General features: G+C 44.2%; 1 protein-coding gene across 3 annotated transcripts; it reads right to left on the bottom strand.

The window, feature by feature from the left end:
* Positions 1 to 6002: 6002 nt before the first annotated feature.
* LOC130295450 (uncharacterized) lies at positions 6003 to 33957 on the bottom strand. 3 transcript variants are annotated; one of them, XM_056546233.1, is made up of 3 exons: positions 33940 to 33957; positions 9243 to 12320; positions 8192 to 8324 (listed from the first exon to the last, which is right to left on the bottom strand). In XM_056546233.1, exon 2 carries the CDS (start codon positions 12180 to 12182, stop codon positions 11172 to 11174), a length of 1011 nt encoding a protein of 336 aa, XP_056402208.1. In that variant the 5' UTR covers positions 12183 to 12320; positions 33940 to 33957; the 3' UTR covers positions 8192 to 8324; positions 9243 to 11171. The 3 variants fall into 3 exon arrangements, with proteins under 3 accessions (XP_056402209.1, XP_056402208.1, XP_056402210.1); XM_056546235.1 differs by lacking the exon at positions 33940 to 33957 and having other exon boundaries at positions 9243 to 9310; positions 9397 to 12473; XM_056546234.1 differs by lacking the exons at positions 8192 to 8324; positions 33940 to 33957 and adding an exon at positions 6003 to 6089 and having other exon boundaries at positions 9243 to 12473.
* Positions 33958 to 72089: the final 38132 nt, after the last annotated feature.

Consider the following 72089-nt stretch of genomic DNA (forward strand, 5'->3'; position numbering starts at 1 on the left):
GTCACCCCAGTTGTAAGTTAATAATATGAGGATGGGTTTTATTACAGTGTGTCATCCTAGTCATAAGGAGCTTACATGAGGATGAGGTTTGTTACAGTGTTTCCCCCAGTAGAAACCAGATTACATGAGGATGCGGTTTGTTACAGTGTGTCATCCCAGTACCAAGGAGATTACATGAGAAGTTTGTTACAGTGTGTCACCCCAGTAGAAAGGAGATTATATGAGGAGAAGGTTTGTTACAGTGTGTCATCCCAGTAATAAGGAGATTACACGAGGATGTGGTTTGTTATGGTGTGTCACCCCAGTAGTAATTAGATTACATGAGGAGGAGGTTTGCTACAGTGAGTCACCCCAGTAGAAAGGAGATTACATGATGAGGAGGTTTGTTACAGTGTGTCACCCCAGTAGAAAGGAGATTACATCAGGAGAAGGTGAATTACAGTGTGTCACCCCAGTAGTAAGGAGATTACATGGGGGGGGGAGGTTTTTTACAGTGTGTCACCCCAGTAGCAAGAAGATTTCATGAGCTGGAGGTTTTTTACAGTGTGTCACCCCAGTAGTAAGAAGATTACATGAGGAGGAGGTTTGTTACTGTGTGTCACCCCAGCAGTAAATTAATAACATGAGGATGGGGTTTGTTAAAGTGTGTCACCCCAGTAGTAAGGAGATTACATAAGGAGGGGGTTTGTTACAGTGTGTCACCCCAGTAGTAAGGAGATTACATGAGGAAGAGGTGTGTTACAGTGTGTCACCCCAGGAGTAAGGGAATTACATAAGGAGGGGGTTTGTTACAGTGTGTCACCCCAGTAATAAGGAGATTATATGAGGAGGAGGTTTGTTACAGTGTGTCACCCCAGTAGTAAGGGAGATTACATGAGGATGAGGTTTGTTAGAGTGTGTCACCCCAGTAGTTAGAAGAAAAAATGAGGGGGAGGTTTGTTACAGCGTGTCACCCCAGTAGTAAGGAGATTACATGGTGAGCAAGTTTGTTACTGTGTGTCACCCCAGTATTAAGTTAATAACATGAAGATGGGGTTTGTTACAGTGGGTCACCCCAGAAGAAATGAGATTACATGGGGAGAAGTTTTGTTGCAGTGTGTCACCCCCAGTAGTAAGGAGATGACATGAGTAGGAGGTTTGTTACAGTGTGTAAACCCAGTAGTAAGGAGATTACATGATGAGGAGGTTTGTTACAGCGCGTCACCCCAGTAATAAGTTAATAACATGAGGAGGTTTGTTACAGTGTGTCACCCCAGTAGAAAGGAGATTACATGAGGAAAAGGTTTGTTACAGTGTGTCACCCCAGTAGTAAGTTAATAACATGTGGAGGAGGTTTGTTACAGTGTGTCACCCGAGTAGTAAGAAGATTACATGGGGAGGAGGTTTGTTGCAGTGTGTCACCCCAGTAGTAAGTCAATAACATGTGGAGGGGGTTTGTCACAGTGTGTCAGCCCAGTAGTAAGAAGATTACATAAGGATGAGGTTTTTTACAGTGTGTCACCCCATTAGTAAGGAGATTACATGAGGAGAAGGTTTGTTGCCGTGTGTCACCCCAGTAGTAAGGAGATTACATGAAGAGAAGGTTTGTTACAGTGTGTCACCCCAGTCGTAGCGAGATTACATGCGAGGGGGTTTGTTACAGTGTGTCACCCCAGTAGTGAGGAGATTACATGATGAGGAGGTTTGTTACAGTGTGTCACCCCAGTAGTAAGAAGATTACATAGGTAGGGGGTTTGTTACAGTGTGTCACCCCAGTTGTAAGTTAATAATATGAGGATGGGTTTTATTACAGTGTTTCACCCCAGTAGAAAGCAGATTACATGAGGATGTGGTTTGTTACAGTGTGTCACCACAGTAGTAAGTTAATAACATGAGGATGAGGTTTGTTACAGTGTGTCACCCCAGTAGTAGGGAGATTAGATGATGAGGAGGTTTGTTACAGTGTGTCACCCCAGTAGTTAGGAGAACTAATGAGGAGGTTTGTTACAGTTTGTCACCCCAACAGTTAGGAGAATCCAAGAGGAGGAGGTTTATTACAGATTGTCACCCCGATAGAAAGGAGATTACATGATGAGGAGGTTTGTTACAGTGTGTCACCCCAGTAGTAAGTTAATACCATGAGGAGGAGGTTTGCTACAGTGTGTAACCCCAGTGGTAAGGGAGATTACATGAGGAGGAGTTTTTTTTTACAGTGTGTCACCATAGTAGTAAGGATATTTCATGGGGAGAAGGTTTGTTACAGTTTGTCACCCCAACAGTTAGGAGAATCCAAGAGGAGGAGGTTTATTACAGATTGTCACCCCGATAGAAAGGAGATTACATGATGAGGAGGTTTGTTACAGTGTGTCACCCCAGTAGTAAGTTAATACCATGAGGAGGAGGTTTGCTACAGTGTGTCACCCCAGTAGTAAGAAGATTACATTATGAGGAGGTTTGTTACAGTGTGTCACCCCAGTAGTAAGTCAATAACATGTGGAGGAGGTTTGTTACAGTGTGTCAGCTAAGTAGTATGAAGATTACATGATAGACATGTGCACATCAAAAATTTTCGTTTCTTTTCGTTTCTTTTTACACCTATATTCATATGTTTTCGGTTCGGCAGCCATTTTCGGATGACATTTTCGGACAGATTCGTTATTATCTAAAATGGCGGTCAAAATTTTCTAACGCATTTGTTATCGGATTCATTCGTCAACAGAAACATTAGTTTTCATAGGCATTCGTTATAATGGACTTTCATTATAGGATTCATTATCATTTGTTCGGTATTCTGATATATTCGTCATCTCTTTTGTTATCGGGTGCTTTTGTTATTCGGATACATTCGTTAGTTGGCTGCAGTCGTTATACATTCGTTATTCGGATACATTCGTTATTCGGATACATTCGTTATTCTGCTACATGCGTTATTCGGCTACATTCGTTATTCGGATACATTCGTTATTGCATAATGAATACATCCGCAATTTTGTCAATAAAGTTTATTGAAATTACAAAAAAAATCGAATTCGTTCCAGCAACTTCCACTTCCACCTGGGCTGAGCTGCATGCAGTATTGTGTTGGTTGTTGTGAGCTGTGATACTGTGATACTGAGTGAATAAAAATGTCTGGAGGAGAGCATGAAAGTGTGGCTGGGAGAGAGGAAGGTGAGAGTATGAGAGTGAGTGAGAGTGCAGGTGTCAGTGTGAATGTTGGTGGAAGAGGAGAGAGGAGAAGGAGGCGCCTTTATCAGGGCGGCATTAGCAGTGGCACTGCCAGTGGCACCACTAGTAGACAACACGGACTTGGGTGGTCAGTGTCCCCATCACCAAGTTCGGAAAGTGGAGGGGAGGAGTCGGCACCTGTTGCCAAAAAGAATCGTGGCCCCAGGTTCACCACAGATGAAAATCGAGCTCTGGTGGAGGCTGTCACCAGACATAAAGCCACACTGTTCACCACCACCGTGGGCAGTGAGGAGAAATTTGCGGCCTGGAAGCGGGTCAGAGATGCTGTGGTCCATGTTGGAGCAAAGGACCGATCAGTCGAATGTATCCGCAAAAGGTGAGTACTATATGTAAATGTTATATGTGTATATATATATATATATATATATATAAAAATAATAAATATGTGTGTGTGTTTCCCAACCAGGGTGCCTCCAGATGTCCCAGCATGCCCGGAGACAGCCGTTGGCATGCTGGGAGTTGTAGTTTTTCAACAGCTGGATTTATTACATATATATAATTATATTTAATTCCACCTAATGTGAAAAGGGTGATAACTTAGGTAGCATAGCATATTGATCAGTGTTATCTATGCTCTGTTGCTCCATCCAGGATCTCAAGCATGCAGCAGAGGAGTTAAAGGGGTACTCTGGTGAAAACCTTTTTTATTTAAAATCAACTGGTGCAAGGAAATTAAACAGAAACTAAACAGAAAAGTACCAGGCAGAAAGTACCCACCTACTGAGTGGTGAGCGTGCATCATATCTCAGGAGCTTCAAATGCAGAATTAATGTCCAGTTGCAGCAAGGGGTTAAACCCGTCCTTCACTGAGGGTTTAACCCATTGCTGCAATTGGGCATTCATTCTGGGTACCAGATGCCATGATCATTCAATACAGATCATGACATCTGCAGCAGTTAGGCAATTTAAATTTCATATATGATCACATGGACTGTGTCCTACTGTCCTTTATGGGTTAAAGGGGTAGTATACCATAGAGAGAAAACATATTAGTTTGTATAACCATGCCCTGGAGAGTTTAGTTAATATTTTTCCTTACTGCCTTTCACTAGAGTACCCCTTTAATGTAAGAGTAGTCTATGGGGAATTTATATATTATTACACTGTGTGTGGCACTTGTAATGATGTATATTCTACTAAATAAGTAATTAATCACAGATGGAAAAATTAAAACCACACAGAGGTACAGACAGTATAATTAAGTGTATTATTGAAAATAATGGAATACCCCTTTAACCCCTTAAGGACACATGACGTACTGGAACGTCATGTGTCCGCTCCCGATCTATAACGCGGGGCCACGGCGGGTCTAACAACGGCCGGGACCCGTGGCTAATAGCGCGCGACATTGATCGCTGTGCCGCACGCTATTAACCCTTTAGACGCGGCATTCAAAGTTGAATGCCGCGTCTAAAGTGAAACTGAAACCATGCCGGTTAGCTCAGTGGGCTGTTCGGGATAGCCGCGGCGAAATCGCGGCATCCCAAACAGCTTACAGGACAGCAGGAGGGTCCCTACCTGCCTCCTCTCTGTCCGATCACCGAATGACTGCTCAATGCCTGAGATCCAGGCATGAGCAGTCAAGCGGCAGAATCATCGATCACTGGTTTCTTATGAGAAACCAGTGATCAATGATAAAGATCAGTGTGTGCAGTGTTATAGGTCCCTATGGGATAACAATGATCAGTGTGTGCAGTGTTATAGGCCCATATGGGATAACAATGATCAGTATAAGAGATCAGTGTGTACAGTGTTATAGGTCCCTATGGGATAACAATGATCATTATAAGAGATCAGTGTGTACAGTGTTATAGGTCTCTATGGGAGCTATAACACTACAAAAAAAAGTGAAAAAAAAGTGAATTAATATCATTTAACCCCTTCCCTATTAAAAGTTTGAATCACCCCCCTTTTCCCATAAAAAAAACCACAGTGTAAATATAAATAAACATATATGGTATCGCCGCGTGCGGAAATGTCCAAATTATAAAAATATATTGTTAATTTTTGCGCGCAAAAAAATTCCAAAGTCCAATAAGTCCTATCAATGCAAAAATGGTACCGTTAAAAACTTCAGATCACGGCGCAATAAAAGAGCCCTCATATCGCCCCATACACGGAAAAATAAAAAAGTTATAGGGGTCAGAATATGACAATTTTAAATGTATTAATTTTCCTGTATGAAGTTAGGATTTTTTCCAGAAGTACGACAAAATCAAACCTATATAAGTGGGGTATCTTTTAACCATATGGACCTACAGAATAAATATCAGGTGTCATTTTTACCGAAAAATTTACTACGTAGAAACGAAAGCCCCCAAAAGTTACAAAATGGCGTTTTTTTTTCATTTTTGTCTCACAATGATTTTTTTCCCCGTTTCACCGTAGATTTTTGGGCAAAATGACTGACGTCATTACAAAGTAGAATTGGTGGCACAAAAAATAAGCCATCATATGGATTTTTAGGTGCAAAATTGAAAGAGTTGTGATTTTTTAAAGGCAAGGAGCAAAAAACGAAAATGCAAAAATGGAAAAACCCCTAGTCCTTAAGGGGTTAACATACCAGACATTTTGGTAACACTGGCTATATCTGTTGCTTATATGCAATTGTGCATATAAGTAAAATCAAACAGTTGTAACATTTGTCAACAAAACTTTTTATTGATTTTAAATGTATGATAAACTCTTTAATAAACTTTATCTCATGCAGGTATTATGACTGTAAAGCAACCGTCCTGCGTAAAATAAAAAAAAAACCAAGGAATTCAGGAAGTGGGAGCAGGAGTTCCGGAACCATCTCCTGCCAGAGGGTCGGAGTGAGACAGGCCTTGGTGGTCCTCATATGTCGCCTGAATCCGAGAGTGCTGGCAGTGAGTAAAAAAATAAAAATAAATTATTATTATTAATAATTACTTGTTCAAAAAATATAAAACAATCATACTAATCCCAAACATACACACACCCACATATATATATGGCTACGTGAGCTAGCCGAAACGTCGCCATTTTCACGTTTTTGTGAATAAAGACCACTTTTTTTGCAACATATGGGAGTGCGGTTGCCGTTCGTTTTCTATATATATATATATATACATATATGTGTATATATATATATATATATATATATATATATATATATATATATCGTATTTATCGGGGTATGCCACGCACCGGCCTATAACACGCACCCTCATTTTACCAAGGATATTTGGGTAAAAAACGTTTTTTACCCAAATATCCATGGTAAAATGACGGTGCGTGTGTGCGCGTGTATTCCCCGATATACCCCCAGGAAAGGCAGGGGGAGAGAGGCCGTCGCTGCCCGCTTCTCTCCCCCTGCCTTTCCTGGGGTCTAGAGCGCTGCTGTCGGCCCTTTTCACCCCCTGGTTATCGGCGCCGCTGCCCGTTCTGTCCCCCTGACTATCGGTGCCGGCGCCGATAGCCAGGGAGAGAGAAGCGGCGCCGACAGCCAGGGGGAGAGAAGGGGCAGCGGCACCCATTGCCGGCGCCGCTGCCCCGTTGCCTCCCCCCATCCCCGGTGGCATAATTACCTGAGTCGGGTCCGCGCTGCTCCAGGCCTCCGTCGTGCGTCCCCAGCGTCATTGCTATGCACGGCGCGGCGCTCTGACGTCATGCGCCGCGCCGTTCAGCGCATAGCAACGACGCCGGGGACGCACGACGGAGGCCTGGAGCAGCGCGGACCCGACTCAGGTAATTATGCCACCGGGGATGGGGGGAGGCAACGGGGCAGCGGCACCGGCAATGGGTACCGCTGCCCCTTCTCTCCCCCTGGCTGTCGGCGCTGCTTCTCTCTCCCTGGCTATCGGCGCCGGCACCGATAGTCAGGGGGACAGAACGGGCAGCGGCGCCGATAACCAGGGGGTGAAAAGGGCCGACAGCAGCGCTCTAGACCCCAGGAAAGGCAGGGGGAGAGAAGCGGGCAGCGACGGCCTCTCTCCCCCTGCCTTTCCTGGGGGTGTATCGGCGTATAACACGCACACAGACTTTAGGCTAAAAATTTTAGCCTAAAAAGTGCGTGTTATACGCCGATAAATACGGTATATATATGTGTGTATATATTGGTATATATATGTGTATATGTATATATATATATATATATATATATATATATATATATATATATACACACAGACAAAGAATAAGTCAGCCAGCACTTTAGTTGATACCAAACTATTATATGGACCTGGCCTACACCATAGCTGTATAGCTCTCCATGTTTTAACTGCATATTCATGTTTCACCTATATCCTTGTGCTGGCAGTGTGCTGCTGCATTCTTCTGTTGCTGTATATCTAGCCTAGTAGCATGCACCTGTAGGCCAGGTAGATAGATATAAATAAAATATTCATATATATATATATATATATATATATATATATATATATGTATATATATCTATAGATACATACATATACAGTTTATACACACACACATATATATATATTTGTGTGTGTGTGTACACACATGCATACATAAATAGATATCGAACAATCAAGAGAATGCAGCATCTCCAGACCCACAACACTCCAAAATGCTGAAATAGTGATGAGTTTATTTCCTCAGAGGTTAACAATATAATATTTCAGTATCTTCTTCTTTACCTATGATGAAATAAACTCATCATTTTTTCACCATATTGTAGTTTATTTATTTATTTAAGCTTTAACAATGTATGATGGCAGCTAATCAAAGTAATGAGACACACTGTAATGTAAACTTTCTTACTGTTTCAGTCAAAACATTACTAATTAATTATTATTATTATTATTTTTTTTTTTTCAGATCAACCAGGTCCATCTGCAGGGAGGATGGTCCGCCATCAAAACTTGCCCCAATCACCTGTCCTGTCCTCAGCACCGGCTGAGATAGATGAGGAGGAGGAGGTGTCCCCAGGTGAACAACACCAACCACTCTCCCCAACCCTAGCTCCTGGCTCTGTCCCAAGGAATACTTGCCTGCAGCTTGCTAAAGAAATCCAAAGGCTGGCCAAGGAGAACAGGAACATGTCGCGCGAATTGCGCCGGATGAATCGCACCATGGTTGAACTCCACCGATCACAAAAACAAGAGTTCCAAGCCCTGTTGGCCAAACAAATGGGAGAATTTCAGGCCATGTTGTCCCACCATAGCCAACAACAGATGCAGGCGATGCATGATTTGAGGGTGGACGTTATGCCCCATAAGCAGCAGCAGCAATACCCCCAAAAAAAACTGAAATATACGAGACTAAATTATTTCGCCTTGTTGATATGTTTCAGTTGTTGTTCTGTTTAAGATATGTTATTATTACTACAGCAGCATTGAAGGCCTTGGCCATTCAAGAAAAAACAAACATTTTTTTCTTTATCCTGTGTGGTGTCTAAATTATTACTAACATTACATTATTTTTATTTCCACTTTTTTTTTTTTTTTTTTGTGTTGTCCACATCTTGGGGGAGATTTATCAAAACCTGTCCAGAGGAGAAGTTGCCCATAGCAACCAATCAGCTCGCTTCTTTAATTTTTTAACAAGGCCTGTGCTAAATGAAAGGACTGATCTGACTGGTTGCTATGGGCAACTTTTCCTCTTGGCAGGTTTTGATAAATCTGCCCCCTTGTCCACAGTGCTCTCTGCTGACACCTTTGTCTGTATTAGGAACTGTCTAGAGCAGCAGGAACTTTGCTATGAAAATGTTATTCTAATCTGGACAGTTCCTGGTTGACATGTACAGAGGTGTCAGCAGAGAGAGCCCTGTGGACAGACTGGAGAGAAATAAATAAAAAAATAATACACTGACTTATATTTTCTATTGGCACGTACATTATTCTGCGCAGATTTGATGCACTGCATATTATGCTGCAGATTTCAATATCTGCAAAAAATAATGTACGTGTGAATAGACCATCATGCCTCTGGAATATTTGCTCCATTCATTTACTAGGGGTCCCTCTAGTGGCAGAGGCACTGTAAAGCACAACTGTTATAAAAAAAAATTGATGGAATTTTAAGTTACTCACCAGTGATTTGCTGAAAGAAACTCCATTTTTTCACCCACTTCAAGGTCCAGCAATAGGATTCCTAAATCCTGAAAGAAAGATGGAAAGGTATAAATTAAACTAAAATTAATAATGGGATATTAGGAGGGAAGGGGATGATTGACAGACCACTCACCTGTTTGAAGGGACTGTTAAGCTTGTCACTTGCTTCACTTTTAAACAACTGGTAGTAACGGGAAAACATTCCAACTTGTTAACGAAACTTGAACTCAACGGTAACTGCAGTGCTCAACTTTAACTGAAGAAGTAACTTCAACTTTTTAACTTGTTTCAAAGTTTAGGGCTGGGTACCCTAACTTTGGCAAATTGTTTTTTAAAAAAGTCATCTGCTCCATGAGCTGAGGGGACAGTTGAGAACGCTGTGGGCATAGAATGTTCCCGGTCACAGAAAATACCTGCTCACTTTGCACAGAGGTTGGGGGGCAGGATAGGAGCTCCTGGGCCACCATGCTTAGAGCAGGCCAAATAGCCCTCTTTTCGTCCCAATATTTCATGGCATCGGCAGTGGGAAATATATTTGGTTCAGACACATAAATTTTGACCATGTCTGCCACCTTGTCTCTTGGTATCCGAGAGGGTTGTCAGGTTTGTCCAAACAGGCTTTGCAATGTCTCTGCCCAAAAGTCTGCAGCTCTTGAGGAGGTTGTAGCAGTGTTGCTGATGGTTGCTGAGATTTCTGCAGGCTCATCTTCCTCTGCTTCTTGCTCCTCATCATGCCTCTCTTGTCCCACATCTAATAGTCTCTGTCTGTCACACACCTTGATGATTAATTTGTCCCTCCAGCTTGTTAGGGCATTTGCTTGGAGAGCCATTTTGCCCTTAATCCGGGGGTCACACATGGTGGCTAGCATTAGATCAGGGCAAGTGTCTGTCAGCTCTTTAATCCTACACTGTAGTAGGACCTGGAGTCTCCTTACCAGTGTGGCAACATCATCAACTATATAGCCTCCAGTCCACTTCTCTCTGTTATTCAGGAAGGCATCCATTTTGGTTAACAGATGAGTAAAGAGAGGGATGACTTGCGCCAAACTTGCCTTCTCCTGGCTTAAGTTTTCCGTGACCGCACGAAAGGGGCTAAGTACAGCCACCACCTGAGCAACTAAGGTCCACTCCTCCCTGCCAAATGCTCTGGTGATGCCAATATAATTTTCATGGGTTTCTGCTGCTCTAGGATTCTTTCCAGCATTTCTAGTGTGGAATTCCACCGGGTGCTAACATCCTATTTCAGTCTGTGTTGAGGAACACCTGCCTTACTCTGCTCCCGTCTGAGTAAGTGGCTGTCTTTAACACTCCGGTGAAAATGCCCTGCAATTTTTCTACATGAATCCAGAACTCCTGTGAGCTTTGTGTTGCTCTCTGAGGTGTCTTCCAAACCGGCCTTCACCACAAGATGGAGGACATGTGCAGAGCATCGCACACATACAAAGTTGCCATCACGCAATGCCTTTATCATGTTGGCTGCACCGTCAGTCACCACGAAACCCATCTTCGGATGTGTATCTCCGTGTTCCCCAAGCCATTCTTCCACCATTTTTTAAAGTGCTCTGGTTATGTTTTGTGAGCTGTGCTGCTCATCCAATACCTCTGCATGGAGGAGGAATGAGCGGTGGCCCTGATTTGTATTCTCAACACCAGCCCCTGTGCTTCTTGGGCCTGATTTGGTTTGGGCAAGTTCAGTGACAATGGGCTGCCACCAGTGTGCGGTCAATGATAGGAAAGCATGCTGGCCACTGGGAGCACTCCACAGGTCAGTGGTTAGATGTACAGACTGTCCAGCAGCTTTTCCCAGCTCCTCTTTTAGCAGATCCACACACGATTTATACAAAGCAGGTACTATACTTCTGCTGAATGTGGTACGTGATGGTACAATATATTGGGGTGCAAGTGCCTTTAGAAGGCGTTTAAAAGGTTCCCCTTCCACCATGTTAAATGCTCACCTATAAGGCGGGTAATCTTGCGGGACTGTTGGCGGGAAATCCCCCTGGGATGAAAACCAGTAAACTGTTCTATGGTGGACTGGTTTCCTTTACTGGGATGAACAACAGCTTCAGCCCCTTGCCCCTTTTCCAGGTTATCTGAGGCTGAACTCATAGTAGCACTGGAACTAGCACTACTACTTCCCTTTCTTTTACTTGGTGGAGCTGCCAAACCACTTTCTTCTATCATCAACACTGCCTTGTGGTGTGTCCTCAGATGGTTATCCATTCCTGCATTGGTGAGATGCCCCAAGACTTTGCCACAACTTACTTCCTTGCCACATAGCTTACATTTGGCCAAGCGACCATCCCCAACTGTTATAAAATGCTCCCATACCTTAGATTTGCGGTTACCACTGACACTGGGTTTTGCTGATGGGGAAGGTTTTTCTGGAAGGGGAGTGCTCTTGGAAGCAGTAGCTAAAGTCCTTGTACTGGTGACAGTGGCAGTCTTTGCATGGGAGGGTGTATCCACAACTATGGAGCCAGAGGAGGATGGTGGTGATTGAGATTCTTGATAGTCATCATCAATGTCATGTACGAATAGTAGTGGCGAAAAAGGTTTATCTGGTGCAATACTGGACCATGGTACCTCCTCTTCTACAATGCCAATGTTCATATCTGCAAGGGCTGGACTGACATGCATGATGTTGTCTATTTCTGTGTCAGAGCCTTCTTGATGGACATTTAGGGCCACCTCAGCATCAGTAATGGCTGTCTCATTTTCTGCTAGAGTCTCCGTCTCCAAATGGCAGATGTCTCTGATTGGTTGCCTAGAAGTTTGGCCACTGGATGACTTGGCAGCAGGCCTTGCTGATGTCCTCTTGTAAAAAATGGCAGCTGTTACCTTTGGCTTCTTGGTAACATCTTGTCCTCTAGCTGTCTCTGTGTCACTGGGGAAGTCTTCCTCAGGGGAGCTGTCCATCTCTACAAGCACTGTGAGTCACTGTTAACACCAGTAAAACTTTCACAGGAATAAAGAAAAGTTCCTCAATGTCTGTGAAAAACACAGGATGTAGAAGGACACCCCGATTGGCTGACTAATGTCATGTGATAACAAACTCTGTAAAGTGACCAATCAAATAAATAGAGAAAATTATTCCTTAGTTTCGATTTCGTCAACTAATAACGAATGCATTCCGTAATTAACTAATCAAGTCCTTGTTTATTCTGGGACAAGGGTCACGTGACGAGAGGATGTGATCTCGTCAGCTCCGCCCGCTCCAGGGCTCTCTCCCTCCTCTCCCCCCCCCCCAGGAGGCATGATGCTGACCCTGGGACGAACGTCCCTGATTAGGGCGAAAAAAGAAAGAAAAAGAGGAAAGAGAGAAAAAAGGAAACCACCTGACGGACGTATCTGCTCCCCGCTGTGGTATGGAGATGGAGGTGTCCGGTGTGGAAGGGGGTGTGGCGGCCTCGCTACAGTGGACAGTAGTGGTGGAGGTGAACGGGCTGAGAGGCGCACAGTCAACAGAAAAGAGATCCGGCAGGAAGAAGAGGAAGGAGACGGAGCGCAAGCACGAGTGGTGCAAAGCAGCTGGGGGGACCACGTGAGCGGGCTCGGCGTGCGACGGAACACGCCGGCCGCTCCGGGAGCCCTGCAATCAGCTCGGGTAACAGAGGCCAGGATCAGCGTGGTGAGCTTGAATCTATTTCTTTTAACTGAAGTCCGTTGTAGGAAAGCTTTTCTGAAATGCAGGCTGGCAATGGCAGTCTATGAGAGTCTGGTGGGGTATACTTCCTCACCCTGGTTACAGATGATAGGATAAGCATGTGAGATCAAGAAATCTGGATGAGCTACTGTACTGAAAGTGGTGGAGGGGGGGCAGAGGTGTGTCGGAGCTATCACAGTTTTGGAACTATAAAGTGACTTCCCCCCCTCCCTATACCTCTATACCCCTTATAATCCTCCAGCTACCCCTCCTCTATATGGATAATGTTGTTAAGAGTATATGTGAACATGATCGGTAGTCCGAGGACTGGTTATATAAGCTGATTACCTTATGTGGAGGAATTTTACAGCCTGGAAATCGGTTAGAAGTAGAGATGACGGAGTAAAAGAGTATGGGGACCCAGGGTAGCCAAGGAGGTAAAATGTTAGTATGGAATATTAAAGGTATTAAGGAGAGGAAGAAAAGAGTAGCTATTATGGATAGGGTTAAAAAATTATCTACCTGCAGTGGTATGTTTGTTAGAAACACATTTAACAAAAGAATATCTGTCCATCTAATGAAAAAGAAATGGGCTGTTCAGGAATTCCACTCGTTTGGAACAAACTACTCATCGGGGGTCTCGGTGTTGATTCACGGTAAAATGAATATGCAGGTTAAAAATGCTCGCTGTGATGATAGAGGGAGATTTGTTTTTCTCCACGTAGAGTGGAATATGGTACAAGTTATTCTTGCTTTTGTTTATATTCCTCCCCCTTTCAAAACAGAGGTATTGGTTAATCTGGTGAATTTTTTAAGTGATAAAAATTACAAAGATTTATATATTATGGGGGATTTTAACTCAGTAATAGATAACAAAAGGGACCGGAGAGGAGGAGTAATGAGGGAGGGGAGGAATGTCCTGGCAGATTTTTGTAAAGAAGTAGGATGGAGAGATGTATGGAGAAACCTGAATCCTTTGCGAGAAAATTTTTCCTGTTTTAATTTGAGCCATAAAACTGCATCACGTATCGATTTGATTCTGGCCAATGATAGTGGAGCAAGGGGTATTAGAAAAATTGTTTATGAGCCCAAGGGCTTGTCTGATCACTCCATGGTGGTCTGTAGTTTCGGTGGTGAAGATCGGGTCCCCCCCCAGAATATGAATAGAAATATTAATCCGCATTGGTTTGAGGTGGAAGACGTGACAAAGGGTATAGAGGAGGAGATTAAATGGTTTTGGGCTACAAACAAAGGTTCGGCCGATATATTTATGGTTTGGGATGCTATGAAAGCATATTTGAGAGGGATTTTGTCCCGAAATATAACCCAGTTTAGGAGGAAAGTAAGGAAGAAAGAAGATAACTTGGTAGATCAGATTAAAAAATTGGAGGAAGTTTATGCAACTGATGCAAGAGATGAGAACTGGGGAAAACTGGAACAAGCGCAAAAAGAATATAAAGAGTTAATGCTTGAGAAGGCACAACATAGTATTTTTTTCTGGGGACAAAAACGCTATGCGGAAGGGGGGAAATCCAATAAGTGGCTCTCTAAAAAATCAAAGGGAAAATACGGAAATTACTAATTTAGAAAATAAGCAGGGATTAATAGTAACAGATCAAGAGGAGATAAGGAAGATAGCGATGGAGTATTATCAAACATTATATGAATCTGAAGGGGTAAAATCAGAATCGGAGATTAAAACATTCTTACAAAATTTAGTTCTGCCAAGTTTAAATGAGGAGGGGAAGAGGAAAATGAATGAGGGGATTAGCCTGGGGGAAGTCCAAGAAGTATTGAGAACATGTGCGGGGAATTCCGCCCCAGGGTCTGATGGGTTCTCATTTGATTTTTATAAAAGATTTCATGGGTCTCTGTTGCCCTGCTTGATGGAGATTATTAATGAATCCTTGGAAAGAGGGGCTATGACCCCTTCAATGTCTGAAGCAGTGATAATATTGATCCCCAAGAAGGGGGGCAACAGGGAAAAGATGGAGAATTACCGTCCTATATCACTATTGAATACGGATTACAAAATTTTTGCAAAATTATGGGCAGGAAGATTAAAAAAGGTTTTGGGTGAGATGATAGGGCAAGAACAAAGGGGTTTTATGGTAGGTAGGAATATGTTTTCCAATATACACAGGACATTCCTTAACATTCAAACACGTGGAGGGGATCCCCGCTCCATCCTGTCGTTGGACGCCAACAAAGCGTTCGACAGGGTGGAGTGGGGTTTCCTCTTTGGGGTGGTGGAAAGATTTAGTTTGGGCACTTTATTCTTAAAAGCTATAAAAATGGTTTATTCAGCTCCTATAGCAAAAATTAGTATTAATGGGAAATTTACGAATACGTTTAAAAAAAAAAGAGGTTCAAGACAGGCATGTCCGTTATCACCTTTATTATTTGCACTCTTTATAGAGCCACTAGCAGCTATAGTTAGGAACACAGAAGTCTTTCAAGGGTTTGGGGTACAAGGGGATAGAGAAAGAATGTTATTAAATGCCGATGATGTGCTTTTGTTTGTTAGGAATCTGGTAGAGAAAGTACAGGAAGTGATTAGGTTAGTGGAAAAATTTGGATATTTCTCAGGAATGAAAATTAATTGGCAGAAGTCCGGTCTCATGCCTTTGGATGAAGAAATTGAGGTCCCTATTGGCCCTGTAAAAGTACTAAGACTTAATGATAGTTTGGAATATCTGGGTGTTAAGATCTCTAGCGCTGTCTTGGATTTTGAGAGATTAAATTTGGACCTCTGTTGGGGAAGGTAAGGGGAAAGGTAAATACATGGAGGAAAATGAGATTGGGAATGGCAGATAGAATAGGACTGCTGAGAATGGTATTACTCCCCATGATAACACATTATTTGAGAGCTTCTCCCATATGGATAAAAAATATTTGGTTTAAAAAATTGGAAAGTATATTAAACAATCTTATATGGGGTGAAAAAAGAGTCAGGATCAAGAGTCAATATTTGTACCATCCCTTAGAGGAAGGAGGGCTGGGTCTCCCTAATTTTCAGCAATATTTCATAGCATCCCAACTAACATTGGTTATTCAAGAGCAACAAACACTGTTGGATTATTTGAAAAGGGGGTGTAAGAAATCTGGGTCCATATGGGAGTGGTTGGAGAGTGGGAGTTTGAAGAAGGGTGTAGAAGAGGAGAACGTAGCTAAAGATTTATTGCTACAAGTATGGGATAGTATGAAGTCAGCAACAGGGATAATGAGTAGTGTGTGTGGTGTACCCCCTTATGGGAAAATGAGAACTTCCCAGAAATAAAGAAAATTGCAGAATATGTGAATTGGGAAGATAAAGGAATTAGGTTGTTAGAGCAGGTTTGCACAAATGGGGAAATAATAGATTGGGAATGTTTGAGTGAACGCTTTAATCTAAAAAATACTAATTACTTTGGTTATGTACAGTTAAAAGACGCCTTGGGACAGGAAGAACCGAAAGGGAAATTAAAGGTAGGGTGTTATCACATTACAGAATATATTTAAAGTGCACAGGGGGGGGGGGGAAAGGAAAATAATGAGTACTTTATATAAAATGTTAGGTCAGAAGGGTTGGGATGACGTAGTCAAACGGTTAGGACAGGCACTGGATATAGGTGGAATTTCAGAAGAAGAGTGGAAATTGGTGTTAAAGAATATTAGAAGAACAACGATCAATGCAAATAATAGGGTGTCTTTTTTGATGTTAGTATATCGGGCACAGTACTCACCGCAATTTTTGTATAAAATTAATGTTAGGGAAAATGCACAATGCCCCAAGTGTGGGTTTGAGGGAAGTAATTGGTTACATATGGTATGGAATTGCACGAAGTTGCTAAAATTTTGGAGTGTAGTGTTTGAAACTATTAAAGCTAGAATAGGCGTGATATTGCTCTTTGAACCTAAGGTTGCAATTTATGGACTAGGAACAATGGGAACGAAGCATACTGATCTTATACTTGGAGTATTAGGAGTGGCAAAGAATTTGATTCTTAGGAAATGGTTGGCCCCAGCGGTTCCATCAAGGGAAGAATGGTTAGGAGGTATAAATAAGGTTAGAACTTATGAGTTGTTGTGGTTCAAGGACAGTGAAAGAAATAAAAAAAATCGAGAATAAATGGCTACCCTGGGAGAAAGGAGAAAGTAGATAGTGAAAAGGAGTAAAGAGTAAGAGAGGAGTAGGGAAAGGAAGGAAGTCAATGGATTTCGGGCAGGCTTTCTTAAGGGGAGGGAGGGAAAAGGGAGGGGGAGGAGTTTTGTTTGTTTGCTTTGTGATAATGATGTAAGCATTAATGGACTTTGTACGTATTAAATTTATAATAATAAAAAAAAAACGAATGCATTCGGAATTAACGAATGCATTCGTACATAACTAATGCATTCGTACATAACGAATGCATTCGTGAGTAGCGAATGCATTCGTGAGTAATGAATGCGTACGTTATTTACAGACTGCATTGTTTGTTAACAAGAGTCAACATTCGTAGTTATCGAATGCATATGTTAATCGGCATTCGGATCTTAACGAATATCGTCAGATTGGCATTCGTTAATACGGCGTTTTCGTAAAGACCCGATATTTTATGTTTGGCACCTTACGAATATCGTCAGATTAGCATTCGTTAATGGGGTGTTTTCGGAAACATTCGATATTTCATGTTCGTTTTTCGGCATCATCCGAAAATAACGAAAATCACACTTTTTGTTATTTTAGCGATCCGTTCCGAAACGAAATGCACATGTCTATTACATGAGGATGAGATTTGTTACAGTGTGTCACCATATTAGAAAGGATATTACAAGAGGAGAAGGTTTGATACAGTTTGTCACCCCAGTAGTAAGGAGTTTACATGAGGAGAAGGTTTGTTACAGTGTGTCACCCCAGTAGTAAGGAGATTACATGAGGAGGGGGTTTGTTACAGTGTGTCATCTCAGTAGTAAGGAGATCACATGAGGAGGGGGTTTGTTACAGCGTGTCACCCCAGTAGTCAAGAGATTACAGTAGGAGGAGGTTTGTTACAGTGTGTCACCCTAGTAGTAAGAAGATTACATGATGATGGGGTTTGTTACAGTGTGTCACCCCAGTCGTAAGAATATTACATGAGGATGGGGTTTGTTACAGTGTGTCACCCCAGTAGTAAGAAGATTTCATGAGGAGGAGGTTTGTTACAGTGTGTCACCCCAGTTGTAAGAAGATTACATGAGGAGGGTTTATTTTTTACAGTGTGTCTCCCAAGTAGTAAGAAGATTACATGTGGAGGAGGTTTGTTACAGCGTGTCACCCCAGCAGTAAATTAATAACTTGAGGATGGGGTTTGTTAAAGTGTGTCAACCCAGTAGTAAGGAGATTAGATGAGTTTGTTACAGGGTGTCACAAGGATTACACAAGGAGTAGGTGTGTTACATTGTGTCACCCCAGTAGTAAGGAGATTACATGATGAGGAGGTTTGTTACAGTGTGTCACCATAATAGTAAGGATATTTCATGGGGAGAAGGTTTGTTACAGTGTGTCACCCCAGTAGTAAGAAGATTACATTATGAGGAGGTTTGTTACAGTGTGTCACCCCAGTAGTAAGTCAATAACATGTGGAGGAGGTTTGTTACAGTGTGTCAGCCAAGTAGTATGAAGATTACATGAGGATGAGATTTGTTACAGTGTGTCACCATATTAGAATGGATATTACATGAGGAGAAGGTTTGTTACAGTTTGTCACCCCAGTAGTAAGGAGTTTACATGAGGAGAAGGTTTGTTACAGTGTGTCACCCCAGTAGTAAGGAGATTACATGAGGAGGGGGTTTGTTACAGTGTGTCATCTCAGTAGTAAGGAGATTACATGAGGAGGGGGTTTGTTACAGCGTGTCACCCCAGTAGTCAAGATATTACATTAGGAGGAGGTTTGTTACAGTGTGTCACCCTAGTAGTAAGAAGATTACATGATGATGGGGTTTGTTACAGTGTGTCACCCCAGTCGTAAGAATATTACAGGAGGAGGGGGTTTGTTACAGTGTGTCACCCCAGTAGTGAGTAGATTACATGATGAGGAGGTTTCTTACATTGTGTCACCCCAGTTGTAAGAAGATTACATGAGGATGGGGTTTGTTACAGTGTGTCACCCCAGTAGTAAGAAGATTTCATGAGGAGGAGGTTTGTTACAGTGTGTCACCCCAGTTGTAAGAAGATTACATGAGGAGGGTTTATTTTTTACAGTGTGTCTCCCAAGTAGTAAGAAGATTACATGTGGAGGAGGTTTGTTACAGCGTGTCACCCCAGCAGTAAATTAATAACTTGAGGATGGGGTATGTTAAAGTGTGTCAACCCAGTAGTAAGGAGATTAGATGAGTTTGTTACAGGGTGTCACAAGGATTACACAAGGAGTAGGTGTGTTACATTGTGTCACCCCAGTAGTAAGGAGATTACATGATGAGGAGGTTTGTTACAGTGTGTCACCATAATAGTAAGGATATTTCATGGGGAGAAGGTTTGTTACAGAGTGTCACCCCAGTAGTAAGAAGATTACATTATGAGGAGGTTTGTTACAGTGTGTCACCCCAGTAGTAAGTCAATAACATGTGGAGGAGGTTTGTTACAGTGTGTCAGCCAAGTAGTATGAAGATTACATGAGGATGAGATTTGTTACAGTGTGTCACCATATTAGAATGGATATTACATGAGGAGAATGTTTGTTACAGTTTGTCACCCCAGTAGTAAGGAGTTTACATGAGGAGAAGGTTTGTTACAGTGTGTCACCCCAGTAGTAAGGAGATTACATGAGGAGGGGGTTTGTTACAGTGTGTCATCTCAGTAGTAAGAAGATTTCATGAGGAGGAGGTTTGTTACAGTGTGTCACCCCAGTTGTAAGAAGATTACATGAGGAGGGTTTATTTTTTACAGTGTGTCTCCCAAGTAGTAAGAAGATTACATGTGGAGGAGGTTTGTTACAGCGTGTCACCCCAGCAGTAAATTAATAACTTGAGGATGGGGTTTGTTAAAGTGTGTCAACCCAGTAGTAAGGAAATTAGATGAGTTTGTTACAGGGTGTCACAAGGATTACACAAGGAGTAGGTGTGTTACATTGTGTCACCCCAGTAGTAAAGAGATTACATGATGAGGAGGTTTGTTACAGTGTGTCACCCCAGTAGTAAGAAAATTTCATGAGGAGGAGGTTTGTTACAGTGTGTCACCACAGTAGTAAGGAGATTACATGAGGAGGGGGTTTGTTACAGTGTGTCATCCCAGTAGTAAGGAGATTACTTGAGGAGGAGGTTTGTTACATTTTGTTTCCCCAGTAGTAAGGAGATTACATGAGGAGGGGGTTTGTTACAGTGTGTCATCCCAGTAGTAAGGAGATTACTTGAGGAGGAGGTTTGTTACATTTTGTTTCCCCAGTAGTAAGGAGATTACATGAGGAGGGGGTTTGTTACAGTGTGTCATCCCAGTAGTAAGGAGATTACTTGAGGAGGAGGTTTGTTACATTTTGTTTCCCCAGTAGTAAGGAGATTACATGAGGAGGGGGTTTGTTACAGTGTGTCATCCCAGTAGTAAGAAGATTACTTGAGGAGGGGTTTGTTACAGTGTGTCACCACGTAGTAAGGACATTACACGAGGAGGAGATTTGTTACAGTGTGTCACCACAGTAGTAAGGATAATACATGGGGAGGAGGTTTGCTACAGTTTTTCACCCCAATAGTAAGGAGATTACATGAGGAAGAGGTTTGATACAGTGTGCCACCCCAGTAGCAAGTTCGTAACATGAGGATGGGGTTTGTTGCATTGTGTCACCCCAGTACTAAGGAGAATACATGGGGAGGTTTGTTACAGTGTGTCACCCCAGTAGTAAGATTACATAAGGAGGAGGTTTGTTACAGTGTGTCACCTTAGTATTAAGGAGATCACACGAGGAGGAGGTTTGTTATAGGGTGTCACCCCAGAAGTAAGGAGATTACACGAGTAGGGGGGTTGTTACAGTGTGTCACCCCAGTAGTAAGGAGATTACATGAGGAGGCGGTTTGTTACATTGTGTCACCCCAGTAGTAAGGAGATTACAAGAGCAGGAGGTTTGTTACAGTGTGTCACCCCATTAGTAAGTTAATAACATGAGGAGGTTTATTACAGTGTGTCACCCAAGTAGTAAGTTAATAATATGAGGATGTTTTTTTTTTTTTTTTTTTAACAGTGTGTCATCCCAGTAGTAAAGAGATTACATGAGGAGGCGGTTTGTTACATTGTGTCAACCCAGTAGTAAGGAGATTATGTGAGCAGGAGGTTTGTTACAGTGTGTCACCCCAGTAGTAAAGAGATTACATGGAAAGGAGGTTTGTTACAGTGTGTCACCCCATTAGTAAGTTAATAACATGAGGAGGAGGAGGTTTATTACAGTGTTTCACCCCAGTAGTAAGGAGATTACATGAGGAGGAGGTATGTTTCAGTCTTTAACCCAAGTAGTAAGGAGATTACAAGAGTAGGGGGTTTGTTACAGTGTGTCACCCCAGTAGTAAGGAGATCACATGAAGAGGAGATTTGTTACAGTGTGTCACCCCAGTAGTAAGGAGATTATATGAGGAGGTGGTTTGTTACAGTGGGTCACCCCAGAAGTAATGAGATTACATTAGAAAGGAGGTTTGTTACTGTGTGTCACCCCAGTAGTAAGAAGATTACATGAGGAGGAGGTTTGTTACAGTATGTCACCCCAGCAATAAATTAATAACATTAGGATGGGGTTTGTTAAAGTGTGTCACCCCAGTAGTAAGGAGATTACATGAGTTCCTTACAGTTTGTCACTCAAGTAGTAAGGAGATTACATGAGAAACAGGTTTGTTACAGTGTGTCCCCACAGTAGTAGGGAGAATATATGAGGAGGTGGTTTGTTACAGTGAGTCACCTCAAGTGATCCTCCTGGGCAAAGGGACCCGTACATCCACCTGGCCAACAACCGGGACTTTGATATTTTTAATTTCGCCTCCAGAGGTCCGGGGCGCCTAGCCAAATCGCCCCACCAATGTTTGCCGACTCGCCTGACGCTTTTGCAACCGCCGCCGGGGGGTCCGCGTCACCAATCCTGTGCCCAAGGACGGCACGCCCTGCCTTGATACAGGGACCCGCGCCTCCCGCCCTTATAGCGTCTCTGGTTCTCTACATTTCAAAAGTCTACAGGCATGGAAGACCCTTCCAGAAGTCTTGCCCATGATCGTTTTTTAATTTCGCCTCCGGAGGCCCGGGGCGCCTCAGCGGACCGCCCGCCCATGTTTGCCGACTCGCCGACACTTCTGCTCCCCGCTGCCAGGGGTCCGCATCACCGATCCTGTGCCCAAGGACGGCGTGCCCTTCCTGGGTACAGGGACTTACACCTCCCGCACTTATAGCTTCTCTGGTTCTCTGCATGTCAAAAGTTACAGGCATGGAAAACCCTTCCAAAGGGCTTTACGTGTCCGGTTGACCCTCCTGGGCATAGGGACACGCACCTCGTCCTGGCCGACATCCTGGACTTTGAAATATTTCATTTCTCCTCTGTAGGGCCGGGGCGCCTCATCGGACCGCCCGCCGATGTTTGTTGATTTGCCCAACGCTTCTGCTCCCCACCGCCAGGTGGTCCACGTTACTGATCCTGTGCCCAAGGACTGCGCGCCCTGCCTGGATACAGGGACCCGTGCCTCCCGCCCTTATAGCCTCTCTTGTTATCTGCATGCCAAAAGTCTACAGGCATGGAAGATCCTTCCAGAGGCCTTGCCATGTCCGGTTGACCATCCTGGGCATAGGGACTCGCATCTCCCCCTGGCCGACAATCTGGACTTCGTAATTTTTCATTTCGCCTCTGGAGGGCCGAGGTGCCTCAGCGGACCGCACGCCGATGTTTGTTGACTCGCCCGATGCTTCTGCTTCCTCCTGCTGGGATGTCCGCGTCACCGATCCTGTGCTCAAGGACGAAGTGCCCTGCCTGGGTACAGGGACCCGCACCTCACGCCCGTATATCCTCTCTGGTGCTATACGTGTTAAAGGTCTACAGGCATGGAAGCCTGTCAGGGGACTGTTTCAGAGGCTTCGCCCGGGGACCGCCCAACCCCGGGTGGGGTACATGAACCAGCCCAATCTACCTGGAAAATACTAAGGGAGAAACCGGTAAGTCCGTTCGCAGGAGAGCCCGCGCTCGGCCCTGGCCTACCCTGGAAAAAACCAAGGGAGAAACCGGAAGGTTCTTCACCGGGGGAGCTAGCGCTCGGCCCTAGCGTACCATGTGAGAGAGGCCGAGTGTGGGCCCCCCTGGGGGGCGAACCTCCTCAGCAGACCGCCCTCTGATGTATTCTTACTCGCCCGACGCTTCTGCTCCTCGCGGCCGGGGGGGGGGTCCGCATCACTGATCCTGTGCCCAAGGACGTTGCGCCCTTCCTGGGTGCAGGAACCCGCACCTCCCGCCCTTAAAGCCTCTCTGGTTCTCTGCATGTCAAAAGTCTACATGCATGGAAGAACCTTCCAGAAGCCTTGCCATGTTCGGTTGACCATCCTGGGCATAGGGACTCGCATCTCCCCCTGGCCGACAACCTAGACTTTGTCATTTTTCATTTACCCTCTGGGGGAGCCGAGGCGCCTCAGCGGACCGCACACCGATGTTTGTTGACCGCTGCCGGGGTGTCCGCGTCACCGATCCTGTGCCCAAGGACGGTGTGCCCTGCCTGGGTAAAGGGACCTGCGCCTCCCACCCTTATAGCCTCTATGGTTCTCTGCGTGTCAAAGGTCTACAGGCATGGAAGCCTGTCAGGGGACTGTTTAAGAGGCTTCGCCAGGGGACCGCCCGGCCCCGGGTCGGGTACATGAACCAGCCTATTCCCCCTGGAAAATACCAAGGGAGAAATCGGAAGGCTTCTGCTCCCGGATGCTGAGGGGTCCGCATCTCCGATCTTGTGCCCAAGGACGGCGCGCCCTGTCTGGGTACAGGGACCCGCCCTTATAGCCTCTCTTGTTCTCTGCGTGTCAAAAGTCTACAGGCATGGAAGATCCTTCCAGAGACCTTGCCATGTTCGGTTGACCATCCTGGGCATAGGGACTCGCATCTCCCCCTGGCCAACAACCTTGACTTTGTAATATTTAATTTCGCCTCTGGAGGACCGAGGCGCCTCAGCGGACCGCACGCCGGTGTTTGTTGACTCACCCGACGCTTCTGCTCCCTGCTGCCGGGATGTCCGTGTCACCGCTCCTATGCCCAAGGACGGCGCGCCCTGCCTTGGCACAGGGACCCGCGCCTCCCGCCCTTATAGCCTCACTGATTCTATACGTGTCAAAGGTCTACAGGCATGGAAGCCTGTCAGTGGACTGTTTCAGAGGCTTCGCCCGGGGACCGCCCAGCCCGGGGTCGGGTACATGAACCAGTCCAATCCCCGTGAAAAATACCAAGGGAGAAACCGGAAAGTTCGTCCCCAGGGGGCACACTCTCGGCCCTCGCGTACCCTGAGAGAGCGGCTGAGTACGGGCTCCCTTGGGGACGAACCTCCTCGGTGGACCGCACGCCGATGTATTCTTACTCGCCCGATGCTTTCGCTCCCCGCTGTCGGGGGTCCACATCACCGATCCTGTGCCCAAGGAAGGCGCACCAGGCATGGAAGCCTGTCAGGGGATTGTTTCAGAGGCTTCGCCCGGGGACCGCCCAGCCCCGTGTCGGGTACATGAACCAGCCCAATCCCCCTGGAAAATACCAAGGGAGAAACTGGAAAGTTTGTCCCCAGGGGAGCCCACGCTAGGCCCTGGCATACCCTGAGAGAGCGGTTGAGTACGGGCTCCCCTGGGGAGGAACCTCCTCAGCGTACCGCCCAACAATGTTTTCTTACTCGCCCGATGCTTCCGCTCCCGGCGGCCGGGCGGTCCACGTCACCGATCCTGTGCCCAAGGACGGCGCACCCTGCCTAGGTGCAGGGACCCGCGCCTCCCGCGCTTATAGCCTATCTGGTTTTCTACGTGTCAAAGGTCTACAGGCATGGAAGCCTGTCAGGGAACTGTTTCAGAAGCTTCGCCCGGGGACCGCCCGGCCCATGGTCGGGTACATGAACTAGCCCAATCCCCCTGGAAAATACCAAGGGAGAAACCAGAAAGTCCGTCCCCAGGAGAGCCAGCGCTCGGCCCTGGCCTACCTTGAGAGAGCGGCTGAGTACGGGCTCCCCTGGGAACGAACCTCCTCAATGGACCGCCCGCCGATGTATTCTTACTCCCCCGATGCTTCTGCTCTCCACTGCCGGGGGGTCCATGTCACTGATCCTGTGCCTAAGGACGGCGCGCCCTTCCTGGGTACATGGATCCGTGCCTCCCGCCCTTATAGCCTCTCTGGTTCTCTGTCTGTCAAAGGTCTACAGGCATGGAAGCCTGTCAGGGGACCGTTCCGGAGGCTTCGTCCGGGGACCGCCCAGCCCTGGGTCGTGTACGTAAACCTGCCCATTCCCCCTGGAAAATTCCAAGGGAGAAACCTGAAGGTTCATCCCCAGGGGAGCCCGAGCTCGGCCCTGGCATACCTTGAGAGAGCAGCTGAGTACGGCTCCCCTGTTGACGAACCTCCTCGGTGGACCGCCCGACGATGTATTCTTACTCGCCCGATGCTTCCGCTCCCCGGGGGTCCACATCACCGATCCTGTGCCCAAGGACGGCGCACCCTGCGTGGGTACAGGGACCCACGCCTCCCGCCCTTATAACCTCTCTGGTTCTCTGTGTGTCAAAGGTCTACAGGCATGGAAGCCTGTCAGGGACTGTTCCGGAGGCTTCACCCGGGGACCGCCCAGCCCAGGGTTGGGTACGTGAACCAGCCCATTCCCCCTGGAAAATACCAAGGGAGAAACCTGAAGGTTCGTCCCCAGGGAAGCCCGCACTCAGCCCTGGCGTACCCTGAGAAAGCGGCTGAGTACGGGCTCCCCTGGGGATGAACCTCCTCGGCAGACCGCCCGCCGATGTTTGTTGTCCGCTGCCGGGGTGTCTGCGTCACCGATCCTGTGCCCAAGGACGGCGCGCCCTGCCTGGGTACAGGGACCCGCACCTCCCGCCCTTATAGCTGCACTGGTTCTCTAAGTGTCAAAGGTCTACAGGCATGGAAGCCTGTCAGGGGACTGTTTCAGAGGCTTCGCCCGGGGACCGCCCAGCCACGGGTCGGGTACATGAACCAGCCCATTCCTCCTGGAAAATACCAAGGGAGAAACCGGAAAGTTCGTCCCCAGGGGAGCCCGCGCTCGGCCCTCGTGTACGCTGAGAGAGTGGCTGAGTACAGGCTCCCCTGGGGATGAACCTCCTCGGTGGACCACACGCCGATTTATTCTTACTCGCCCGATGCTTCCGCTCCCCGCTGCCGGGGGTCCACATCACCGATCCTGTGCCCAAGGACGGCGCACCCTGCGTGGGTACAGGGACCCACGCCTCCCGCCCTTATAACCTCTCTGGTTCTCTGTGTGTCAAAGGTCTACAGACATGGAAGCCTGTCAGGGGATCGTTACGGAGGCTTTGCCCGGGGACCGCCCAGCTCCGGGTTGGCGGGTTGGGTACATGAAACAGCTCAATCCCCCTGGAAAATAACAAGGTAGAAACTGGAAGGTTCGTCCCCAGGGGAGCTCATGCTCGGCCCTGGCGTACCCTGAGAGAGCGGCTGAGTACTGGCTCCCCTGGTGATGGACTTCCTCGGCGGACCGCCCACCAATGTTTGCCGACTCGGGCGACGCTTCTGCTCCCCGACGCTGGGGTGTCCGCATCACCGATCCTGTGCCCAATGACAGCATGCCCTGTCTGGGTACAGGGACCCGCGTCTCCCGCCCTTATAGCCTCTCTTGTTCTCTGCATGTCAAAAGTCTACAGGCATGGAAGATCCTTCCAGGGGCCTTGCTATGTTAGGTTGACCATCCTGGGCATAGGAACTCACATCTCCTCCTGCTGGCCGACAACCTGGACTTTGTCATTTTTCATTTTGCCTCTGGAGGGCCGAGGCGCCTCAGTGGACCGCACGCAGATGTTTGTTGACTCGCCTGACGCTTATGCTCCCCGCTGCTGGGTGCTCGCGTCACCGATCCTATGCCCAAGGACGGCGCGCCCGGCCTGGGTACAGGGACCCGCACCTCCCGCCCTTATAGCCTCTCTGGTTCTCTACGTGTCAAAGGTCTATAGGCATGGAAGCCTGTCAGGGGACCTTGAGAGAGCGGTTGAGTACGGGCTCCCCTGGGGAGGAACCTCCTCAGCGTACCGCCCAACAATGTTTTCTTACTCGCCCGATGCTTCTGCTCCCGGCGGCCGGGCGGTCCACGTCACCGATCCTGTGCCCAAGGACGGCGCACCCTGCCTAGGTGCAGGGACCCGCGCCTCCCGCGCTTATAGCCTATCTGGTTTTCTACGTGTCAAAGGTCTACAGGCATGGAAGCCTGTCAGGGAACTGTTTCAGAAGCTTCGCCCGGGGACCGCCCGGCCCATGGTCGGGTACATGAACTAGCCCAATCCCCCTGGAAAATACCAAGGGAGAAACCAGAAAGTCCGTCCCCAACCTGGACTTTGTCATTTTTCATTTTGCCTCTGGAGGGCCGAGGCGCCTCAGTGGACCGCACGCAGATGTTTGTTGACTCGCCTGACGCTTATGCTCCCCGCTGCTGGGTGCTCGCGTCACCGATCCTATGCCCAAGGACGGCGCGCCCGGCCTGGGTACAGGGACCCGCACCTCCCGCCCTTATAGCCTCTCTGGTTCTCTACGTGTCAAAGGTCTATAGGCATGGAAGCCTGTCAGGGGACTGTTAGAGAGGCTTCGCCCAGGGACCGCCCTGCCCCTGGTCGGGTACATGAACCAGCCCATTCCCCCTGGAAAATACCAAGGGAGAAACCGGAAGGTTCGTCTCCAGGGGAGCCCGCGCTCGGCCCTGGCCTACCCTGAGAGAGCGGCTGAGTACGGGCTCCCCTGGTGATGCACCTCCTCGATGGACCGCCCGCCGATGTATTCTTACTCCCCCGATGCTTCTGCTCTCCGCTGCCGAGGGCGGTCCAAGTCACTGATCCTGTGCCTAAGAACGGCGCGCCCTTCCTGGGTACAGGGACCCGCACCTCCCGCCCTTCTAGCCTCTCTTGTTCTCTGCGTGTCAAAGTCTACAGGCATGGAAGCCTGTCAGGAGACCGTTACGGAGGCTTTGCCCGGGGACCGCCCAGCCCAGGGTTGGGTACGTGAACCAGCCCAATCCCTCTGGAAAATACCAAGGGAGAAACCGGAAGGTTCGTCCCCAGGGGAGCCCGCACTCCTTCCTGGCGTACCCTGTGAGAGTGCAGGCTTCCCTGGGGACGAACCTCCTCGGAAGACCGCCCTATGATGTATTCTTTAGTATGAGGAGAACCGAAAAGATAGGACTTGCTTAGCCCCTGGCGCCTATTCCCCAAGTATCGATTCCAGCCGGTAGTAGTCCATAAAACAACTGGCCTTTATTGGTAAAAAAGAAGGGTGCAACACATTAGTTTCAAACCCGGGCCGGGTTCTTCATCAGGCAGTGGTTGTTACAAGAGCACATTCCCGCTCGTTTAAATATACACCTGTGGACCGGCATAGAACTGCTGCCGGGTCACCGGGTCATTGCAATTATCACATTTTGGCAAAAAGTTTTTTTACACATAAGGAAATTAACAAACATGAAAAACTTAAAATATGTAAAGCAGAATTATAGATATGGTATAACACCTTTATATTGGTTAAATTAGCACTTATACCCTCGTCACTCCTAGAAGGAGCTGAGGTCTCCCTTAGAAGGTGCCCACTGCTGTTGGGCTGCGGTCAGGCTGCGAATATTAACAAGATGAGGAACTCTCCGCAGGTTGGTGCGCCAGGTTTGTGATATTCATATTAGGTATTGGAACCTTGTAACTTCTAGGAGGCGCTGAGGTCTCATGTACGAGTGCCCACTGTTGGCAGGCTGCGGACCCGTTTGTCGCCGCATGCGCTGTCCCTGAATGTTGGGGGTATTTCTTTGGAGTTACCCCGTAGCACAAGCATAGAGTGGAACACGCCGAAACTGGTATGTAGATTAGTAGTTCGGTCCAGGCCGCTGGAAACACCATTAAAGGAGAACGTAATGGTTTCTTTGTGGGAGAGGTGTGGACTATCTTGATGCAGGTAAGCGGATGGTGAGGTATCCTCTGTTTGGGATCAAGATAATTGTATCTTGGGTATGTTCCTTGGTTATAGGGGATGGGCATGCCGGTGTGCATTTGAATATAACAATTATTAATTATTAATAATTCTTTAATGATTATAGCGCTCCCAGCGTGTCTAACCGGACCGAAATTGTAGTCGCGGCGGGTATGAAGCATATGACGGGTGGTCTAATTGAACGTTATTGGTAGTAGACACTTACTATACCCTGGTTGTCTAGCTAGCTTGAGCCATTATATGGACATAAAGGATTATTGGAATTATGATAACTGATTATATAATAGTCTCGTCTATTTCATTGAGACCCCTCGGGTTCACTGTGCTCAACTTGAAGATACAAAAGACCTTTCGTTTTTTTAGGAGTTCATATCGGTTGGAATTGTGATCAGGAATGTGATCAATGGGAGTGATTTTTATGGGATCCGCACTCTCCGGGTGTGCAATTGCACAGTGCCTGGAGACTCCATGGAGCAGAAATTTTTTCTTTATATTTTGTCTATGTTTGTTCATCCTGCCTATATACTGCAGACCGCACATACAATCCAGTAGGTAGATGACATAATTCGATTGGCATGTCAGTCTGTATTTGAGTTGGAATCTTTCATCTGTTGAATGTGACTTAATCTCATTTACATTGTTTTTGATCTCCTTGCAGCATTTGCAACGGGTGGACCCACATCTGAAGCTTCCTACAGGTAAGTTCATGGTCCCTTTAGTCTGTTTGTGCTGTCGTATCTGGCTGGGGGCCAGCAGGTTCTTCAGAGTGGGGGCTCTGCGGAATGTGATTTGGGGGTGCTCGGGAATTTTTCCTTTAAGGTATACGTCGCTTTGGAGGATGTGCCAGTGTGTTCTCAATATCTGCTTCATCCGAGTAGCGGCGGTGGAGAATGTGGTTATAAAGTTGGTCTTTTGTATGTTTAATTGTATCGCACAGTCAACTTTTTTCTTTTCTTTGTCCGGGACAAGACACTCTTTTTGTGTTCTGTGTTGTACTTTTCTCATTGCTTCCTTTATGATTAGACCAGGGTATCTCTTTTCTTTGAATCTTTTTTCCAGGATTTTCGCCTGTGTTTTAAAGGTTCCATTGTCTGTGCAATTCTTTCTCACCCGTTTGAATTGACTGTAGGGGACATTTTTAAGCCATTGCTTGTGATGCCCACTTTCAAAATCCAGATAACTGTTTACATCAACAGTTTTGAAATAAGTTGATGTGATGAAGTTTTCAGAATTATGGCTAATACATAGGTCCAGGAAGTGGATTTCTCTATTACTTGTCTCCATTGTGAACCGGATTCCCCAGTTATTGTTGTTGAGTTCGTCAAGTAGTATGTCGGTGGTTTCTCCTGTCCCATTCCAGATGAAAAACAGATCATCTATATACCTGCCATATAGAATGATATGGGATGATAAGGCCGGGTTAGTAGTGATGTATTTTGACTCGAAGGCGCCCATAAACAGGTTTGCATAAGCCGGTGCGACCTTCGAGCCCATCGCGGTCCCTTTGCACTGTTGGTATGTTTTTTTATTGTAGGTAAAGAAATTGTTGGTTAGTATGAATTCCAATCCTTTAATGATGAACTGTTTCTGTTCAAGTGGCAGTGCAGTATCATTTTCCAGATAACTGTAGGCGCTTTTCAGTCCTAGATCATGTGTGATATTAGTGTAGAGTGATGTCACATCGCAGGAGATAAGATGATAATCCGGTTTCCATGGTATTTTGATCAGTGTTTCAATGAGTTGAGTGGAGTCACGCAGATAGCTGGGTAGTTGAATGACATACTTCTGTAAGAACAGGTCTATGTAATGCGAGAGATTACTGTTAAGGGAGTTTGTGTTTGATATGATGGGGCGGCCAGGGGGGGTTATTGATTGTTTTATGAATTTTTGGTAAGCAGTAGAAGTATGGTTTATTGGCATTACTGGTTCTCAGATATTTTTCTTCATCCTTATTCAGGATGTTAAGCTGTGCTCCTTCTTTGATGAGTTGGTGCAAATTCCTAAATTCCTTTCCACCTGTGGGAAGGGATCTTGTTTTATGGACAGATAGTATTCTGTATCCAATAGGATCCTATTTGCTTCCTTCTCGTAGTAGTCATAGTCGAGGATGACCAGTCCTTCCCCTTTATCCGCACTGCGGATTACGATTGCTGGGTTTTTCTGTAGTTCTCTCATTGCTGTCCTTTCTTTTGCGGTGAGGTCAGATTTTTTTGACTCCATTTGTTTCAACATTTCTTTGGAAACAAGTTCATGAAATACCTCAATGCTGGGCCCTTTTGCTTGTACCGGGTAGAATGCTGATGGTAGTTTGACTGACTGATGTATCATCAGATCATTACTCAATTCCATATCTTTGTCCTCCTGTTTTTGGTGTGTACCATTTGTTTCTTTGATGGCAAAAAATCTCTGTAGTGTGAGCTTCCTGATAAACCTATTGAGGTCTAGGAAAATCTGGAATTCATTCCCTTTGTGTGACGGGCAGAATGAGAGCCCTTTCTCCAATAGGGTTGTCTCGTATGGGCTTAGGCAATGTTTTGAGAGGTTGAAGATTTTTATTGTCCCTCCACTGTTGCTGGAGGTACTACTTTCTTTGCTCTTCTTTCGTCCTGTTCTTTTTCCTCCTCGTTTCCCTCTGTATCTTCCAGCTTTCTTTTGTTTTTCTTCTTTTGGAACATCATTGGTATGTTGGATGGTTTGTTCCTGGGGCCTACCTCTAAAAAAGGAATTCCTGTGGGATTAGGTTTCTCACTTTGCCCCGCTTTTTCTGTGCGATCTGCGGTTTGGTTCTTCCTTTCTCTGAGGTATTGAGCCAGGGAGCTCTGATTGTCAGTGTTGTCAACTACTGTAATTTCATTACCCTGTACAGTTTCACAATTATGATGTTCCATGATTGCAGGTTCTGGTGGCGTTATTGCTTCATGGATAGTGAGATCCAGATCTATCAGATTCACTATCCCGGTTTCTGGTTTAGCAGGTGTTCCTAGGTCAAACCTGGGTGGAGTGCTTTGTAGTTTACATCGCTGTTGTTTGATTCTGTCCTGGACCTCCTTGCTCAGGTTTTGGTATTTTTTCGAGAGGTTATGGCTTGCTTGTATAAATAATGATTTTGGGGTACTCAGAGTTTCTATTACCCTATTAGAGAAAGGGCTCTCATTTTGCCCGTCACACAAAGGGGATGAATTCCAGATTTTCCTAGACCTCAATAGGTTTATCAGGAAGCTCACACTACAGAGATTTTTTGCCATCAAAGAAACAAATGGTACACACCAAAAACAGGAGGACAAAGATATGGAATTGAGTAATGATCTGATGATACATCAGCCAGTCAAACTACCATCAGCATTCTACCCGGTACAAGCAAAGGGCCCAGCATTGAGGTATTTCATGAACTTGTTTCCAAAGAAATGTTGAAACAAATGGAGTCAAAAAAATCTAACCTCACCGCGAAAGAAAGGACAGCAATGAGAGAACTACAGAAAAACCCAGCAATCGTAATCCGCAGTGCGGATTAAGGGAGAGGACTGGTCATCATCGACTATGACTACTACGAGAAGGAAGCAAATAGGATCCTATTGGATACAGAATAATATCTGTCCATAAAACAAGATCCCTTCCCACAGGTGGAAAGGAATTTAGGAATTTGCACCAACTCATCAAAGAAGGAGCACAGCTTAACATCCTGAATAAGGATGAAGAAAAATATCTGAGAACCAGTAATGCCAATAAACCATACTTCTACTTCTTACCAAAAATTCATAAAACAATCAATAACCCCCCCCTGGCCGCCCCATCATATCAAACACAAACTCCCTTAACAGTAATCTCTCGCATTACATAGACCTGTTCTTACAGAAGTATGTCATTCAACTACCCAGCTATCTGCGTGACTCCACTCAACTCATTGAAACACTGATCAAAATACCATGGAAACCGGATTATCATCTTATCTCCTGCGATGTGACATCACTCTACACTAATATCACACATGATCTAGGACTGAAAAGCGCCTACAGTTATCTGGAAAATGATAATGCACTGCCACTTGAACAGAAACAGTTCATCATTAAAGGATTGGAATTCATACTAACCAACAATTTCTTTACCTACAATAAAAAAACATACCAACAGTGCAAAGGGACCGCGATGGGCTCGAAGGTCGCACCGGCTTATGCAAACCTGTTTATGGGCGCCTTCGAGTCAAAATACATCACTACTAACCCGGCCTTATCATCCCATATCATTCTATATGGCAGGTATATAGATGATCTGTTTTTCATCTGGAATGGGACAGGAGAAACCACCGGCATACTACTTGACGAACTCAACAACAATAACTGGGGAATCCGGTTCACAATGGAGACAAGTAATAGAGAAATCCACTTCCTGGACCTATGTGTTAGGCATAATTCTGAAAACTTCATCACATCAACTTATTTCAAAACTGTTGATGTAAACAGTTATCTGGATTTTGAAAGTAGGCATCACAAGCAATGGCTTAAAAATGTCCCCTACAGTCAATTCAAACGGGTGAGAAAGAATTGCACAGACAATGGAACCTTTAAAACACAGGCGAAAATCCTGGAAAAAAGATTCAAAGAAAAGAGATACCCTGGTCTAATCATAAAGGAAGCACTGAGAAAAGTACAACACAGAACACAAAAAGAGTGTCTTGTCCCGGACAAAGAAAAGAAAAAAGTTGACTGTGCGATACAATTAAACAAACAAAAGACTAACTTTATAACCACATTCTCCACCGCCGCTACTCGGATGAAGCAAATATTGAGAACACACTGGCACATCCTCCAAAGCGAGCACCCCCAAATCACGTTCCGCAGAGCCCCCACTCTGAAGAACCTGCTGGCCCCCAGCCAGATACGACAGCACAAACAGACTAAAGGGACCATGACCTTACCTGTAGGAAGCTTCAGATGTGGGTCCACCCGTTGCAAATGCTGCAAGGAGATCAAAAACAATGTAAATGAGATTAAGTCACATTCAACAGATGAAAAATTCCAACTCAAATACAGACCGACATGCCAATCGAAATATGTCATCTACCTACTGGATTGTATGTGCGGTCTGCAGTATATAGGCAGGACGACCCAATCCCTGCACTGTTTGATGAACAAACATAGACAAAATATAAAGAAAAAATTTCTGCTCCATGGAGTCTCCAGGCACTGTTCAATTGTACACCCGGAGAGTGCGGATCCCATAAAAATCACTCCCATTGATCACATTCCTGATCACAATTCCAACCGATTTGAACTCCTAAAAAAACGAGAGGTCTTTTGGATCTTCAAGTTGAGCACAGTGAACCTGAGGGGTCTCAATGAAATAGTCGAGACTATTATATAATCCGTTATCATAATTCCAATAATCCTTTATGTCCATATAATGGCTCAAGTTAGCTAGACAACCAGGGTATAGTAAGTGTCTACTACCAATAACCTTCAATTAGACCACGCGTCATATGCTTCATACCCGCGGCGACTACAATTTCGGTCCGGTTAGACACGCTGGGAGCGCTATAATTATTAAATAATTATTAATAATTAATAATTGTTATATCCATATACACACCGGCATGCCCATCCCCTAAAACCAAGGAACATACCCAAGATACAATTATCTTGCTCCCAAACAGAGGATACCTCACCATCCGCTTACCTGCATCAAGATAGTCCACACCGCTCCTACAAAGACACCATTACTTTCTCCTTTAATGGTGTTTCCAGTGGCCTGGACCGAACTACTAATCTACATACCAGTTTCGGCGTGTTCCACTCTATGCTTGTGCTACGGGGTAACTCCAAAGAAATACCCCAACATGCAGGGACAGCGCATGCGGCGACAAACGGGTCTGCAGCCTGCCAACAGTGGGCACTCGTACATGAGACCTCAGCGCCTCCTAGAAGTTACAAGGTTCCAATACCTAATATGAATATCACAAACCTGGCGCACCAACCTGCGGAGAGTTCCTCATCTTGTTAATATTCGCAGCCTGACCGCAGCCCAACAGCAGTGGGCACCTTCTAAGGGAGACCTCAGCGCCTCCTAGGAGTGACGAGGGTATTAGTTCTAATTTAACCAATATAGAGGTGTTATACCATATCTATAATTCTGCTTTACATATTTTAAGTTTTTCATGTTTGTTAATTTCCTTATGTGTAAAAAAACTTTTTGTCAAAATGTGTTAATTGCAATGACATGGTGACCCGGCAGCAGTTCTATGCCGGTCCACAAGTGTATATTTAAACGAGCGGGAATGTGCTCTTGTAACAACCACTGCCTGATGAAGAACCCGGCCCGGGTTCGAAACCAATGTGTTGCACCCTCCTTTTTATTACCAATAAAGGCCAGTTGTTTTATGGACTACTACCGGCTGGAATCGATACTTGGGGAATAGGCGCCAAGGGCTAAGCAAGTCCTATCTTTTCGGTTCTCCTCATACTAAAGCTACACCACGGCCTGGAGGTCACAGTGCAGGACGCCCAGGCTGCCGCCCGTATTTTCAACTACAAACCCCAGCGAGTCTACAAGCTCATCAAGGTGTTGTGCCCTCAGCACAACGCTACACGGTAAGGTGCAAAAGACACGCCCACACGTCAACCCACCTTATGATTCTCCACTAGGAGCGCAATCTCTTCTTTTTTATATATATCTCCTATGATGTATTCTGAATCGCCCGACTCTTCCACTCCCCGCCACCGGGGGGTCTGCATCACCAATCCTGTGCCCAAGGACGGCGCGCCCTGCCTGGGTATAGGGACCCATGCCTCCTGCCCTCATAGCCTCTCTGGTTCTCAGCGTGTCAAAAGTCATCCAAACAGTCACTTATGCCATTTATGTAGTAGAACTCGCCTGGTATATATAGATGGACACAGTTGACACGACACCTGTTGAGCCAAGACAATGTGGGACATATATCATTAGGTGTCTATTGTAGACACAGTTCTACCTTTTACACTGCTTGTCTAATTTACACTCTTGCTCAAGATTTACTAAAGTTGTGCATGTCCTTTGATAAATTTTGTGCTAATAAAGAAAGGCCCCCCTCGCTCTACCGTGCATCCTTCTCTACCTCACACGGTACACTGCTCACTGCTCATAGCTAGAAGTGCTGGAGCAGCAGTGTGCGCCGAACAAAACTTCGCATAAAAGTAAAATCATAATTCCTTATCAAGTACACAGAGGGGAAGATTATCAAAGAATTTTGCGTAAAAAAAAAATCTATTTTGGCGCAAAAAGTATCGACCACATTTTCAAAGAGCTTTGTGCTGCGGTTTACACTGTCCATGTCAGTTTTGTAAAAGAGGGTGTGTCCACGTATATTGTCTGCTTAATATGATATTTTCAAAGGGGTGAGAGTCCAGTTTACATCAAAAATTTCACACCAGCTTTTTGATAGTGTAGAAATCAAAGAAATGGTTGTAGTTTTATTGTTTTTGGGTCTTTTTTCTTTGTTTTTTGGGGAAAAGGTGTTATGTAAGTAATTATGAAAAAAGTAATTATATATACACATTTAAGCTCAGAAATGTTTTATTTATACAGTTATTGCTTGTCTGGGCACTAGTAACCATGGAATATTTCGTGAGATGTTTCCACCAGAATTTTCTTGGATGTAAAAGTTGGCACAAAAATTGCTGATTTTGGCACTAAACTCGGCAATTTTGGCATAAAAAAATCTAATGGTTGCAGCAAAAAAGAAAATTTTATACAAAAAAACAAACAAAAGTGGCACAAAAATGAATTTTCACATATTTTCAAAGCAACAAAAGAGACCTTTGAAAATGTCAGGAGGTGTGAATAATAACAGTAGTTTTTAAGAATCTCCCCCAGAATGTCTGGGTTTAAAAAATATGTTATTTTGCTGAACAATCTGTCCCCTTAACTCTATATCAGTGTTTACCAACCAGAATGCCTCCAAGTGTTGCAATACTTGGCATGCTGGGAGTTGAAGTTTTGCAAAAGCTGGAGGCACCCTATTAGCAGAAATTAGTGTGCAACATGGGTATGTAGCAGAGCTGAATGTGATTATGTGTAAGCATGACCACACACACACTCAACATTGTTACATACACCTGATCACACACTCAGCTCTGCTAAATACACCTGATCACACACTCAGCTCTGCTTAATATACACACTCACACACTCAACTCTGCTACATACATACAACCACACACTCAGCACTGCTACATACACACATTCACATACTCAGCTCTGCTACATACACACAATCACACACTCAGCTCTGCTACATGCACACACTCAGCTCAGGTACATATACACACTCACACACTCAGCTCTGCTACATACACACAATCACACACTCAACTTTGCTACATACACACACTTACACACTCAGCTCTGCTACATACACACACTCACACACACACTTAGCTCTGCTACATACACACACATATACACTCAGTTCTGCCACATACACACAATCACACACTCAACTTTGCCACATACACACACTTACACACTCAACTCTGCTACATACACACATTCACACACTAAAATCTGCTACATACACACACATTCAACTTTGCTATATACACACACTCAGCTCTGCTACATACACACATTTACACATTCAACTCTTCTACATACACACTCACACTCAACTCTGCTCCATATACACACTCAGCCCTGCTACACACACACTCACACACTCAACTCTACTACACATACATACTCAGCTTTGCTACATACACACATTCACACACTCAACTCTGCTACATACACACATTCACACACTCAGCTTTGTTACATACACACATTCACAAACTCAGCTCTGCTACATTCACACTCTTACACACTCATTTCTGCTACATACACACACTCAACTCTGCTACATACACACACTTAACTCTACTACATTCACACACTTACACACTCAGCTCTATTAAATATACACACTCAACTCTGCTACATACACACACTGACACACTCAACTCTGCTACATACACACATTCACACACTAAACTCTGCTACATACACACACGCACTCAACTCTGCTACATACATACACTCACACACTCAACTCTGCTATATATACACACTCAGCTCTGCTACATATACACATTCACAGACTCAACTCTGTTACATACACTCATTTACACACTCAGCTCTGCTACATACACACACACTTACACACCTGCCTCTGCTACATACACACACTCACACCTAACAGCGATATCTTCTTGTCTCTCCCCGCGGGATGCAGTATGTTGGCCGAACTTCACAAAAGTTGCATCTAAGGACCAACCAACATAGAAGCAATATCAAAAAAGGTTATATGAAACATAGCCTATCAAGACACATCACCTTGAAACACAAAGATACGAAAAATCCATTCTCCATTACTCCAATCGATTTTATTCCCAACCATAGTACCAACAGATTGGAGGAGTTGGGGAAAAGAGAGATGTTCTGGATGTATAGGCTGGAATCTTTACAGCCCCAAGGACTGAATGAGGCCGTGGAACTAATCCACTAAGCCTACACACCATGGGGGGGCACCCTCAATTCCGGGGTTGTTGCAACCTAATGGTTTCACCAATCCATTAACGCATTATGAAAAATACTGGTTCTTAACCTGAACAGCTTGGACATAAAAAATACGAGTAGCTTGAACTAACAAGTGTTTTTCCAGAGATATGTCCCATACAATAAATATGATTAAAAATACGCTGTCCAAATATAGACAAATATATTAATCCTCCTAGGAGTGACAAGGGTATTAGTTCTAATTTAACCAATATAGAGGTGTTATACCATATCTATAATTCTGCTTTACATATTTTAAGTTTTTCATGTTTGTTAATTTCCTTATGTGTAAAAAAACTTTTTGTCAAAATGTGTTAATTGCAATGACATGGTGACCCGGCAGCAGTTCTATGCCGGTCCACAAGTGTATATTTAAACGAGCGGGAATGTGCTCTTGTAACAACCACTGCCTGATGAAGAACCCGGCCCGGGTTCGAAACCAATGTGTTGCACCCTCCTTTTTATTACCAATAAAGGCCAGTTGTTTTATGGACTACTACCGGCTGGAATCGATACTTGGGGAATAGGCGCCAAGGGCTAAGCAAGTCCTATCTTTTCGGTTCTCCTCATACTAAAGCTACACCACGGCCTGGAGGTCACAGTGCAGGACGCCCAGGCTGCCGCCCGTATTTTCAACTACAAACCCCAGCGAGTCTACAAGCTCATCAAGGTGTTGTGCCCTCAGCACAACGCTACACGGTAAGGTGCAAAAGACACGCCCACACGTCAACCCACCTTATGATTCTCCACTAGGAGCGCAATCTCTTCTTTTTTATATATATCTCCTATGATGTATTCTGAATCGCCCGACTCTTCCACTCCCCGCCACCGGGGGGTCTGCATCACCAATCCTGTGCCCAAGGACGGCGCGCCCTGCCTGGGTATAGGGACCCATGCCTCCTGCCCTCATAGCCTCTCTGGTTCTCAGCGTGTCAAAAGTCATCCAAACAGTCACTTATGCCATTTATGTAGTAGAACTCGCCTGGTATATATAGATGGACACAGTTGACACGACACCTGTTGAGCCAAGACAATGTGGGACATATATCATTAGGTGTCTATTGTAGACACAGTTCTACCTTTTACACTGCTTGTCTAATTTACACTCTTGCTCAAGATTTACTAAAGTTGTGCATGTCCTTTGATAAATTTTGTGCTAATAAAGAAAGGCCCCCCTCGCTCTACCGTGCATCCTTCTCTACCTCACACGGTACACTGCTCACTGCTCATAGCTAGAAGTGCTGGAGCAGCAGTGTGCGCCGAACAAAACTTCGCATAAAAGTAAAATCATAATTCCTTATCAAGTACACAGAGGGGAAGATTATCAAAGAATTTTGCGTAAAAAAAAATCTATTTTGGCGCAAAAAGTATCGACCACATTTTCAAAGAGCTTTGTGCTGCGGTTTACACTGTCCATGTCAGTTTTGTAAAAGAGGGTGTGTCCACGTATATTGTCTGCTTAATATGATATTTTCAAAGGGGTGAGAGTCCAGTTTACATCAAAAATTTCACACCAGCTTTTTGATAGTGTAGAAATCGAAGAAATGGTTGTAGTTTTATTGTTTTTGGGTCTTTTTTCTTTGTTTTTTGGGGAAAAGGTGTTATGTAAGTAATTATGAAAAAAGTAATTATATATACACATTTAAGCTCAGAAATGTTTTATTTATACAGTTATTGCTTGTCTGGGCACTAGTAACCATGGAATATTTCGTGAGATGTTTCCACCAGAATTTTCTTGGATGTAAAAGTTGGCACAAAAATTGCTGATTTTGGCACTAAACTCAGCAATTTTGGCATAAAAAAATCTAATGGTTGCAGCAAAAAAGAAAATTTTATACAAAAAAACAAACAAAAGTGGCACAAAAATGAATTTTCACATATTTTCAAAGCAACAAAAGAGACCTTTGAAAATGTCAGGAGGTGTGAATAATAACAGTAGTTTTTAAGAATCTCCCCCAGAATGTCTGGGTTTAAAAAATATGTTATTTTGCTGAACAATCTGTCCCCTTAACTCTATATCAGTGTTTACCAACCAGAATGCCTCCAAGTGTTGCAATACTTGGCATGCTGGGAGTTGAAGTTTTGCAAAAGCTGGAGGCACCCTATTAGCAGAAATTAGTGTGCAACATGGGTATGTAGCAGAGCTGAATGTGATTATGTGTAAGCATGACCACACACACACTCAACATTGTTACATACACCTGATCACACACTCAGCTCTGCTAAATACACCTGATCACACACTCAGCTCTGCTTAATATACACACTCACACACTCAACTCTGCTACATACATACAACCACACACTCAGCACTGCTACATACACACATTCACATACTCAGCTCTGCTACATACACACAATCACACACTCAGCTCTGCTACATGCACACACTCAGCTCAGGTACATATACACACTCACACACTCAGCTCTGCTACATACACACAATCACACACTCAACTTTGCTACATACACACACTTACACACTCAGCTCTGCTACATACACACACTCACACACACACTTAGCTCTGCTACATACACACACATATACACTCAGTTCTGCCACATACACACAATCACACACTCAACTTTGCCACATACACACACTTACACACTCAACTCTGCTACATACACACATTCACACACTAAAATCTGCTACATACACACACATTCAACTTTGCTATATACACACACTCAGCTCTGCTACATACACACATTTACACATTCAACTCTTCTACATACACACTCACACTCAACTCTGCTCCATATACACACTCAGCCCTGCTACACACACACTCACACACTCAACTCTACTACACATACATACTCAGCTTTGCTACATACACACATTCACACACTCAACTCTGCTACATACACACATTCACACACTCAGCTTTGTTACATACACACATTCACAAACTCAGCTCTGCTACATTCACACTCTTACACACTCATTTCTGCTACATACACACACTCAACTCTGCTACATACACACACTTAACTCTACTACATTCACACACTTACACACTCAGCTCTATTAAATATACACACTCAACTCTGCTACATACACACACTGACACACTCAACTCTGCTACATACACACATTCACACACTAAACTCTGCTACATACACACACGCACTCAACTCTGCTACATACATACACTCACACACTCAACTCTGCTATATATACACACTCAGCTCTGCTACATATACACATTCACACACTCAACTCTGTTACATACACTCATTTACACACTCAGCTCTGCTACATACACACACACTTACACACCTGCCTCTGCTACATACACACACTCACACCTAACAGCGATATCTTCTTGTCTCTCCCCGCGGGATGCAGTATGTTGGCCGAACTTCACAAAAGTTGCATCTAAGGACCAACCAACATAGAAGCAATATCAAAAAAGGTTATATGAAACATAGCCTATCAAGACACATCACCTTGAAACACAAAGATACGAAAAATCCATTCTCCATTACTCCAATCGATTTTATTCCCAACCATAGTACCAACAGATTGGAGGAGTTGGGGAAAAGAGAGATGTTCTGGATGTATAGGCTGGAATCTTTACAGCCCCAAGGACTGAATGAGGCCGTGGAACTAATCCACTAAGCCTACACACCATGGGGGGGCACCCTCAATTCCGGGGTTGTTGCAACCTAATGGTTTCACCAATCCATTAACGCATTATGAAAAATACTGGTTCTTAACCTGAACAGCTTGGACATAAAAAATACGAGTAGCTTGAACTAACAAGTGTTTTTCCAGAGATATGTCCCATACAATAAATATGATTAAAAATACGCTGTCCAAATATAGACAAATATATTAATCCTCCTAGGAGTGACAAGGGTATTAGTTCTAATTTAACCAATATAGAGGTGTTATACCATATCTATAATTCTGCTTTACATATTTTAAGTTTTTCATGTTTGTTAATTTCCTTATGTGTAAAAAAACTTTTTGTCAAAATGTGTTAATTGCAATGACATGGTGACCCGGCAGCAGTTCTATGCCGGTCCACAAGTGTATATTTAAACGAGCGGGAATGTGCTCTTGTAACAACCACTGCCTGATGAAGAACCCGGCCCGGGTTCGAAACCAATGTGTTGCACCCTCCTTTTTATTACCAATAAAGGCCAGTTGTTTTATGGACTACTACCGGCTGGAATCGATACTTGGGGAATAGGCGCCAAGGGCTAAGCAAGTCCTATCTTTTCGGTTCTCCTCATACTAAAGCTACACCACGGCCTGGAGGTCACAGTGCAGGACGCCCAGGCTGCCGCCCGTATTTTCAACTACAAACCCCAGCGAGTCTACAAGCTCATCAAGGTGTTGTGCCCTCAGCACAACGCTACACGGTAAGGTGCAAAAGACACGCCCACACGTCAACCCACCTTATGATTCTCCACTAGGAGCGCAATCTCTTCTTTTTTATATATATCTCCTATGATGTATTCTGAATCGCCCGACTCTTCCACTCCCCGCCACCGGGGGGTCTGCATCACCAATCCTGTGCCCAAGGACGGCGCGCCCTGCCTGGGTATAGGGACCCATGCCTCCTGCCCTCATAGCCTCTCTGGTTCTCAGCGTGTCAAAAGTCATCCAAACAGTCACTTATGCCATTTATGTAGTAGAACTCGCCTGGTATATATAGATGGACACAGTTGACACGACACCTGTTGAGCCAAGACAATGTGGGACATATATCATTAGGTGTCTATTGTAGACACAGTTCTACCTTTTACACTGCTTGTCTAATTTACACTCTTGCTCAAGATTTACTAAAGTTGTGCATGTCCTTTGATAAATTTTGTGCTAATAAAGAAAGGCCCCCCTCGCTCTACCGTGCATCCTTCTCTACCTCACACGGTACACTGCTCACTGCTCATAGCTAGAAGTGCTGGAGCAGCAGTGTGCGCCGAACAAAACTTCGCATAAAAGTAAAATCATAATTCCTTATCAAGTACACAGAGGGGAAGATTATCAAAGAATTTTGCGTAAAAAAAAAATCTATTTTGGCGCAAAAAGTATCGACCACATTTTCAAAGAGCTTTGTGCTGCGGTTTACACTGTCCATGTCAGTTTTGTAAAAGAGGGTGTGTCCACGTATATTGTCTGCTTAATATGATATTTTCAAAGGGGTGAGAGTCCAGTTTACATCAAAAATTTCACACCAGCTTTTTGATAGTGTAGAAATCAAAGAAATGGTTGTAGTTTTATTGTTTTTGGGTCTTTTTTCTTTGTTTTTTGGGGAAAAGGTGTTATGTAAGTAATTATGAAAAAAGTAATTATATATACACATTTAAGCTCAGAAATGTTTTATTTATACAGTTATTGCTTGTCTGGGCACTAGTAACCATGGAATATTTCGTGAGATGTTTCCACCAGAATTTTCTTGGATGTAAAAGTTGGCACAAAAATTGCTGATTTTGGCACTAAACTCAGCAATTTTGGCATAAAAAAATCTAATGGTTGCAGCAAAAAAGAAAATTTTATACAAAAAAACAAACAAAAGTGGCACAAAAATGAATTTTCACATATTTTCAAAGCAACAAAAGAGACCTTTGAAAATGTCAGGAGGTGTGAATAATAACAGTAGTTTTTAAGAATCTCCCCCAGAATGTCTGGGTTTAAAAAATATGTTATTTTGCTGAACAATCTGTCCCCTTAACTCTATATCAGTGTTTACCAACCAGAATGCCTCCAAGTGTTGCAATACTTGGCATGCTGGGAGTTGAAGTTTTGCAAAAGCTGGAGGCACCCTATTAGCAGAAATTAGTGTGCAACATGGGTATGTAGCAGAGCTGAATGTGATTATGTGTAAGCATGACCACACACACACTCAACATTGTTACATACACCTGATCACACACTCAGCTCTGCTAAATACACCTGATCACACACTCAGCTCTGCTTAATATACACACTCACACACTCAACTCTGCTACATACATACAACCACACACTCAGCACTGCTACATACACACATTCACATACTCAGCTCTGCTACATACACACAATCACACACTCAGCTCTGCTACATGCACACACTCAGCTCAGGTACATATACACACTCACACACTCAGCTCTGCTACATACACACAATCACACACTCAACTTTGCTACATACACACACTTACACACTCAGCTCTGCTACATACACACACTCACACACACACTTAGCTCTGCTACATACACACACATATACACTCAGTTCTGCCACATACACACAATCACACACTCAACTTTGCCACATACACACACTTACACACTCAACTCTGCTACATACACACATTCACACACTAAAATCTGCTACATACACACACATTCAACTTTGCTATATACACACACTCAGCTCTGCTACATACACACATTTACACATTCAACTCTTCTACATACACACTCACACTCAACTCTGCTCCATATACACACTCAGCCCTGCTACACACACACTCACACACTCAACTCTACTACACATACATACTCAGCTTTGCTACATACACACATTCACACACTCAACTCTGCTACATACACACATTCACACACTCAGCTTTGTTACATACACACATTCACAAACTCAGCTCTGCTACATTCACACTCTTACACACTCATTTCTGCTACATACACACACTCAACTCTGCTACATACACACACTTAACTCTACTACATTCACACACTTACACACTCAGCTCTATTAAATATACACACTCAACTCTGCTACATACACACACTGACACACTCAACTCTGCTACATACACACATTCACACACTAAACTCTGCTACATACACACACGCACTCAACTCTGCTACATACATACACTCACACACTCAACTCTGCTATATATACACACTCAGCTCTGCTACATATACACATTCACACACTCAACTCTGTTACATACACTCATTTACACACTCAGCTCTGCTACATACACACACACTTACACACCTGCCTCTGCTACATACACACACTCACACCTAACAGCGATATCTTCTTGTCTCTCCCCGCGGGATGCAGTATGTTGGCCGAACTTCACAAAAGTTGCATCTAAGGACCAACCAACATAGAAGCAATATCAAAAAAGGTTATATGAAACATAGCCTATCAAGACACATCACCTTGAAACACAAAGATACGAAAAATCCATTCTCCATTACTCCAATCGATTTTATTCCCAACCATAGTACCAACAGATTGGAGGAGTTGGGGAAAAGAGAGATGTTCTGGATGTATAGGCTGGAATCTTTACAGCCCCAAGGACTGAATGAGGCCGTGGAACTAATCCACTAAGCCTACACACCATGGGGGGGCACCCTCAATTCCGGGGTTGTTGCAACCTAATGGTTTCACCAATCCATTAACGCATTATGAAAAATACTGGTTCTTAACCTGAACAGCTTGGACATAAAAAATACGAGTAGCTTGAACTAACAAGTGTTTTTCCAGAGATATGTCCCATACAATAAATATGATTAAAAATACGCTGTCCAAATATAGACAAATATATTAATCAGAAGATTTTATATGTGCTGAAAATCTTCGTAAAACTGAAAATCATCATCCTCTCTCACAATTTTTCAATTAATATAGTAGGTCAGAACCGACCTCTATTCTGTCATTTCATCTTAAGAAATACCAATACATTTATTCCAGTCAATAAGTATATTCTCTCTTCGAGAGTTCTACCACGGACTCTTAATATACGAATGATCCGGATTTCAGGTAGCGGTGGACATCGTCTGATTCCACCCATCGGGTCAGTTTGCATTTATTTTAGTCTCCTGAGAAACACTGTATATTTACATCAAATTTATGTGACCATACATCTGGCTTTTAAGACCCACCAGTTTTCCACACCCTGTTTTGCCTATCTGGTGTCTCAAAATGCTGCTGTAACCCCACTCAGCCTATCTGTCTTTACCTGTATTAAGCACCAAAGACGGAAAATCACATCTGTCCTATCTGGGCATTCCAAATCATCTGCTCACAGGCACCTAACAAAAGACTGCATCTGTGACCTCCGGCTATTCAATCCCGGTTGGTCTCCCATCCGTGACGGCACCTGCCGGTGTCTGTTGCATTTCCTTTCCCATCCTGGAGAGTGTAGCATCCAGCCATCATTCCCTATTCTTGAACCAAGAGATATAAGATTAGGAATTCCCTAAAGGAGCTTTCCGTCTTTTAATTGTTGTAATTTCTCTCCCTTATGATTACTAAATTTTTTTCTCCTATCCATTCTGTGAGACATAATCTCTTTTTTTATGAATGTTATATGATTGATTTTAAAAGTTCTTTTCTATATGTATATATTTTGAATTTGTCCGATACACCACCCGCCACAAATGTTTCGCGGGTTTTTCTATGTATAAATAAGCAAGGGAGCCAATCCCAGCCCAGTATTGGATCTGACGAAGAGGGGGTCTCCACCCCTCGAAACGCGTTATCCCTGCATCTTTGTACCTGAATAAAGAACCTATTGCTTTATCGAACACCAGACCCATGGTTATCCTTACCTTGTAAAGGAGCGCTTTTGGAGCACCACGTTTTTCCGAGGATCTTCGATTCTCACTCCCTGCTTCCCCTGCACATACAGTGGTATATTCTTAGCTGTGGTCACCATGGCTACACTACACAGGTGCAATCTCCTGTACTCATCAAGAGCAGCTGGGGAGTTTGAATTTTACACAGTTTGAAGTCTGAACTGTGCCGGAAGTATTTCACCTGCACTATAACCTGATGTATTTTCCAGTTGAATCAGGTTAGACTGCGGGTGAAGGGGTGATCATAAGTGGTCTATAATCATTTCATTTTTTTAAAAAGGTACATGAAAAAGATTTTAAGAATCACAGAGATAATCTGACTGGCGACAGAAGCATAGTAATCTCCGCAATCCAAATGGAAAATTAAATGCATGATTTAGAGCATCTTGCTAAGTGCAGTCCAAGATGGCTTATATTTGTGTTAAAAATATGGTCATCAAGCAAGATTTCTGTGGGTAAATGAAATGTACGCAGTTAATAAATTTGTGTGTACTAAATATGTCACTCCAAGGTACACCAAAACGTACACATCTGGAGGAAATGCTCCACCAGAATGTGGGCAAAAAAAGACGCAGAAAAACAGCTTACGCAAAACTTTGCGCAAAAAAATTAAACACAAAACAGGGCTAAAATCTTTGATACATGTCCCCCAATGTGTGTAAGCACTCCCTTCTCCAATTTCCCCAAATAACAGGGGGGTGAAAGATATTGTAGGGAAAGAGTATAAAGAAAAAGGGGGGAGGTGTAGAATGCATTTGACTGATTTCACATTGGGGTGACCAAAACTAGGCAACCAATACTACTCGCCAAGTTCGCACAAAAAAAAAGTCCCCTCCAGCAGCTCACAATTTATCAAAACCTGTGCAGAGGAAAAGTTGCCCAGTTGCCCATAGCAACCAATCAGCTTGCTTATTTTATTTTTAACAAGGCCTCTGCAAAATGAATTTGAATCTGAAAAATTAAATTAATCTGATTGGTTGCTATTGGCAGCTGGTCAACTTTTCCTTTGCACAGATTTTTTTTTGCAGGGTCTGGAAAAAAGGTTCCCGGGATGTTCGGCGCCAACCGTAGATGGAATAAAGATGTGGTGAGTCTCAGTTATGTAAAAGTGTTCTTTATTGCCGTATCAGACGCGTTTCGAGGTCTTGCACCTCTTTATCAATGATTATGGCATACATACATAAAAGCATTATCACTGGCTTTTTATAGTTTCTAAAATGGGCGCCAGAGAGTACAATTGGATGAGTAAAAAGAGTGTCATAAGGCTGCGCTCTGGTGTGTTGTAGTGGCGCTGTCTGATGACATAGGAGTGTTTCATTTATAAAGTAAAAAAAAAAAAAAAAAATTACTTTTATTTAGCAGTAAAATGTGGCCATACATTAAATGCAAGGATTGCGAAAATGTTCCATGTTGTATGAGGAGGTATAGTGTTATGCGGTGATGCGAGTATGTCAGATGTGTTACTTCTGTTTTTAGCAATGGTTGGATGATGCGTGTCTGATGCCAGGTGGTGGAGATGTCCTATTGACAGAGATGCTGCATGAGATGTCATTTGTCGGGCCGTTGCGCTTTTTTCTGCTAGATGGTGGGTACCATGGCTGGTTATTTCGTATCCATGTTTGTAACTATTTTTATTTATTTTTATTTTAATTTGTAGAAGAGAGGGTTTCGGTCCTTACTTTCAATAGTTTTTTATTGGTTTTAAAACATAAAAGAAACAAGTAACCACAGTGTTACATATACATATATCAGCAAGTATTCCGACGCTGTCATCTCCCTGTGTCCCCCAACTGTTTGGGGCCAGGCGAACACAAATTACAGAATACAACATTAACAGTATACAACAAATCTGTCTGTCTCTTTCCTCTATCATAACATCTTGGGAAGCCTTCACTGCTGATTTTTAAACTTCATTTTCATTTTCAAGTCGTGCTTTGCTACTTTTAGGAACATACGTCACAATGGGCTTAAATGCTAAATTCTATAATTTGTAATGATTTATGTCAAAAATATGCTTCTTAATAGGCATCTTCATTTTGGTATCCCCCGTAGGAGGCTCTCTCCCTGCCCCTATGTTAGAGAAACTCCTTCAATCAACTTTAATGCTGTAAGCGGATGCCGCCCAACCCGACCATCTGATGTGGAATTTAGCTAACGATCCCGAACCCCTAGCCAGTGTGTATTCAAACGCATAGGTCAAATTAAGTCTATCTACTACTGTTGTGCGTGTAGGTATTGAGGCAGTCTTCCAGCATCTAGTCAGTGCTATTTTTGCTATTATACAAAAAATACAAAAGAAATCCCTCATTGCATGTGGCATTTCATGCACACCTATAAACAGAAGTACTAGCTGTGGAGACCAATGCACCCTAGCTCTCTGAATCTCTGTCAACAGCGCTCCGCAGTCCTCCCAGAATGGTTTTATTAGAGGGCACTTCCACAATATGTGGATCAATGTACCTTTCTGGTCGCAGCCCCTCCAACATGTGTTAGTAGAGCCCGGATAGGCTAGCGCCACTTTGTCCGGCGTGAAATACCACCTTAAAATGGTTTTGTAAGCTGATTCTATGTGTGAGGAACACTGCAGAGCCCTGTGAACACCCCGGAAAGCTCTCTGCCATTCCCCAATTGGTATAACAATGTTCAAGTCTCTCTCCCATAGTCTAAGCGGATAGGATTTATTGCAAGTGTTCGTTTGAGTATATAGTAAATATAGCGGTGAGAGCCCTTTTATCTGTGAAGCTAGATATGTAAGGGTGGTAGGGTTCATGGAGATCTGAGTCGGTTTCAATGATCCCAGAAAATGACGAATTCTAAGAAATTTATAAAAATCAGTACTAGGTAGATTGTACTTCTTCTGTATGTCCCCAAACGTCATTAGTCTACCCTCCTCATATAGCTGTCCAATCGTGTTAATATTAGCTTTAATCCAGTTTGACAGGTCCATATCTCGTATGGAAGCTTGAACAAACGTCAACGGTAGGCTCGAGGGGCTCATGTCCACCCGGCCCTCCATTTTCGATAGGTAACTGGACCACGCCCTCAGAGAGGCGCGAACCATAGGGTTGCGGACAGTCGGGACCTCTACATTCCATACTGGAGTGTATAAAATGTCATGTAGTGAAAATGGATCTACTGATAAACTCTCTATCTTCACCCAAGGTGGGGGGGGGGGGAGGAGGACGACCACCAATGTCTCAGGAAGGATACCAATGTGGATACATAATATCCTTTTATATCTGGAGATCCTAAACCTCCTGCTAATTTAGATTTGGCCATGATAGCTGCATTCAAACGAGGTTTCTTACCGGCCCAAATAAATCTAGAGAGAATAGACGTGGCCTTCCGAAAAAAGGATTCTGGTATGTGAATTGGCATCGTGCGAAACAAATACAGTAACTTCGGCAGTAAAAACATCTTGAACGCCGCTATGCGGCCCATCCAAGATATCTCCATCGAAGAGTATTTATGTACCGCAGAGGTCAAGTCCGCTAACAATGGTTCATAATTTAGGGCATATAAAAGGGAGTGTGGCGAAGCCAAGTTGACTCCCAGGTATTTAATGCTATTAGGGCACCATTCAAAGCTATATGTAGACTTCAAGGACTGTGTAATACAAGGTGGGAGATTCAGTGGGAGTGCTTGCGTCTTGTTTGTGTTTAAATGATAATAGGAAAGCACTCCATATTCCTCTATAGTTTTCATGGCCTCCGAGAGAGAGGACAGTGGGTTGGTCAGGGATAGTATAACATCGTCTGCATATAAAGAAATGAGGTGTGAAACACCAGCTATATCTACTCCAGATATATTATTGTTTAACCTAAGGGCCTGGGCCAGGGGTTCAATGGACAGGATGTATATTAGAGGGGAGAGGGGGCAGCCCTGTCTCGAGCCATTTGTGATCAGAAACTCCCTAGATAGGGAACCATTCGCCAATACTTTGGCTGTGGGACAGGAATAAAGAGAGGAAATAGCAGTGAGGATAGGACCTACGATACCCATCTGCTGTAGGACCGAGAAGGCAAACGACCAACGGAGTCGGTCGAATGCCTTCTCGGCGTCCAGGGCTAGGACCAAAGCCGGGGTGCCCTCAGTCTCTAGATTATAAAAAATATTCAGGAGCCTACGTGTGTTATCCGATGTTTGTCTTCCAGCTACAAAGCCTGCTTGGTCTGAACTAATTATGGAGGGTAATACAGCTGCCAATCTAGAAGCTAAAAGTTTCGCTAAGATCTTTATATCTTGATTTAATAAAGATATAGGGCGGTAGTTTTGCGGAGCATCTGCAGATTTACCGGGTTTTGGTAAAGTGGTTATAAGTGCCTGTAAATTTTCCTTGGGTAATTTCCCAGTCAGCATAGCTGTCTGGCAGAATTTAAGCAGATATGGGGATAGGAGTATAGCATATTTTTTATAATATAAGCTAGAAAAACCATCGGGTCCGGGTGCTTTCCCTACTGGTAAAGATCTTATGGTATCCAACAGTTCCTGATGACTAATCTCCACATTAAGCGCCTTTATTTGTCCCTCTGTAAGAGAAGGTAAGTTCAATTTAGTCAAATAATGTTGAATAGCTGGCCTGGGGTCAGTCTCAGGCAGTGCCTGGTCTCCTAAATTATATAAATGGGAGTAAAAGGTTGCAAAACCGTCTGCAATGTCAGCCGGGGTATATAACTTAGTTTGCAATGTGGGATGGATTAGGAAGGGTATTCGGGATTTAATTTGTCGTTTTTTAAGTCGTTGGGCTAGCAGCTTACCTGCTTTGTTATCTTGAGCATAATAACGTGCTTGTAACTTTCGGTGTGCTTTTTCATATGTGTGTAAAAATAAACTGCGAAGTTCCTGCCGTATAGAAAAAAGAGAAGAAGCAGTTAGTGTGGAAGGAGAGGAAATATTCTCCCGTTCCGCTATTTGTAGGCGGGACAAGACATCTTTTAGTTTACTATCCCTTTGTTTTTTTAGTATGGAACTGTATTTGATACAGAGACCCCTAATAACTGCTTTATGGCAGTTCCAGAGGGAAACAGGACTGTCTACCGTAGTATTGTTTATGTGAAAATATTCAGTTATATCCTTTTCAAGCCTTCCAGAATATTCACAATGAGATAGCAAAAAAGGGTTAAGTCGCCATGAGTGTGCACGGGGGGAGGACATAGTATCTTTCAGTTCTATGGATATAGCTGCGTGGTCCGACCACTGAATAGTTTCTAAAGTAGTACCCGCAACTGAATTTAGTAAAGATGCACCAATCAAAAACATATCCACTCTAGAATAGGAATTATGTGCAGCTGAATAGAAAGAAAAAGATTTGTCTGTGCCATGTTCAATTCTCCATGGGTCATATAATTCCCTCTCCCATGCCCACCTGGCCAGAACTGAGGAAGACGCTCTAGTATGTGAAGTGGTGTCTAGAGCGGGATCCCACACTGAATTATAGTCACCCCCGAGTATCAGTGACCCCCACTTTTGTTTCATTATCTTCCTGTAAAGTGAATTGAGAAAACCCAACTGTCCTGCATTAGGAGCGTATAGCGAGACCAAAGTTAACGGGATATTATTAATCGTGCATCTCAAAATGACATATCTACCCTTTGTATCAGCATAAACTTCTTTCAGCTGGAAAGCTACTGTGTTTTTAATTGCTATCAAGGAACCCCTGGACTTAGTTTTGTAGTGAGACTGAAAAATATGTGGATAAGCTGTGTGCTTCAGTCTAAAGGCGTCCCTTGAGAGCAAGTGCGTTTCCTGAGCAAATATCACATCACTTCTAAGCGCCTGTGCCTCTTTCCAAAAATATGAACGTTTACAAGGTGTATTAAGCCCATTAGTATTGATACTACCTATGCGGATCCCCATTGGACCAGCATAATTCCTCTATATAACTAAGTTGAGTGCCTAAGTAACGGGAAGGGGTGTGTGTCTCCCAGCCAGCACCCACACCCCTACAGTGCAGAAGCAAAGCATCACTAACGAAGGCATGAGCATCATTTAAGCGACTTAGACAGAAAAAAAAAACTTTCACCATAAAGAAAAACATAAAATAAGAAAAACACACGAGCCATAGGCCCAACTCAGAAGAGCCCAAAAAACGAAGTGGGGCAACAGTCCAGTCCGAAGCCATAAGCGGACCTACACAGCCCTCCCGAACCTGTAGATAGTAAAATAGTTTCCGTCACCAACTTCAGCTAGGCTACAGCCCATTCTTTTCGTATCTTGGGAGCCGAGTTGGTAGATCTAGATGATCTGCCTTGTATTGGAGGTAAGTTCCATGATGAGAGGAGAGATTGTCCCTCAGACGCTGAGCGAATGACGTGGGTTTTATTGTCCCTTCGTACCAATAAACGAGCAGGAAATCCCCATCTGTATGCGATATTTGCTGACCGGAGGGCCAGAGTGATAGGTTGCAGCAAACGTCTCGCTTGCATTGTTGCCGCTGACAAATCAGCATACACTGCCACCTGATGGTAGGGGGCAGGGAGTCCATTATTTTTCCTGGAGTACTCCATAATTTTTTCTTTTATGGTAAAAAAATGGACCCTTGCCAGTATATCTCTTGGGACCGATTCGTCCAAATGGCGGGGTTTAGGTATCCGATGAGCTCTGTCGACCTCCAGTTCCTGAGGTGTGCAATCTGGTAGCACAGTGTGGATTAAGGAGCGTACATATGAAGGGATGTCCATAGGCTGTATTGACTCCGGGACCCCCCTCAATTTAAGGTTGTTGCGGCGGCTCCTGTCCTCCAGGTCAGCTATCTTTTCTCTTAGCATAATGACCTCCTCCTCCAACTCTGTATGGGAGTCTATAAGTATGTTGTGAGATTCAGAGAATTCCTCCATCTTGTTTTCAAGGTGATCTATCCGCCCACCAAGTTCATCTATGGTGCTGTTCAGTGGGGATATTGTTTTTTGCATATCTTGTAAAAAGGTCTGTCTCAGTATCAGTAGCATATTTTTCATGGCAGTGTCTGTCAGTGGCGCTCCAGACACCTCCAGTGAGCCAAGAGCACCCAGTTCCTCCACCTCCCCCTCCTCGGCGACTAGCAAGCCCTGTACCTCCGCTCTGGGTGATGTGCAAGCTGCCTCCTGCGATGAGCCGAGTTCTGGTGTCGTGGCTGGAGGAGGGGAGGCCGGATCCAGCAGTGCAGGCCCCGCTCCTCTACCATGCAGGCTCCCCGAACGGAGCGCCGGACTTTCGCGGCCGCCATCTTCTGTGCGATTCCTCTCCCCGTTCTTTGCTGCCAAGGAGCTGTGCAGCGCAGGGTCTGACGTGGATCTGCGGGGAGGAAGTTCAACCTGTATGCGAGGCGGGTCCGGAGAGCGGGGCCGCAATGTGTCTGCGAATGTCCCGGAGTCGGCGCCATCTTGCTCCCTCTGCTTGCTTCTTGTGAAGCTAAATTTAGCTAGAGTCCCTTGCCGTGCGATCCTTTTTCTGCGACCGGACATGCTGGGTGGTGGTTCCCCCACTCTTTGAGCCAAAAAAAGATCATGGTGACCGCTTGTTTAGTTGCTTTTTCGGGCTACAGGATCGGAGCTCCTATGCTATGCAGCCATCCACCTCGGCAGCCAGACCACGCCCCCAGGGTTTCGGTCCTTGATGCAGTTGTCTCTTATTGCTGGATGATCGGACGGGGATTGCTGTGCTGGTTATTACCAGGTGTGTGGTATGGTAGGTGTGTTTTGGTATATATGGATATGGGGATGGCAAAAGGATGCTCTGGTGCTGTCATGGCTTAGTTTGTGGAGAGGGGTGTTTTGTTAGCGCTGGTGTGTATAGATGTGACAGCAGCGGTTTCATAAGATGGTACTGCAGCGCTTTAGAATGTATGGGCTTGTAGATGGGTGTTATTGATTGTTGGTGGATGGCATGCTGTATGTGACTGCAGCGGTGATCTCCAATGATGGTACTGCAGCACTTAAAAATAGGGGGGGGAAGTGGCCTGTGGGTAGGTTGCGAGAGACGTGTGTGTAGTTGGTATTATGTTGTGTATGACATGCTGTACGCTATGTATGTGGGATAGGGGGTGTTCAATGGGCTGCCTGTGAAAAATGGGTGATAGGCTGTATTTTGTTGGGTTTTGGATTGGAGGACAGTATGTCGTGGGTTGGGTATTGTGTTGGGGTTGTGGAATGGTTGGTATTTAGGGATTTTCGGATGATTTCCCATTTGGTGGTTTTCTGAAGATTTTCCAGTGTTGGATTCCGGGTGTATAAATTATTATATATTGTCAATATTTTCATTAAGGCCCAAGGGGGTTAAAGTGTTGATCTTGAAGATCCAAAATGACTCTCTCCTACAGAGTCTTTCAAATCTATCATTGCAGTTGTCCGATATCTGTTCGATTCCAGTGATTCTGAATTCTTTGAAGTTGTTGTTATGTTTTTCAGTTGCGTGTCTGGATACGCTGTGTTGGGGAAATTTATGTGTGACATTGAAACGGTGTCCACTCATACGATTTCTTAGGGTTTGTGAGGTTCGTCCAACGTATTGTAGGCCACAGCCACATTCTATTAAATTAATGACATGGGTTGATTTGCAGACTATTCTAGATTTTATTTTGAATGTTTCGCCTGTTTGGTTGCTTTTGAACGTTTTTGCATTGTGGTTGATGTTTATACATAATTTACAGTTTCTTACTCCGCATCTGAAGCATCCATTTTGGTCCATGGTTGTATTCTTCATCTGTTTGTTCTTCTCTAAGGCGACTGGGAGCTACCATGTTTTTTATGGTTTTTGCACGTCTGTATGTGAATCCTGGTTTATTTGGAAGTACTTTTTTGAGAATGGGGTCTTGCAATAGAATCTTCCAATGTGTTTCCATTATGTTATTGATTTTTTTGTTTGTCCGCAGTATAATCCGTAATAAAGTTGTACTTGTATTGTTCTTGTCCTTGTGGATGTATATGTTTTTTCATAGGCTGCTTGAATTATTTTTTTGGGATAGCCTTTTTCCAATAGTCTTTTTTTTTATAATTTTGCTCTGTGATACAAAATCTGTAAGTTTGGTGCAATTTCTATGAAGTCTATGAAATTGACCAAAGGGAATGTTTTTTTTCCATTTATGGTAATGACAGCTGTTGTATTCTAGAAGGCTGTTACAGTCCACGCTTTTGAAATAAGTTTTTGTGATGATTGTTGATTTTTCAGAAGTAAGCTCAAGGTCCAAATATTCTATGGATGTGGCATTGCATTTGCCCGTTAGATTTAGGTGCCATGTATTGGTGTTGAGGTATGCCGTGAAGTTTTGGAATGATTCTATCGAACCTTCCCAGATGAAGAGAAGATCGTCAATGTATCTTTTATACAGGATGATGTTATTTCTCCACTGGTGTGTGCTGTAAATGAGTTGTTCTTCATAGGCTCCCATGTAGAGATTTGCAAAGGATGGGGCAAAACGAGTGCCCATTGCCGTGCCTGTGGTTTGTCTATATATCTTGCCTTCAAACTGGAAGTGGTTGTGTTCTAAAATGAATTTTATGCTGTCGGTAATGAAATTCCTTTGTTCCTGTGGCATTGTTTGATCTTTTTCTAGGATGGATTTGATTACGTCCATGCCTTTTTGATGAGGGATGTTTGAGTAGAAAGCTGCCACATCCAGAGTTGCCCATTTGTAATTTGATTTCCATTCTTGTTCACCAAGGATCTGAATAAGATCAGGGGTGTCTTTTAAATGTGATGTGAGATTGACAACGTATTTTTGTAAAAGGAGATCTACATATTGTGAAAGGTTACTTGTTACTGAGCCATTCCCAGAAATTATGGGTCGGCCGGGACGATTCTTTTGATCCTTATGGACCTTTGGCAGATGGTAGAACATGGGGGGTTTTGGGTATTTGATTTTGAGATGTTCTTTTTCTTTTTTGTTGAGAACCCCACTTTGGAATGCTTCTTCTATCATGCGGTGACATCTTTCTTGGTATTGTTTGATGGGGTCTTCAGGGAGGGCAACATAATAGTCTGAGTCAGAAATGATTCTGAGTGCTTCTGCTATATATGTTGTTCGATCTTGAATGACTTCTCCACCTCCCTTGTCAGCACTGCATATGACTATTCTCCTGTTTTCTGCCAATGATTTTATGGCTGCTGCTTGATCTTGTGTTATGTTTCCTTTTCTTTTATATGTCTCCTTTTTGTTATTGTTTATATTCCGAAATTCGTCAGAGACCAATGTGAAAATTTTTTCCAGAAACGGACCCTTATGATGTGTAGGGTAAAATGTGGACTTGGGCTTTAGATCTGTGTGAATGGGAGGTGGGATCAAACAGATGGCAGTGTTGTTTTCTGAAGGAGGGACTGGTGTTTGTTGAGTGATCATGGCAAAATGTCTGGTTAGTGTTAATTTTCTTCTATATTTATTCAGATCCACAAAAAGTTTGAATTCATCTATTTTTCCGTTAGGGCAGAAGGAGAGTCCTTTGCTTAGGACTTCTCGTTCTGCCTCTTTTAGGTTATGACTAGACAGATTGAATATTTCTAGTACCTTTTCTTGTTCTTTTTTGTGTTTCTGTTGCTGTTTCTTTCTTTTTCCTCGGCATCCTCGTTTTGTTCTTCTTCTGGTGTTTTTCTTTTCATTCGTGCCGGACTGTAGTAGTTTGTTATTAGTTTGGTTACCGGGTCGGCTCGTGCTTGATGCGCCGGAGTGGGGGTCATTTGTGTGGGAAGTTCCAAAAAATGAGGTGATGACATATTCTCTAATATGTGAATTACCAGCTTATCGAGTGTGCTGCCACACATCTCGAGCAACCCGGACAGCTGCACCGCAAACAACATCCAAAGGGATCATATCTACCAGATGTGTAAAAGGTTGTTGTGTGCCAACACAACCTTGCAAGGTGAGATCATCATTCATATCCACCTATTTCTTCCACCTTGTACAAACATACTGCCCAATAGGAAGCTCTGTTTTTGTATTTTTCTATACAGCCCCACCATTTCCTGATCGGACCACAGATCCAGTGGATTCCGAATGGACCAATAGACTTCCTACCCACCAGCGTCACGGTCTGCAATCCGAGACGCAAACCTTTGGGAGCAGGTCCCCTAAACATTGAGCATCCATACGTGGCAGTTAATTTCCTACCTACTATTCAAGAAGCATATGAACTTCCACTATTCCCTTTATTTATTGTGCGCACCAAAGACTTATACCTACTATTCTACCAGCATATGAACTTTTACATTTGTTTTCAACTTTTTTTTTTATTATTGATATTATTATTCGTGCACACTGTGACAAATGTACTCAAATTGCATGCAATCTCTGTGACTAGTTGCAAACCTCTCACGTCCACACACATAATGCATCTGCTGGGGAGCCAAGCGCACCCTTTGGATAGATGTATTAAGGTCGACCAAAATTACACACTAAAAACAAAAGCAAAAACCTAAATGCAAACAAAATAAACCACACTCACCCACAACAAGTACATAATACAAACGTTCAGACAAATCCACAGAAATCAACTATTCCCTAAAAAAACCACAGTGCCCACATCCATCACCGAAATATGGATTACTGCGCTAACAGGTTAAATGAAAGAGATAGGCTAGTGGAGCTATCCATCCCAACGGCCATCTCAGGAAAAAAATCAGATGAGCACCAAACCACAAATGATACACGGTGACAAACACAAAACTGGACCTACCATTCGCATTTTTGGACTTGGAAAAATTATTGAAGAATGAGGTCCAACATCACCTTGACCTCAAATATATGAGAATCTACCTACAAAACAATATAGTCCCCAGAGGGCTGCGCCTAAGACAGGAAGCAGCATTTAAAAATGACGACCTCTTTGTAGAAAAATGGGAAACCCTCATACACAGTTTTTCAATGGAAATGATGAGTACACTATGTGAAAAAAGAGAAGAACTGTGTAAAGATCTAGATATCAAAATAAAAGAAAGCATCTCACAACTTGAACCATACAAAAATGGACGTGATTTCATCAGAATGGATAGATTACTCACAATACGAATCCTGAACATTGAAAAAGAAACCTTGGAGAGGAAGACAAACAAATTTGAAAGAGACCAAAATGATTATGAATCAAAAAACATGACATTTTGGAAAAAGAAAAATGATGTACACAAGGAGACTAATGATGCACATCAGAAAGAATCAGAAGAAGATAGAACCCCGAAACCAACCTCGCCGTCGAGAACGAATAACGGAAGGGCTTTTTTCTACACACGATTCCATTGGAAAAAAGGCCCCAACACACAAAACAACAAGAAAAAAACAACTCCAGGAGAAAGGACACAACCTTTTGAAAGAAAGGATGTGGATACCACAAAAAGAGATACCCCGAAACCAAAGAGCAACATCCATACCTTGGGGGAATTCCCACTTCTATCCAAAAAACTCACAAAAAGAATACCTCCACCCTTATCCTCACATATATCCGAAGATGGATATAATGGAACTCAAGGGAAGGAATCAAAGAAACCAAAAGAATCAAACAACATAGAAACATTATGTGAGAATAACCATACAACCAACCTAACCAAAACTGGAAGATGTAAGCATCCCACAGAGGAGCTGGACCATCCCACACCACTAGGTGACAAGGATTTGGAAACCCTGTTACAACAAGCTAGAGAATGCACCTCTCTAGCACTCCCTCCTACATCTTTCTTACATTTATCACCGGAGCCAAGTGAACCCCCACACGAGAACATGGCATTCCAACCCACCACCCCATCGGACACCCCCTTCAATCTATCATGCATTACCGTGTACGATACTCCGAGAGGAGAATTCTACGGAGGCTCACAACAGAACTTCAACCCACAAGAAGATAACATATTAGAGAATATGTCATCACCTCATTTTTTGGAACTTCCCACTCAAATGACCCCCACTCCGACGCACCAAGCACGAGCCGACCCGGTAACCAAACTAATAACGAACTACTACAGTCCGGCACGAATGAAAAGAAAAACACCAGAAGAAGAACAAAACGAGGATGCCGAGGAAAGAGAAAGAAACAGCAACAGAAACACGAAAAAGAACAAGAAAAATTACTAGAAATATTCAATCTGTCTAGTCATAACCTAAAAGAGGCAGAACGAGAAGTCCTAAGCATAGGACTCTCCTTCTGCCCTAACGGAAAAATAGATGAATTCAAACTTTTTGTGGATCTGAATAAATATATAAGAAAATTAACACTAACCAGACATTTTGCCATGATCACTCAACAAACATCAGTCCCTCCTTCAGAAAACAACACTGCCATCTGTTTGATCCCACCTCCCATTCACACAGATCTAAAGCCCAAGTCCACGTTTTACCCTACACATCATAAGGGTCCGTTTCTGGAAACATTTTTCACATTGGTCTCTGACGAATTTCGGAATATAAACAATAACAAAAAGGAGACATATAAAAGAAAAGGAAACATAACACAAGATCAAGCAGCAGCCATAAAATAATTGGCAGAAAACTGGAGAATAGTCATACGCAGTGCTGACAAGGGAGGTGGAGTAGTCATTCAAGATCGAACAACATATATAGCAGAAGCACTCAGAATCATTTCTGACTCAGACTATTATGTTGCCCTCCCTGAAGACCCCATCAAACAATACCAAGAAAGATGTCACCACATGATAGAAGAAGCATTCCAAAGTGGGGTTCTCAACAAAAAAGAAAAAGAACATCTCAAAATCAAAAACCCAAAAAACCCCACGTTCTACCATCTGCCAAAGGTCCATAAGGATCAAAAGAATCCTCCCGGCCGACCCATAATTTCTGGGATTGGCTCAGTAACAAGTAACCTTTCACAATATGTAGATCTCCTTTTACAAAAATACATTGTCAATCTCACATCTAAAAGACACCCCTAATCTTATTCAGATCCTTGGTGAACAAGAATGGAATCAAATTACAAATGGGCAACTCTGGATGTGGCAGCTTTGTACTCAAACATCCCTCATCAAAAACGTAATCAAATCCATCCTAGAAAAAGACCAAACAATGCCACAGGAACAAAGGAATTTAATTACCGACAGCATAAAATTCATTTTAGAACACAACCACTTCCAGTTTGAAGGCAAGATATATAGACAAACCACAGGCACGGCAATGGGCACACGTTTTGCCCCATCCTTTGCAAATCTCTACATGGGAGCCTATGAAGAACAACTCATTTACAGCACACACCAGTGGAGAAATAACATCATCCTGTATAAAAGATACATTGACGATCTTTTCTTCATCTGGGAAGGTTCAATAGAATCATTCCAAAACTTCACGGCATACCTCAACACCAATACATGGCACCTAAATCTAATGGGCAAATGCAAAGCAAAGGCAAAAGATATTAACATGAAACTTGGCATACATGTTACTTATATGTCAACAACAAAGATATGATAGATGATTTAACCCTTAATCAACCCCATTTACCAGGGTCAGGGTTTTTGTTTAAAGTCCCATACAAGTCTATGGAAAATATATGTTACTGCATAACTTTCCAAATGGCTGGAGATATTTTGATAATACTTGGTCAAATGTCTTTTATAGGATAACTTAAACTATGGGATAGTTAATTTAACCCTTAACTACCCCCATTTGTGAGGGTCGGGGTTTTTGTTTAAAGTCCCATGCAAATCATTGGGAAATGTATGTTCCCACATAACTTCCATGCAGCTGGAGATATTTCAATAATACCTGATACACATATTACTTATATGTCAAATAAAAAGATATGATAGTTAAATTAACCTTACACCATACACCATACACCCTTATATAAAAGATGGGTTTTTGTTTCAAGTCCCATGCAAGTATATGGGACTTCCAGTACCTTACTCCACAAGCTCAGTTCTGCATCTCCTGGTGAATGTGTCAATCCGGCTTGCAAGCCACACCCCATCTCACATAGACAAGCCCACATTTTAAGCCCCACTCCTTATATTATCTACCCTTTTTGTGCATTGGTCTGGCTTGCAAATCACGCCCAGTCCCACAAAGCCATGTCCCCTTCTATTTTCAGCATACAATATCTTCATCAAAAATCAGTCCCATCTGAGGACAGGATTTGAGGATGGGACATAAGGTCGGGATATGAGGACAGGATATGAGGATGGGATATGAGGACGGTATATAAGGTTGGGATATAAAGATGGGATGTGAGGATAGGATATGAGGATGGGATATAAGGTCGGGATATGAGGATGGGATATGAGGTCAAGATAGGAGGTGGGAATATGAGGACAGGATATAAGGATGGCATATGAGGTTGAGATATGAGGACAGAATATGAGAATGGAATATGAGGACGGGATTGGAGGTTGAGATATGAGGACAGGTTTTGAGGATGGGATATGAGGATAGCATATGAGGTCGGGATGTGAGAACAGGATATGAAGTCGGGATATGAGGAAGGGATATGAGGTTGGGACATAAGGACGGGATATGGGGTCAGCATATGAGGAAGGGATATGAGAATAGCATATGAGGTTCAGATAAGAGGATGGGATATAAGGTCGGGATATGGGGTAGGGATATGAGGACAAGATGTGAGGACGGGATGTGAGGTCGGGATATGAGGACAGGATAAGAGGATGGGATATGAGGTAGGGATATGAGGACAAGATGTGAGGACAGGATGTGAGGTCGGGATGTGAGGACAGGATATTAGGTCATGATAAGAGGACGGATATGAGGACGGGATATGAGGTTGGGATATGAGGAAGGGATATGAGGATGGGATAGGAGGTCGAGATAGGAGGTCGGGATAGGAGGTCGAGATATGAGGATGGATATGAGGTCAGGATATGAGGACAGAATATGAGGTCAAGATAGGAGGACAGGATAGGAGGTCAGGATATGAGGACGGGATATGAGGTCGGAATAGGAGGACAGGCTATGAGGACAGGATATGAGGACAGAATATGAGGACAGGATATTAGGTTGAAATAGGAGGACGGGATAGGAGGTCGGGATATGAGGACGGGATATGAGGTTGAGATAGTAGGAGGGGATATGAGGTCGAGATATGAGAACTGGATAGGAGGATGGGATATGAGGTTATGATACGAGGACGGGATATGAGGATAGCATATGAGATCGGGATATGGGGACGTGATATGAGGATAGCATATGAGGATGGGATATGAGGATGGGATATGAGGACGGGATATGAGGTTGGGATATGAGGACGGGATATGAGGACGGAATATGTGGTCGAGATATGGGGAAGGGATATGGGGTTGGGCTATGAGGACAGGGCATGAACAGGATAGGAGGTGGAGATAGGAGGACGGGATAGGAGGTAGTGATATATGCACGGGAAAGGAGGATGGGATATGAGGTCGAGAAAGGAGGTCGGGATACGAGGTCAGCATAGGTCGGGATAGGAGGTCAGGATAGGAGGTTAAGATATGAGGTGGAGATATGAGGACGATATGAGGAAGGGATGTAAGGACGGGATAAAAGGACGGCATATAAGGTCGGTATATGAGGACGGGATGTTAGGTTGAGACATGAGGACGGGATATGAGGTCAGGATATGAGAACAGCAAATGAGGATGGGATATGAGGATAGCATATGAGGTCAGGAAATGAGGACAGGATATGAGGTCGGGATATGAGGATGGGATATGAGGTCAGGATATGAGGTCGGAATATGAATACAGCATATGAGGTTGGAATATGAGGATGAGATTTAAGGTCGGGATATGAGGACGGGATATAAGGTCAGGATATAAGGTCGGGATATGAGTAAAGCATATGAGGATGGGATATGAGGATAGCATATGAGGACAGGAAATGACGACAGGATATGAGGTCAGAATATGAGGATGGGATATGAGAATAGTATATGAGGACACGATATTAGGTCAGGATATGGGGATGGGACATAAGGTCAGGATATAAGGTCGGGATATGAGTACAGCATATGAGGATCGGATATGAGGATAGCATAAGAGGACAGGATATGAGGTCAGGATATGAGTATGGGAAATAAGGACGGGATATGAGGTTGCAATATGAGGACGAGATATAAGGTCGGGATATGAGGACAGGATATGAGGACGTGATATGAGGTCGGGTTAAAAGGACGGGATATGAGGTTGCAATATGAGGACGAGATATAAGGTCGGGATATGAGGACAGGATATGAGGACGTGATATGAGGTCGGGTTATAAGAACAGGATAAGAGGATGGGATATGAGATCAGGATATGAGGTTGGGATATGAGGAAGGGATATGAGGTTGGGACATAAGGACGGGATATGGGGTCAGCATATGAGGAAGGGATATGAGAATAGCATATGAGGTTCGGATAAGAGGATGGGATATAAGGTCGGGATATGGGGTAGGGATATGAGGACAAGATGTGAGGATGGGATGTGAGGTCGGGATATGAGGACAGGATAAGAGGATGGGATATAAGGTCGGGATATGAGGTAGGGATATGAGGACAAGATGTGAGGACAGAATGTGAGGTCGGGATATGAGGACAGGATATTAGGTCATGATAAGAGGACGGATATGAGGACGGAATATGAGGTTGGGATATGAGGAAGGGATATGAGGAAGGGATAGGAGGTCGAGATAGGAGGTCGGGATAGGAGGTCGAGATAGGAGGTCGGGATAGGAGGTCGAGATATGAGGATGGATATGAGGTCGGGATATGAGGACAGAATATGAGGTCAAGATAGGAGGACAGGATAGGAGGTCAGGATAGGAGGACGGGATATGAGGTCGGAATAGGAGGACAGGCTATGAGGACAGGATATGAGGACAGAATATGAGGACAGGATATGAGGTTGAAATAGGAGGACGGGATAGGAGGTCGGGATATGAGGACGGGATATGAGGTTGAGATAGGAGGAGGGGATAGGAGATCAGGATATGAGGACAGGATATGAGGTCAGGATAGAAGGTCGGGATAGGAGGTAAGGATAGGAGGTGGAGATATGAGGTCGGGATATGAGGACAGGATATAAGGACATGATATGAGATTGAAATAGGAGGATGGGATATGAGGTCGAGATATGAGAACTGGATAGGAGGATGGGATATGAGGTTATGATATGAGGAAGGGATATGAGGATAGCATATGAGATCGGGATATGGGGACGTGATATGAGGATAGCATATGAGGATGGTATATGAGGATGGGATATGAGGATGGGATATAAGGACGGGATATGAGGTTGGGATATGAGGACGGGATATGAGGACGGAATATGTGGTCGAGATATGGGGACGGAATATGGGGTTGGGCTATGAGGACAGGGCATGAACAGGATAGGAGGTGGAGATAGGAGGACGGGATAGGAGGTAGTGATATATGCACGGGAAAGGAGGATGGGATATGAGGTCGAGAAAGGAGGTCGGGATAGGAGGTCAGCATAGGCCGGGATAGGAGGTCAAGATAGGAGGTTAAGATATGAGGTGGAGATATGAGGACGATATGAGGAAGGGATGTAAGGACAGGATAAAAGGACGGCATATAAGGTCGGTATATGAGGACGGGATGTTAGGTTGAGACATGAGGACGGGATATGAGGTCAGGATATGAGAACAGCAAAAGAGGATGGGATATGAGGATAGCATATGAGGTCAGGAAATGAGGACAGGATATGAGGTCGGGTTATGAGGATGGGATATGAGGTCAGGATATGAGGTCGGAATATGAATACAGCATATGAGGTTGGAATATGAGGATGAGATTTAAGGTCGGAATATGAGGACGGGATATAAGGTCAGGATATAAGGTCGGGATATGAGTAAAGCATATGAGGATGGGATATGAGGATAGCATATGAGGACGGGAAATGACGACAGGATATGAGGTCAGAATATGAGGATGGGATATGAGAATAGTATATGAGGACAGGATATTAGGTCAGGATATGGGGATGGGACATAAGGTCAGGATATAAGGTCGGGATATGAGTACAGCATATGAGGATCGGATATGAGGATAGCATAAGAGGACAGGATATGAGGTCAGGATATGAGTATGGGACATAAGGACGGGATATGAGGCTGCAATATGAGGACGAGATATAAGGTCGGGATATGAGGACAGGATATGAGGACGTGATATGAGGTCGGGTTATAAGGACGGGATATGAGGATGCAATATGAGGACGAGATATAAGGTCGGGATATGAGGACAGGATATGAGGACGTGATATGAGGTCGGGTTATAAGAACAGGATAAGAGGATGGGATATGAGATCGGGATATGAGGTTGGGATATGAGGACAGGATATGAGGTCATGATATGAGGACAGATATGTGGACGGGATATAAGGACGGCATATATGGTCGGGATGTGAGGTTGAGATATGAGGAAGTGATATGAGGTCGGGATATAAGGATGGGATAGGAGGATAGCATAGGGGGACAGGATATGAGGATGGGATATGAGTTCGGGATATGAGGATGGCATATAAGGATAGAATATGAGGATAGCATATGAGGACAAGATATGAGGTCGGGATATAAGGACAGAATAAGAGGATGGGATATGAGGTGGAGATAGGAGGACGGGATAGGAGGATGGTATATGAGGTCAGGATACGGGAATGGGATATGAGGTCAAGATAGGTCAAATCATTTCAGTTTTTGAGTTCAAAATACAGGCCTACCTCCTCCCCTTCAGCCTGCCTGTCCATCTCCAAAAATACCCTTTTTAATAATTATAAGCTCCTCCTTTGAGAAAAGCATTGAAAAAAGAGCAAACAGTAAAGTTGCCAGATGCTACCATCCTTTCATCCATTTGTCCTTCTACACCTATTTTGCCAAACCATCATGCACTCATTCTGTTTTCATGTTTCCAAGTTATCAGACTACCTGGCCCAAAAAATATGGATTATAAAAGAGTAGCAGCATATGGAAAAATTACACATTTTTAACCCAAAACCCCATTAGAGTTTTTAAGTTCAAAATTCTTGCCTATCTCCTCCCCTTCAGCCTGGCTGTCCATCTCCAAAAATACACTTTTTAACAATAATACGTTCCTCTATTGCTTTTAAAAAATGCAAACAGTAAGGTTGTCATATGCTGCTATCCTTTCATCCATTTGTCCTTCCACACCTATTTTCCCAATTCATTTTACACACTTACTGTTCTAATGTCGCCAAGTTATCGGACTACCTGGCCCAAAAATTATGGATTATAAAAGGGTAGCAGTGAAGGGAAAATTTGAGTTTTTAAATTCAAAATACATGCCTAACTCCTCCCCTTCAGCCTGCCTGTCCATCTCCAAAAATACCTTTTTGTTAACATTTATAAGCTGCTCTTTTTCTTTGGAAAAATAAACAAGCAAACAGTAAATTTTCCATATGCAGCTATTCTTTCATCCATTTGTCCTTCTACACCTATTTTCCCAAACCATGCACTCATACTGTTCTCATATCGCCAAGTTATCGGAGTACCTAGCCCAAAAATGATGGCTAATAAAAGGGTAGCAGCATAAAGGAAAATTGCACATTTTGAACCCAAAAACCCATTCAAAATACAGGCCTACTTCCTCCCCTTCAGCCTGCCTGTCCATCTCCGAATATACCCTTTTTAATAATTTTACGCTCCTCCTTTGCATTGAAAAAAAGCAAATTGTAAAGTTGCCAGATGCGGCCATCCTTTCATCCATTTGTCCTTCTGCAACTATTTTCCCAAACCATGCACTCAAACTGCTATCATGTTGCCAAGTTATTAGACTACCTGGCTCAAAAATTATGGATTATGAAAGGATAGCAGCATAAGGGAAAAATACATAGTTACATAGTTAGTAGTTACATAGTTAGTACGGTCGAAAAAAGACATATGTCCATCAAGTTCAACCAGGGAATTAAGGGGTAGGGGTGTGGTGCGATATTGGGGAAGGGATGGGATTTTATATTTCTTCATAAGCATTAATGTTATTTTGTTCCATGAATGTATCTAATCCTGTTTTTGATCCTGCTGTGACCAGTTCCTGAGGTAGACCGTTCCATAAATTCACAGTCCTCACGGTAAAGAAGGCGTGTCGCCCCTTGAGACTAAACTTTTTCTTCTCCAGACGGAGGGAGTGCCCCCTCGTCCTTTGGGGAGGTTTGGAACCCAAAAACCCATTTGAGTTTTTAAGTTCAAAATACAGGCCTACCTCCTCCCCTTCAGCCTGCCTGTCCATCTCCAAAAATACCCTTTTTTAATAATTATACACTCTTCTTTTTCTTTGGAAAAACTAACAAACAGTTAAGTTGCCATATGCTGCTATCCTTTCATCGATTTGTGCTTCTACACCTATGTTCCCAAACCATCATACACTCATACTGTTTTCACTTTGCCAAGTTATCGGACAACCTGGCCCCAAAATTATAGATTATAAAAGGAAAGCAACATGAGGGAAAAATACACATTTTGAACCCAAAAACCCATTTGAGTTTTTAAGTTCAAAATACAGGCCTACCTCCTCCCCTACAGCCTGCCTGTCCATTTCCAAAAATACCCTTTTTAATAATTATAAGCTCCTCCACTGCATTGAAAAAATCAATCAGTAAACTTGCCATATGCGGCCATTCTTTCATCGAATTGTGCTTCAACACCTATGTTCCAAAACCATCATACACTCATACTGGTCTCACTTTAACAAGTTATCGGAGTAATTAGCCCCAAAATAATGGATAGCAGCATAAGGGAAAAATACACATTTTGAACCCAAAAACCCATTCAAAATACAGGCCTACGTACTCCCCTTCAGCCTGCCTGTCCATCTCCAAATATACCCTTTTTAATAATTTTACGCTCCTCCTTTGCATTGAAAAAAAGCAAACAGTAAAGTTGCCATATGCAGCCATCCTTTCATCCATTTGTCCTTCTGCACCTATTTTCCAAAACCATGCACTCATACTGTTATCATGTTGACAAGTTATTAGACTACCTGGCCCAAAAATTATGGATTATAAAAGGGTAGCAGCATAAGGGAAAATTACTGTATTTATCGGGGTGTACCACACACCGGCCTATAACACGCACCCGCATTTTACCAAGGATATTTGGGTAAAAAAAGTTTTTTACCCAAATATCCTTCATAAAATGAGGGTGCGTGTGCGTGCATGTGTATACCCCGATACACTGCTTCTCACCCCACAGAGCCCCCAGGAAAGGCAGGGGGAGAGAGGCCGTCGCTGCCTGCTTCTCTCCCCCTGCCTTTCCTGGGGTCTAGAGCCCTGCTACCGCCGCTTCTCTCCCCCTGCTATCATCGTCGCGGCCCCTTCTCTCCCCCTGGCTATCAGTGCCGCTGTCCCATTGCCAGCGCCGATAGCCAGGGGGAGAGAAGCGGCGCCGGCAATGGGGCAGCGGCACCGATAGCCAGGGGGAGATCAGGGGCAGCGGACCCATTGCCGGCTCCGCTGCCCTGTTGCCTCCCCCATCCCTAGTTGTATAATTACCTGTTGCTGGGGTCGGGTCCGCGCTGCTTCAGGCCTCCGGTGTGCGTCCCCTGCATCATTGCTATGCGTTGCGAGACGCAATGGCGAGTGACGTCACTCGTCATTGCGCCTCGCCATGCAGCGCATAGCAACGACGCAGGGGATGCACACCGGAGGCCTGAAGCAGCACTGACCCGACCCCAGCAACAGGTAATTATACAACCGGGGATGGGGGAGGCAACGGGGCAATGGCACCGGCAATGGGTGCCGCTGCCCCTTCTTTCCCCCGGTCTTTCGACGCCGCTGCCCCATTGCCGGCGCCGGCTCTCTTCCCCTGGCTATCGGCGCTGGCAATGGGGCAGCGGCACTGATAGTCAGGGGGAGAGAAGGGGCAGCAGCGCCGATAGCAGGGGTAGCCATCATACACTCATACTGTTTTCACTTTGCCAAGTTATCGGACAACCTGGCCCCAAAATTATGGATTATAAAAGGATAGCAGCATAAGGGAAAAATACACATTTTGAACCCAAAAACCCATTTGAGTTTTTAAGTTCAAAATACAGGCCTACCTCCTCCCCATCAGCCTGCCTGTTCATCTCCAAAAATTAATTTTTTTAAATAATTATGCACTCTTCATTTGCTTTGGAAAAACAAACAGTTAAGTTGCCATATGCTGCTATCCTTTCATCGATTTGTGCTTCTACACCTATGTTCCCAAACCATCATACACTCATACTGTTTTCACTTTGCCAAGTTATCGGACAACCTGGCCCCAAAATTATGGATTATAAAAGGATAGCAGCATAAGGGAAAAATACACATTTTGAACCCAAAAACCCATTTGAGTTTTTAAGTTCAAAATACAGGCCTACCTCCTTCCCTACAGCCTGCCTGTCCGTCTCCAAAAATACCCTTTTTTAATAATTATACGCTCCTCCTTTGCATTGAAAAAAAGTAAACAGTAAAGTTGCCAGATGCGGACATCCTTTCATCCATTTGTCCTTCTGCCTCTATTTTCCCCCAAATCATGCACTCATACTGTTATTATGTCGCCAAGTAATTAGACTACCTGGCCCAAAATTTATGGATTATAAAAGGATAGCAGCATTAGTGAAAAATACACATTTTGAACCCAAAAACCCATTTGAGTTTTTAAGTTCAAAATACAGGCCTACCTCCTCCCCTACAGCCTGCCTGTCCATCTCCAAAAATACCCTTTTTTAATAATTATGCACTCTTCATTTGCTTTGGAAAAACAAACAGTTAAGTTGCCATATGCTGCTATCCTTTCATCGATTTGTGCTTCTACACCTATGTTCCCAAACCATCATACACTCATACTGTTTTCACTTTGCCAAGTTATCGGACAACCTGGCCCCAAAATTATGGATTATAAAAGGATAGCAGCATAAGGCAACATTACCGTATTTATCGGGGTGTACCACGCACCGGCCGATAACACGCACCCTCATTTTTCCAAGGATATTTGGGTAAAAAAAGTTTTTTACCCAAATATCCTTCATAAAATGAGGGTGCGTGTGTGTGCATGTGTATACCCCGATACACTGCTTCTCACTCCACAGAGCCCCCAGGAAAGACAGGAGGAGAGAGGCCGTCGCTGCCTGCTTCTCTCGACCTGCCTTTCCTGGGGTCTAGAGCCCTGCTACCGCCGCTTCTCTTCCCCTGCTATCGGCGCCGCTGCCCCTTCTCTCCCCCTGGCTATCGGTGCCGCTGTCCCATTGCCAGCGCCGATAGCCAGAGGGAGAGAAGCGGCGCCGACAATAAGGCAGCGGCACCGATAGCCAGGGGGAGATAAGGGGCAGCGGCACCCATTGCCATGCCGCTGCCCCGTTGCCTCCCCCATCCCTAGTTGTATAATTACCTGTTGCCGGGGTCGGGTCCGCGCTGCTTCAGGCCTCCGGTGTGCGTTCCCTTCATCGTTGCTATGAGTTGCGAGACGCAATGACGAGTGACGTCACTCGTCATTGCGACGCGCCATGCAGCGCATAGCAACGACGCAGGGGATGCACACCGGAGGCCTGAAGCAGCACTGACCCGACCCCAGCAACAGGTAATTATACAACCGGGGATGGGGGAGGCAACGGGGCAACGGGGCAGCAGCGCCGGCAATGGGTGCTGCTGCCCCTTCTTTCCCCCTGTCTGTCGACGCCGCTGCCCCATTGCCGGCGCCGTTTTTCTCCCCCTGGCTATCGGCGCCGGCAATGGGGCAGCGGCACTGATAGTCAGGGGGAGAGAAGGGGCAGCAGCGCCGATAGCAGGGGTAACCATCATACACTCATACTGTTTTCACTTTGCCAAGTTATGGGACAACATGGCCCCAAAATTATGGATTATAAAAGGATAGCAGCATAAGGGAAAAATACACATTTTGAACCCAAAAACCCATTTGAGTTTTTAAGTTCAAAATACAGGCCTACCTCCTCCCCTACAGCCTGCCTGTCCATCTCCAAAAATACCCTTTTTTAATAATTATGCACTCTTCATTTGCTTTGGAAAAACAAACAGTTAAGTTGCCATATGCTGCTATCCTTTCATCGATTTGTGCTTC

Source organism: Hyla sarda, chromosome 11, assembly GCF_029499605.1.
Source record: "Hyla sarda isolate aHylSar1 chromosome 11, aHylSar1.hap1, whole genome shotgun sequence".
In the NCBI taxonomy this organism is placed as follows: Eukaryota; Metazoa; Chordata; class Amphibia; order Anura; family Hylidae; genus Hyla; species Hyla sarda.

Coding starts and splice junctions, on each gene's coding strand:
- LOC130295450 (XM_056546234.1), bottom strand. CDS start 12,182: ATGGACAGCTCCCCTGAGGAAGACTTCCCCAGTGACACAGAGACAGCT.